The sequence below is a fragment of the Oncorhynchus tshawytscha genome, linkage group LG19, assembly GCF_018296145.1.
Source record: "Oncorhynchus tshawytscha isolate Ot180627B linkage group LG19, Otsh_v2.0, whole genome shotgun sequence".
Lineage (NCBI taxonomy): Eukaryota > Metazoa > Chordata > Actinopteri > Salmoniformes > Salmonidae > Oncorhynchus > Oncorhynchus tshawytscha.
This window is the reverse complement of record NC_056447.1, coordinates 5,341,492-5,402,439: the sequence shown is the minus strand read 5'-3', so window position 1 is coordinate 5,402,439 and position 60,948 is coordinate 5,341,492. Positions and strand designations below refer to the sequence as shown.

The window sequence follows — 60,948 nt, the reverse complement described above, 5'->3', positions numbered from 1 at the left end:
CCAGCATGGTCTAGCTGGTCCTGTTGGCCGACCAGCATGGTCTAGCTGGTTCTGCTAGAGGACCAGCATGGTCTAGCTGGTTCTGTTGGCCGAACAACATGGTCTAGCTGGTTCTGCTAGAGGACCAGCATGGTCTAGCTGGTCCTGCTGGCACACCAGCATGGTCTAGCTGGTCCTGCTGGCACACCAGCATGGTCTAGCTGGTCCTGTTGGCCGACCAGCATGGTCTAGCTGGTCCTGTTGGCCGACCAGCATGGTCTAGCTGGTCCTGTTGGCCGACCAGCATGGTCTAGCTGGTCCTGTTGGCCGACCAGCATGGTCTAGCTGGTCCTGTTGGCCGACCAGCATGGTCTAGCTGGTTCTGCTAGAGGACCAGCATGGTCTAGCTGGTTCTGTTGGCCGAACAACATGGTCTAGCTGGTTCTGCTAGAGGACCAGCATGGTCTAGCTGGTCCTGCTGGCACACCAGCATGGTCTAGCTGGTCCTGCTGGCACACCAGCATGGTCTAGCTGGTCCTGTTGGCCGACCAGCATGGTCTAGCTGGTCCTGTTGGCCGACCAGCATGGTCTAGCTGGTCCTGTTGGCCGACCAGCATGTTCTAGCTGGTCCTGTTGGCCGACCAGCATGGTCTAGCTGGTCCTGTTGGCCGACCAGCATGGTCTAGCTGGTCCTGTTGGCCGACCAGCATGGTGTAGCTGGTCCTGTTGGCCGACCAGCATGGTCTAGCTGGTCCTGTTGGCCGACCAGCATGGTCTAGCTGGTCCTGTTGGCCGACCAGCATGGTCTAGCTGGTCCTGTTGGCCGACCAGCATGGTCTAGCTGGTTCTGCTAGAGGACCAGCATGGTCTAGCTGGTAATGCTGGCCGACCAGCATGGTCTAGCTGGTTCTGTTGGCCGACCAGCATGGTCTAGCTGGTTCTGCTAGAGGACCAGCATGGTCTAGCTGGTCCTGTTGGCTGACCAGCATGGTCTAGCTGGTCCTGTTGGCTGACCAGCATGGTCTAGCTGGTTCTGTTGGCTGACCAGCATGGTCTAGCTGGTCCTGTTGGCCGACCAGCATGGTCTAGCTGGTCCTGTTGGCCGACCAGCATGGTCTAGCTGGTTCTGTTGGCCGACCAGCATGGTCTAGCTGGTTCTGCTAGAGGACCAGCATGGTCTAGCTGGTTATGCTGGCCGACCAGCATGGTCTAGCTGGTTCTGTTGGCCGACCAGCATGGTCTAGCTGGTTCTGCTAGAGGACCAGCATGGTCTAGCTGGTCCTGTTGGCTGACCAGCATGGTCTAGCTGGTCCTGTTGGCTGACCAGCATGGTCTAGCTGGTTCTGTTGGCTGACCAGCATGGTCTAGCTGGTCATGCTGGCTGACCAGCATGGTCTAGCTGGTCCTGTTGGCTGGCCAGCATGGTCTAGCTGGTTCTGCTAGAGGACCAGCATGGTCTAGCTGGTTCTGCTAGAGGACCAGCATGGTCTAGCTGGTTCTGCTAGAGGACCAGCATGGTCTAGTTGGTTATGCTGGCACACCAGCATGGTGTAGCTGGTTCTGCTGGCCGACCAGCATGGTCTAGCTGGTTCTGCTGGCTGACCAGCATGGTCTAGCTGGTCCTGTTGGCTGACCAGCATGGTCTAGCTGGTTCTGCTAGAGGACCAGCATGGTCTAGTTGGTTATGCTGGCACACCAGCATGGTGTAGCTGGTTCTGCTGGCCGACCAGCATGGTCTAGCTGGTTCTGCTGGCTGACCAGCATGGTCTAGCTGGTCCTGTTGGCTGATCAGCATGGTCTAGCTGGTCCTGTTAGCTGACCAGCATGGTCTAGCTGGTCCTGTTAGCTGACCAGCATGGTCTAGCTGGTCCTGTTAGCTGACCAGCATGGTCTAGCTGGTTCTGTTAGCTGACCAGCATGGTCTAGCTGGTTCTGTTGGCTGACCAGCATGGTCTAGCTGGTTATGTTGGCTGACCAGCATGGTCTAGCTGGTTATGCTGGCTGACCAGCATGGTCTAGCTGGTCCTTTTGGCTGACCAGCATGGTCTAGCTGGTCCTGTTAGCTGACCAGCATGGTCTAGCTGGTCCTGTTGGCTGACCAGCATGGTCTAGCTGGTCCTGTTAGCTGACCAGCATGGTCTAGCTGGTCCTGTTAGCTGACCAGCATGGTCTAGCTGGTCCTGTTAGCTGACCAGCATGGTCTAGCTGGTTATGCTGGCCGACCAGCATGGTCTAGCTGGTTCTGTTGGCCGACCAGCATGGTCTAGCTGGTTCTGCTAGAGGACCAGCATGGTCTAGCTGGTTCTGTTGGCCGAACAACATGGTCTAGCTGGTTCTGCTAGAGGACCAGCATGGTCTAGCTGGTTCTGTTGGCCGACCAGCATGGTCTAGCTGGTTCTGTTGGCCGAACAACATGGTCTAGCTGGTTCTGCTAGAGGACCAGCATGGTCTAGCTGGTTCTGTTGGCCGAACAACATGGTCTAGCTGGTTCTGCTAGAGGACCAGCATGGTCTAGCTGGTTCTGTTGGCCGAACAACATGGTCTAGCTGGTTCTGCTAGAGGACCAGCATGGTCTAGCTGGTTCTGTTGGCCGAACAACATGGTCAAGCTGGTTCTGCTAGAGGACCAGCATGGTCTAGTTGGTTATGCTGGCACACCAGCATGGTGTAGCTGGTTCTGCTGGCCGACCAGCATGGTCTAGCTGGTTCTGCTGGCTGACCAGCATGGTCTAGCTGGTCCTGTTGGCTGACCAGCATGGTCTAGCTGGTCCTGTTAGCTGACCAGCATGGTCTAGCTGGTCCTGTTAGCTGACCAGCATGTTCTAGCTGGTTCTGTTAGCTGACCAGCATGGTCTAGCTGGTTCTGTTGGCTGACCAGCATGGTCTAGCTGGTTATGCTGGCTGACCAGCATGGTCTAGCTGGTCCTGTTGGCTGACCAGCATGGTCTAGCTGGTCCTGTTGGCTGACCAGCATGGTCTAGCTGGTCCTGTTGGCTGACCAGCATGGTCTAGCTGGTCCTGTTAGCTGACCAGCATGGTCTAGCTGGTTCTGTTAGCTGACCAGCATGGTCTAGCTGGTTCTGTTGGCTGACCAGCATGGTCTAGCTGGTTATGCTGGCCGACCAGCATGGTCTAGCTGGTTCTGTTGGCCGACCAGCATGGTCTAGCTGGTTCTGCTAGAGGACCAGCATGGTCTAGCTGGTTCTGTTGGCCGAACAGCATGGTCTAGCTGGTTCTGCTAGAGGACCAGCATGGTCTAGCTGGTTCTGTTGGCCGAACAACATGGTCTAGCTGGTTCTGCTAGAGGACCAGCATGGTCTAGCTGGTTCTGTTGGCCGAACAACATGGTCTAGCTGGTTCTGCTAGAGGACCAGCATGGTATAGCTGGTTCTGTTGGCCGAACAACATGGTCTAGCTGGTTCTGCTAGAGGACCAGCATGGTCTAGCTGGTTCTGTTGGCCGAACAACATGGTCTAGCTGGTTCTGCTAGAGGACCAGCATGGTCTAGCTGGTCCTGCTGGCACACCAGCATGGTCTAGCTGGTCCTGTTGGCCGACCAGCATGGTCTAGCTGGTCCTGTTGGCGACCAGCATGGTCTAGCTGGTCCTGTTGGCCGACCAGCATGGTCTAGCTGGTCCTGTTGGCCGACCAGCATGGTCTAGCTGGTCCTGTTGGCCGACCAGCATGGTCTAGCTGGTCCTGTTGGCCGACCAGCATGGTCTAGCTGGTTCTGCTAGAGGACCAGCATGGTCTAGCTGGTTCTGTTGGCCGAACAACATGGTCTAGCTGGTTCTGCTAGAGGACCAGCATGGTATAGCTGGTTCTGTTGGCCGAACAACATGGTCTAGCTGGTTCTGCTAGAGGACCAGCATGGTCTAGCTGGTTCTGTTGGCCGAACAACATGGTCTAGCTGGTTCTGCTAGAGGACCAGCATGGTCTAGCTGGTCCTGCTGGCACACCAGCATGGTCTAGCTGGTCCTGTTGGCCGACCAGCATGGTCTAGCTGGTCCTGTTGGCCGACCAGCATGGTCTAGCTGGTCCTGTTGGCCGACCAGCATGGTCTAGCTGGTCCTGTTGGCCGACCAGCATGGTCTAGCTGGTCCTGTTGGCCGACCAGCATGGTCTAGCTGGTCCTGTTGGCCAACCAGCATGGTCTAGCTGGTCCTGTTGGCCGACCAGCATGGTCTAGCTGGTTCTGCTAGAGGACCAGCATGGTCTAGCTGGTTCTGTTGGCCGAACAACATGGTCTAGCTGGTTCTGCTAGAGGACCAGCATGGTCTAGCTGGTCCTGCTGGCACACCAGCATGGTCTAGCTGGTCCTGCTGGCACACCAGCATGGTCTAGCTGGTCCTGTTGGCCGACCAGCATGGTCTAGCTGGTCCTGTTGGCCGACCAGCATGGTCTAGCTGGTCCTGTTGGCCGACCAGCATGGTCTAGCTGGTCCTGTTGGCCGACCAGCATGGTCTAGCTGGTCCTGTTGGCCGACCAGCATGGTCTAGCTGGTCCTGTTGGCCGACCAGCATGGTCTAGCTGGTCCTGTTGGCCGACCAGCATGGTCTAGCTGGTCCTGTTGGCCGACCAGCATGGTGTAGCTGGTCCTGTTGGCCGACCAGCATGGTCTAGCTGGTCCTGTTGGCCGACCAGCATGGTCTAGCTGGTCCTGTTGGCCGACCAGCATAGTCTAGCTGGTCCTGTTGGCCGACCAGCATGGTCTAGCTGGTCCTGTTGGCCGACCAGCATGGTCTAGCTGGTCCTGTTGGCCGACCAGCATGGTCTAGCTGGTCCTGTTGGCCGACCAGCATGGTCTAGCTGGTTCTGCTGGCCGACCAGCATGGTCTAGCTGGTTCTGCTAGAGGACCAGCATGGTCTAGCTTGTTATGCTGGCCGACCAGCATGGTCTAGGTGGTTATGCTGGCAGACCAGCATGGTCTAGGTGGTTATGCTGGCCGACCAGCATGGTCTAGGTGGTTATGCTGGCCGACCAGCATGGTCTAGGTGGTTATGGTGGCAGACCAGCATGGTCTAGGTGGTTATGCTGGCAGACCAGCATGGTCTAGGTGGTTATGCTGGCCGACCAGCATGGTCCAGGATGTTATGCTGGCAGACCAGCATGGTCCAGGATGTTATGCTGGCAGACCAGCATGGTCCAGGATGTTATGCTGGCAGACCAGCATGGTCCAGGATGTTATCTGGCAGACCAGCATGGTTTAGGTGGTTATGGTGGCAGACCAGCATGGTCTAGGTGTTATGTTGGCAGACCAGCATGGTTTAGGATGTTATACTGGCAGGCCAGCATGGTTTAGGTGGTTATGGTGGCAGACCAGCATGGTCCAGGATGTTATGCTGGCAGATCAGCATGGTCTAGGTGGCTATGCTGGTAGACCAGTATGGTCTAGGATGTTATGCTGGCAGGCCAGCATGGTCTAGGATGTTATGCTGGCAGGCCAGCATGGTTTAGGTGGTTATGGTGGCAGACCAGCATGGTCCAGGATGTTATCTGGCAGACCAGCATGGTCTAGGTGGTTATGGTGGCAGACCAGCATGGTCTAGGTGGTTATGGTGGCAGACCATCATGGTCTAGGTGGCTATGCTGGCCGACCAGCATGGTCTTGGTGGTTATGGTGGCAAATCAAATCAAATTTATTTATATAGCCCTTCGTACATCAGCTGATATCTCAAAGTGCTGTACAGAAACCCAGCCTAAAACCCCAAACAGCAAGCAATGCAGGTGTAGAAGCACGGTGGCTAGGAAAAACTCCCTAGAAAGGCCAAAACCTAGGAAGAAACCTAGAGAGGAACCAGGCTATGTGGGGTGGCCAGTCCTCTTCTGGCTGTGCCGGGTGGAGATTATAACAGAACATGGCCAAGATGTTCAAATGTTCATAAATGACCAGCATGGTCGAATAATAATAAGGCAGAACAGTTGAAACTGGAGCAGCAGCACAGTCAGGTGGAAGTTGAAACTGGAGCAGCAGCATGGCCAGGTGGACTGGGGACAGCAAGGAGTCATCATGTCAGGTAGTCCTGGGGCATGGTCCTAGGGCTCAGGTCAGTTGAAACTGGAACAGCAGCATGGCCAGGTGGACTGGGGACAGCAAGGAGTCATCATGTCAGGTAGTCCTGGAGCTCAGGTCCTAGGGCTCAGGTCCTCCGAGAGAGAGAAAGAAAGAGAGAAGGAGAGAATTAGAGAACGCACACTTAGATTCACACAGGACACCGAATAGGACAGGAGAAGTACTCCAGATATAACAAACTGACCCCAGCCCCCCGACACATAAACTACTGCAGCATAAATACTGGAGGCTGAGACAGGAGGGGTCAGGAGACACTGTGGCCCCATCTGAGGGGCAGACCAGCATGGTCTAGGATGTTATGGTGGCAGACCAGCATGGTCTAGGATGTTATGCTGGCAGACCAGCATGGTCTAGGAGGTTATGCTGGCAGACCAGCATGGTCTAGGAGGTTATGCTGGCAGACCAGCATGGTCTAGGAGGTTATGCTGGCAGACCAGCATGGTCCAGGATGTTATGCTGGCAGACCAGCATGGTCCAGGATGTTATGCTGGCAGGCCAGCATGGTCTAGGATGTTATGCTGGCAGACCAGCATGGTCCAGGATGTTATGCTGGCAGACCAGCATGGTCTAGGTGGTTATGGTGGCAGACCAGCATAGTCTAGGTGGTTATGGTGGCAGACCATCATGGTCTAGGTGGCTATGCTGGCCGACCAGCATGGTCTTGGTGGTTATGGTGGCAGACCAGCATGGTCTAGGTGGTTATGGTGGCAGACCAGCATGGTCTAGGTGGTTATGCCTGCAGACTAGCCTCTGTTGTGTTTTTGCTGGTGACCAGCCTTCGTTGCATTTTCACAGTTTATTTTCCTGGTGATCAGACTTCGGTTGTGTTTTTTCAAGTGAGCAGTAGTGACGTGCAGTTTTGCGAACGATTCGTTCTTTTTGAACAACTATTTTCTCTGACTCGAGAGTCATGATTTGTTTTTTTTCTGAGTGACTCGTACATTTTCGTGGTTCACTTGACCGACCTTCTGGCCGCAATAAATCCTACAGCAGGATTAATACACAGTCCTCCTCCGGTAACTCGGGAGATGTGCTCCGACCAACAACTGTCTGTCATACATGTGCGCAGGCCAAAAGAGATCATTCTGAAGGCAGAGTAGAGAAGAGGGGGGAAAAAGGGTTTAGAACGGATAATTGATTGCATGGTGAGAGAATGAATGCAATTAATTTTGACTACTGAATGCTATGATGGACTCAGCTTTGTATACCGAACAAAAATAGAAACTCTCAGGATGGAACAAGTGAGTTACAGTTCATGTAAGGGAATCAGTCAACTGAAATAAAGTCATTAGGCCCTAATCTATGGATTTCACGACTGGGAATACAGATCTGTTGGTCGCAGATACCGTGAACAAAAAAAGGGAGGGGCGTGGATCAGAAAACTAGTCAGTATCTGGTGTGACCACCATTTTGCCTCTTGCAACGCGACACATCTCCTTCACATAGAGTTGATCAGGCTGTTGATCGTGGCTGTTGGAATGCTTTCTCACTCCTCTTCAATGGCTGTGCCAAGTTGCTGGATATTGTCATTAACTGGAACACGTGGTCGTACACGTCGACCCAGAGCATACCAAACATGCTCAGTGTGCGACATGTCTGGTATGGAACATTTCTGGGATCTTTTATTTCAGCTCACGAAACATGGGAGCAGCACTTCACATGCTGCGTAATGCTAAGTGCACTACTTGTGTGTGTGTGTGTGTGTGTCGGGGTTACTAGTTCCCACGGCTATGACTGAGTGTACAAAACATTAAGAACGACTTCCTAATATTGAGTTGCTCCCTACCCTTTTGACCTCAGAACAGCCTCAATTCATCTGGGCATGGGACTCTACAAAGTGTCCAAAGCATTCCACAGGGATGCTGGTCCATGTTGACTCCAATGCTTCCCACAGTTGTTTCAAGTTGGCTGGATGTTCTTTGTGTGATGGACGATTCTTGATACACACTGGAAACTGTTAAGGGTGAAAAACCCAGCAACGTTGTAGTTCTTGACACAAACTGGTGTGCCTGGCACCTACAACCATACCCCTTTCAAAGTCACTTACATTTTTCTTGCCCATTCACCCTCTGAATGGCACACATACACAATCCATGTTTCAATGGTCTCAAGGCTTAAAAATCCTCCCTTAACCCGTCTCCTCCCCTTTATCTACACTGATTGAAGAGGATTTAACAAGTGACATCAATAAGGGATCAAAGCTTTCACCTGGACTCACCTGGTCAGTGTGTGTCATGGAAAGAGCAGGTGTTCTTAATGTTTTGTGCACTCAGGCCCTGGTTACATCTTACAACTGGTTACATGTGGGGTTTTTTTGTGATCTAATCAAGATGATCCAGATACAACAAGTCCCTGTCTACCTCAAGTAAGTGGTCAGGAAGATAATCAAAATCAGTCATTTTAATGTTCTACACCGGTCTAAAAATGTGGGCACAATTTTAACACCAAGTATAAAACAGGACTTCTGTGTGCTATGATGAGTCTGTGCTTTCTTGCTTGTCATTGTTCCAGTGCGTCCTGCAGCTCCACTGAAGGCTTGAGGATTAGTTGGCTGTGCACAGACAAAGCCCCCCTTGGAGTTCCTAGTTCCCGTTCCTCCATAAGACAGTTGCCATGGCAATGTACCATTTCTCCCTGTGAGACTTGGGAGGAGGACCAAGATCTGCAGACTGCAATGCAAAGCTGACGGAGGCGCTTCAAGTAGCTCGGCTGTATTGTACAGGGTTCAGTAGGCACCAAACGGAAAAAGAGCGGGAGGAACTGCTTATTTCTGTTCTCCGTTGCAAAATGTTTTGCTATGGTGTCAACAACCCAGATTTCAGAAAAACAACATGCCGCTCCAATGCTTTTCAAACAATCACTGGTTGGATAGAGAGAGAGGGATTCTTAAAACCTTGTAACACAAACACTTCAGGGTTTATTTGCAGCTCTGAATAACACAGATGCTGTTGTAAAATGTCAATGTTCAGCCTTAGGAACAGGACAAATTGTTCCCCTCGTTTTCTAGCACATATTATGTTACAATGTCCAATAGCCTGGCTGGCAGATCTGAAGTCAGTCGTCAGAGACAGTGCTCTTGTTAGAACATCTAGTATCAAAACATGTTATCACTTCTTTACCCGTCTTTAATGAACAAGTCTTACTGATTGTAGTAGTTGTGCAACATTGTGAATGCTACTCAGATTTATGACCTTAAACTGCACGACAGATTGGTGTATTGGCTACACATTATCAGAGTTGGTTCACACTAATCAGTGACTTACAGTAATTCATAGAAAACCAATCAACGCTAACTCCCTTTGGCCATAAGTCTTGGTACAGCGGTTGGTTATAGCACTGCGCAGTGTTAAAAGGATCAGTATTGTCACATGACCCCAAACCCTACCAAGCTGATCACAATCAAGCACTGAGAGCTTGGTTACTATGGCGCCCATCCACTGTAATAAGTCACTCAAAGCATTGCTTTCATGATGGGATGAAATCACGCGGACACACACACACACACACACACACACACACGCACACACTTTGAACAGTTACAGGTTGCAATGTGGTCGAGTTCGACACAATTCTATAAGCCTATGGGTCAACAACACACGGGCACGTGACAGGTTTATAATATTAATGACAAATGAGAGAGGAAATGCATTAAAGACATGGTTCCTTTAATAAGATCTGTCCGCGAATGACATTCAATGGTGGGCTGTAATGATATTGCTGCTTGATACATACAGTACATCATCGAGCACGGAGCACAGTAGTTTAACATGAGTTATTATTAGTACGACTTAGTTTAACCTGTGTCTTATTAGAACCTCAGCATACAAAACCCTAAGAAGTCTTTTCAGTGGAACATGGTTGTTGTGCGGCATTCAAGTCCATTCAAGTCGTCATCTATCACTACATGGTTACACTCTGGGTGTAGACAGCTACAAATGGATGGATTACACTACCGTAGCAGTGTCAGTATAGCATGTAGCCGTGTTCCTCCACATCCCAATACAGAGGGAAGACGAGGAAGTAGTAGTATCGGACACACAGAGTATGGGACATGCTGTAGTCTAGGTGTAACAGGCCTAGGTGTCAGGTTGGAGGCTGTTAAGTAGAAGGAGTACCATTGCATATAGTTGCATTGGGATTAGAGCTATGACTATGCACTAGAGCATTCTAAATGTGCATTCCTACCGGAGTGTAACGCTCTTGGAGCATTTGGTGCCATTTTAAATTTGACATCTCAAACAGAGTTGGGACTAAATCTGGACATTACCTATGGCTCTGAATGGGGATGAGACAGACGGGTCGGTAAGAAGAGGTATATCTGGGTCGGAGGGGGTTGGGCGGTCTACTTCTTGAATGGCGGAGGGATCTTGATGTCCTGACCCTTCTCCAGCTTCTTCTCACAGTCGATCAGGTAGTTGACGCCGTCCACCACCGTCTGCACTAGCTGGACCTGATCACAGAGAGAGAGAGAGTCAGTGGGCGCATTGGAAAGAGAAAGACGACTGCATCGCAGGCCGCGCCAGATCCAGTTAACACATCAACTAAGCACATCGAATGACATAGGCCGAGCAATGTGATGCCCGACGGCGCAGTCGATGACCAATGGTTGCTGCAACATCTGCAATGAGGTCAGCCTGGAGTGTTCGAGGTCGACCGCCTTGCAGCCAGACTGTGCAGAATCCCTGATCGCCGGTTCATCTTGCATCCCGAATAACTGCCCGTTATGTCGTCCAGGTCATCGGATTCTGAGCCCTGCTTAAACCGATAACCTCAATCACGCGGACAGAGACTGTGGACGGTCGAGAGTTGTCGCTCTCTCTCTGTTCCTCACCCTCTTACGCTTTTGTTGTCTCTCTCCCGCATTCTTTCACTCACAGACCTTGCCCTTGCATTCCTCACCAATTGGTTCTGGAGAGCTGCAGTGTGTGCGGCCCCCCCGTACCTGGTTAAAATAATCAACCCCATCGTGATTGGTGTGTGTGTGCGTCTAAATTCAGTGTTCGCGGAGGATCTACAGGTAAGTGCCAAAATTTAAAGGAAACACCGACAGCGTCTTAATAGGGTGTCCAGGCCACCACGAGCCACCAGAACAGCTTCAATGCGCCTTGACATAGATTGTACAAGTGTCTGGTACTCCACACACATTGTGGCTCTCCAGGACCCACGCCAGCAACACACAGTACAGAATAGTCCCATTGTCTTCTTTTATCTATGTCACCATCTCGCATGCAGACACAGGCATGACAGCATGACTGGGTACACAAGGGGTTACACAACACACAAACAGAGGCAAGTCGGTCTCTCTCTCCTCGAGACACTGTTCAAGCCTTCAAGCCGCATCTCAGTAGTCTAAAACGGCTTCCTCGCTTGTGTCCTCTCCTTTACTATACAGAGCTGTAAAGCAAATGCATTTGTTACTCTTCACCGTATTGTTTTGGCCCACCTTCTCAGATTCTGAATAACAGCGTATTGACTTGCCTTGCCTTCTTAAGCCCTTGGCTCCTAAGGAGCTGAGGCTATCGATGAATGTCCGCCATCTCAGTCGGTTCCTGGCAAGTTTTTCCAGGTCGTGCCTTAGCTGTAATATCCTCATTTGGGATAATAACTGTTATTGCATTGCCTTGTATTGAAGGCGCAGGTAAAGGAGAGCAGTGGAGAGTACGCCATTTTAGGCTATTAGAGATGCACCCCTTGGCCGTGTGTGTGTGTGTGTGTGTGTGTGTGTGTGTGGGTGGGGTGAATGTTCCCCTAGAACAGATCTAGGATCAGCTTCCCCTTCCCAATCCAAACGGACTCAAGATCAGTGTCTAAGAGAAACTTCACCCTACACTATGTATTCCTTATTACCTCTGACTGGCCCAGTCTGTCCAGGTTGGAGATGTCAAAGGTGCTGCCCACGGCTGCAGTGTCCACTCCTCCGGTACCTCTCTTCTGCAGACGCAGGTTGTCCAGGATCTTTGCGAAGCGGGGGTCCTGCAGTGGGGTCAAAGACACACACTTTTACAGACGCGCCATTGAGAGCATCCTGTCGGACTGTATCGCCGCCTGGTATGGAAACTACACTGCCCTCAACCGCAGGGCTCTCCAGAGGGTTGTGCGGTCTGCCCAACGCATCACCAGGGGGCACACCGTCTTCCCTCCAGGACAGCTACAGCACCCGATGTCACAGGAAGGCCAAAAAGATCATCAAGGATACCAACCAGCCGAGCCACGGCCTGTTCACCCGGCTATCATCCAGAAGGCAAGGTCAGTACAGGTGGGACCGAGAGACTGAAAAACAGCTTCTATCTCAAGGCCGTCAGACTGTTAAATAGCCATCACTAGCCGGCCTCCACCCAGTACCCTGCACTGAACTAAGTCACTAGCCGGCCTCCACCCAGTACCCTGCACTGAACTTAAGTCACTAGCCGGCCTCCACCCTGCACTGAACTAAGTCACTGAACATAGCCGGCCTCCACCCAGTACCCTGCACTGAACTTAAGTCACTAGCCGGCCTCCACCCTGCTGAACTGAACTAAGTCACTGAACTAAGTCACTAGCCGGCCTCCACCCAGTGAACATAGACACTAGCCGGCCTCCACCCAGTGAACATAGACACTAGCCGGCCTCCACCCAGTACCCTGCACTGAACTAAGTCACTAGCCGGCCTCCACCCAGTACCCTGTACTGAACATAGACACTAGCCGGCCTCCACCCAGTACCCGGGTACTGAACTAAGTCACTAGCCGGCCTCCACCCTCCACCCAGTACCCTGCACTGAACATAGACACTAGCCGGCCTCCACCCAGTACCCTGTACTGAACATAGACACTAGCCGGCCTCCACCCAGTACCCGGTACTGAACTAAGTCACTAGCCGGCCTCCACCCAGTACCCTGTACTGAACATAGACACTAGCCGGCCTCCACCCAGTACCCGGTACTGAACTAAGTCACTAGCCGGCCTCCACCCAGTACCCTGTACTGAACATAGACACTAGCCGGCCTCCACCCAGTACCCTGCACTGAACTTAAGTCACTAGCCGGCCTCCACCCTGCACTGAACTAAGTCACTAGCCGGCCTCCACCCAGTACCCTGCACTGAACTAAGTCACTAGCCGGCCTCCACCCAGTACCCGGTACTGAACATAGACACTAGCACTAGCCGGCCTCCACCCAGTACCCTGGTACTGAACTAAGTCACTAGCCGGCCTCCACCCAGCCCTGTACTGAACCTCCACCACGGTACCCTGCACTGAACATAGACACTAGCCGGCCTCCACCCAGTACCCTGTACTGAACATAGACACTAGCCGGCCTCCACCCAGTACCCGGTACTGAACTAAGTCACTAGCCGGCCTCCACCCAGTACCCTGTACTGAACATAGACACTAGCCGGCCTCCACCCAGTACCCGGTACTGAACTAAGTCACTAGCCGGCCTCCACCCAGTACCCTGTACTGAACATAGACACTAGCCGGCCTCCACCCAGTACCCTGCACTGAACTTAAGTCACTAGCCGGCCTCCACCCTGCACTGAACTAAGTCACTAGCCGGCCTCCACCCAGTACCCTGCACTGAACTAAGTCACTAGCCGGCCTCCACCCTGCACTGAACTAAGTCACTAGCCGGCCTCCACCCAGTACCCGGTACTGAACTAAGTCACTAGCCAGCCTCCACCCTGTACTGAACATAGACACTAGCCGGCCTCCACCCAGTACCCTGTACTGAACTAAGTCACTAGCCGGCCTCCACCCAGTACCCTGTACTGAACATAGACACTAGCCCGCCTCCACCCGGTACCCTGTACTGAACAAAGACACTAGCCGGCCTCCACCCAGTACCCGGTACTGAACTAAGTCACTAGCCGGCCTCCACCCAGTACCCGGTACTGAACTAAGTCTCCACCCGGTTATTCAACACTGCTCCTTAAGAGGCTGCGGCCCTGTGTACATAGACATGGAATCACTGGTCACTTAAATAATGGAACACTAGTCACTTTAATAATGTTTACATCCTGTGTTCTACTGTATTTTGGTCAATGCCACTCTGACATTGCTCATCCTACTATTATTTATCTCTTAATTCCATTTTTTTTTAACTTGACTTAAATTTGGTGTATTGCTGTGAATTGTTAGATACTACTGCATTGTTGGAGCTAGGAACACAATCATTTCACCACACCCGCAATGACATCTGCTAAATATGTGTATGCGACCAAAACAATTTGATTTGATTTGATTTTGACGGGGCACAAAAACGTAGGAAATGAAGAGATACTATCTGAAATTGTCCAACAGGAAACCCTCGTTTCCGATGTAAAAACGTTTTGCTAGGGTGTGCCCTCACAAGCACGGCCCTGGTGAGCGAGGGGAAAGGGATTTCCAGAAGACAAATGGGCCTTGAATGACTGGCAAGCGGGGATCTTGTTGGTCGCTGGTGTGAGGGTATAAAGGTTTGTGTGTTTCTGAGTGTGTGAATCTGTATAGGGGCAAGCCAAAGATGTATTATCTTAGTCAGACGTCTTATTAAGAAAATTAATCTTGTTTCAAGAAAATTGTATCTTACCCCACGTGTCAAGCTTTTTTAAGTCAAAATAAGCAACATTATCTGCCAATGTAGTGAGATAATGTATCTGGGTAAGAAAAAAAGTCATTTAAAATTTATTAGCACTCAAAACAAGATAAATACAAATCTAGGTAAGACCGTTTTTGCCGTGTATATTGGTTGAGGCTCTGAGTAGATATTGCTGTGTGTGTGTGTGTGTGTGTGTGTGTGTGTGTGTGTGTTACCTTGCTGAGCTTGGGCAGGTTGACGTGTACTCCAGCGCGGAGCCCAGTGCCCAGGTTGGAGGGGCAGGTGAGGATGTAGCCCAGTCTCTCATTCCACATGAACTCCCAGCCTTTCTCCTGGATAAGCCTCTCCACCTAACCAAACATGACATGAGAACTTGAGATTAGATGAATATTAGATTGTCATTTGTCTTGCAAACATAGACTGTCGATCAGCAGCCATATAGTGATCGGGTGTGGGTGTGTGTACCTTTGTCTTGTCCAGACATCTATGATCTTCAGAAAACCCAGGTTCTTGTACACTACCATGTTTTATTGTGGGTCCTTCACATGGAATGTCAACTTTGGGACGTTATATATATATATATATGTGGTATGTACTTCAGGAAAGTATTCAGACCCCTTGACTTTTTGACATGTTATTACATTACAGCCTTAATCTAAAATGGATTAAAACAAATTATAATCCACAGCAATCTACACACAATACCCCATAATGACAAAGTGAGGTTTTTAGACATTTTTGCAGATGTATACATTTTTTAAGTATTATATATGTATATATATATATATATATGGATCCTTTGCTATAAGACACGAAATTGACGTCAGGTGCATCCTGTTTCCATTGATCATCCTTGAGATGTTTCTACAACTTGATTGGAGTCCACCTGTGGTAAATTCAATTGATTGGGACATAATTTGGAAAGGCACACACCCGTCTATTTAAGGTCCCACAGTTGACATGTCATGTCAGAGCTAAAACCAAGCCATGAGGTCGAAGAAATTGTCCTTAGCGCTCCGAGACCGGATTGTGTCAAGGCACAGATCTGCGGAAGGGTACCAAAACATTTCTGCAGCATTGAAGGTCCCCAATAATGCAGTGGCCTCCATCATTCTTAAATGGAAGAAGTTTGGAACCACCAAGACTCTTCCTAGAGCTGCTCGGCCAAACTGAGCAATCGGGGGAGAAGGGCCTTGGTTAGGTAGGTGACCAAGAACCCGATGGTCACTCTGACATACCTCCAGAGTTCCTCTGTGGAGATGGGAGAACCTTCCAGAAGGACAACCATCTCTGCAGCACTCCACCAACCAGGCCTTTATGGTAGAGTGGTCAGACGGAAGCCATTCCTCAGTAAAAGGCACATGACAGCCCGCTTGGAGTTTGCCAAAAGGTACCTAAAGACACTGACCATGAGAAACAAGATACTCTGGTCTGATGAAACCAAGATTGGACTCTTTGGCCTGAATGCCAAGTGTCATGTCTGGAGGAAACCTGGCACTATCCCTATGGTGAAGTATGGTGGTGACAGCATCATGCTGTGGGATGTTTTTCAGCGGCAGGGACTGGGAGACTAGTCAGGATCAAGGCAAAAATGAATGGCACAAAGTACAGAGAGATCCTTGATGAAAACCTGCTCCAGAGTGCTCTGGACCGCAGGAGTGGCTTCGGGACAAGTCTCTGAATTTCCTCGAGTGGCCCAGCCAGAGCCCGGACTTGAACCCGATCCAACATCTCTGGAGAGACCTGAAAATAGCTGTTCAGCAACGCTCCCCATCCAACCTGACAGAGCTTGAGAGGATCTGCAGAGAAGAATGGGAGAAATTCCCCAAATACAGGTGTGCCAAGATTGTAGCGTCATACCCAAGAAGACTCCAGGCTGTAATCGCTGCCAAGGGTGCTTCAACAAAGTACTGAGTAAAGGGTCTGAATACTTATGTAAATGTTATTTTTCCGCTTTTATTTTGAATAAATTAGCAAAAAAAATCAAAAAACCTGTTTTTGCTTTGTCATTATGGGATATTATGTGTAGATTGATGAGGGGGAAAAAAACAAATTTGATCAATTTTAGAATAAGGCTGTAACCTAACAAATTTGGAAAAAGTCAAGGGGTCTGAATACTTTCCGAAGGCACTGTAGACAGGTGTGTGCCTTTCCAAACCATGTTCAATCAATTGAATTTACCACAGGTGGACTCCAATCAAGTTGTTGAAACATCTCAAGGATGATCAATGGAAACAGGATGCACCTGAGCTGAATTTAGAGTCTCATAGCAAAGGATCTGAATACTTATGCAAATGAGGTATTTCTGTTTTTTAATTTGTCATAAATTTGCAAACATTTTTGAAAACCTGTTTTTGCTTTGTCATTATTGGGTATTGTGTGCAGATTGATGAGAAACATGTTTTATTTAATTCATTTTAGAATTAGGCTGGGGGGGTCTGAATACTTTCCGAATGCACTGTACTAATACCTGTGTGTAGTGTCGTCATTGCTACTGTTTGGCCATTACTGCTGTTCAATAACAGTCCTTGCTTTAACAATTTGGCGTCTCCTGCGTCTAAATGAGGAACTTGGAACAATTAGATAAATAACTAAAGTGTGTGTGTGTGTGTGTGTGCACCTCTTTCAGGCCTGTGCAGAAGCGGTCAAACACTCTCTTCATGTTGCCTCCCTTCTCCATAGAGATGACCCTGGTGTGGTCCTCCTCATTGATCCAGATGAGGAAGGTCTTCGTGTTGTTGTGCCTGAGTGGGTTTAAAAATCACAAAACACTCTCTTAAATCAATACTTCAATTTATTTTTTGGAAATCAACGGATCCCACCGCTGCCACCAGCGTCCGTAGACTCGTTTTGGGGGAGCTGAGCTCAACCATTGATATCGATGCTTTTCCTTAATGTTGGGTAAAAAAAAGAAACACGGTGCTCTGAGCCCTCGTCATAATGGATTGAGTGAGACAAGATCAATATACGACTAAGAGATCATTTTCCTATTCTCCATTGCACCAGCTCGAGTTGATGTCCCGGGTTCCGTTTAACATACATGTAGCTGCTTCATAACTTCATGCACAAAACACAGAGGTGATGGTCGCCGTCTACAGTATTGCCATATACGCAGTAATCTCACAGTAATGCATCGTTATGCATACAGTAATGCATTACAATTAAAAGATCTCATTGTAATTGCACTGTAATGAATTGCATTCAGTAAAAACGGACTTCCTAAAAACAATCAGAGAAAGTAATGGATCGGTCTGGAGCCAGGAGAGCGGAGGGCAGGATGAAAGGAGGAGGGCCGTGAAACGGAGAGTGAGAGAGGGTGAATTATGAAGGAGAGGAGGAGAGTTTGGTATGATGTAGGCACGGGGGGGGGGCACCAGGCTATTTCTGGACACCGGCTGAAAGTCAATGCGGAGAGGGCATTGTCTGCAGGGCCATAGCCAGGTTCTGAGTTTTAGCGAGGTTTTGGCTGGGGGTGAGAGGGGGGTGAGAGGGGGTTGACTTTCTTATAAACGTAAAGAAAGTCAAAGCTCATTTACTGCGTTTCTATACAATTTGCAGACTCTAAAATGTCATTTGGAGAACAAGCAAAAACAAGCAAAAATGACCCCAGCCATTATCACATTGGTTGCTGTACTTCATTCACCTCAGTCAATCTACAAACACATAGCCAATTGACTTTTCCCACATCTTGTTATGTTGTAGCCTGAATTTAAAATGAATTAAATTGAGATTTTTTTGTCACTGGCCTATAAACAATACCCCATAATGTAAAAGTGGAGTTATGTTATTCGACATTTGTACAAATTCATTCAAAAATAAAGCTGAAATGTCTTGAGTCAATAAGTACTCAACCCCTTTGTTATGGGAAGCCTAAATAAGTTCAGGAGTACAAATGTGCTTAACAAGTCACATAATAAGTTGCATGGACTCTGTGTGCAATAATAGTGTTTAACATGATTTTTGAATGACTACCTCATCTCTTTACGCCACACATACAACTATCTGCAAGGTCCCTCAGTCTGGCAGGTAGCCTAATGGTTAGCGCGTTGGGCCAGTAACTGAAAGTTTGCTGGTTCGAATCCTGAGCTGACCAGGTCAAAAAAAAAATATGTTGTTCTGCACCTGAACAGAGCAGTTAACCTACAGTTCCCCGGGAGGCTGTCATTGTAAATAAGAATTTGTTCTTAACTGACTTGCCTAGTTAAATAAAGGTTAAATAAAAAATACATTTAAAAAAAAAAGCTGTGAATTTCAAACATATTCAACCATAAAGACCAGGGAGGTTTTCCAATGCCTCGCAAATAAGTGCAGACATTGCATATACCTTATAGCATGGTGAAGTTATTAACACTTCGGATGGTATGTCAATACACCCAGTCACTACAAAGATACAGGCGTCCTTTCTAATTAAGTTGCCGGAGAGGCCAATGGTGTCTAAAACAGTTACAGAGTTTATTGGCTGTGATAGGAGAAAACTGAGAATGGGTCAATGACATTGTAGTTACTCCACAATACTAACCTAATTGACAGAGTGAAAAGAAGGAAGCCTGTACAGAATAACAAAATATTACAAAACACGCATCCTGTTTGCAACAAGGCACTAAAGTAATACTGCTAAAGAAAAATGTGGCAAAGAAATTAACATTGTGTTCTGAATACAAAGGGTTATGTTTGGGGCAAATCCAATACAACACATTACTGAGTACTACTCTCCATATTTTTAAGCACAGTGGTGGCTGCATCATGTAATGGGTATGCTTGTAATCGTTAAGGACCGGGGAGTTTCAGGATAAAAAATGATGGACCAGACACTGGGAGATGAATTGATCTTTTAGCAGGACAGTAACATAAAACACAAGGCCAAATCTACATTGGAGTTGTTTACCAAAAAGATTTGACTTAAATCTACTTGAAAATCTAAGGCAAGACCCGAAAAGCCTTACCCAGAAAGACTCACAGCTGTAGTCGCTGACAAAGGTGCTTCTACAAAGTATTGACTCAGGGGTGTGAATACTTATGTAAATGAGATATTTCTGTCTTTCATTTTCAATAAATTTGCCAACATTTCTAAAAACATGTTTTCACTGTCATTATGGGGGATTGTGTGTAGATGGGTGAGATGATTTTTGATTTCATTAATCCATTTTGAATTCAGGCTATAACACAACAAAATGTGGAATAAGTCAAGAGGTGTGAATACTTTCTGAAGGCACTGTGTACAATTAGCCGCTGCGGATTAACTCACACTTACACTGCACTGGGGTTAAAAACTATAAACAAATACATTTGCTTTACAGATTCTATTTTTTTGTTGTTGCAGTCTTACAGCTAATTTCCTGCAATTCTACACATTTTGCCATGCCGTATACCAAGTTAATATGATACCTGAGCAAGAGTGACTAGCTAAAGCAATGGGGGCCCCCTGGAGGTCAGGGCCCCTGGGCATGTGCCCTGCGTGCCCGGTCAGTAATTTGGCCATGATAACTAGAAATGTAGATAGCTGGCTAGACTAACTGGACTCATTTACCAATTGAAAACATTTGAATTGACTGGTGCAATGGGCTAGTTGAGTGACTTTCTATAGCTTTCCATCCAATTGGCAACAGATTTGAATGTGAATATTCTCAAATCCGCATTATAAACAATAAGCGTGTTTTCCCCTCCAAAGATGTTTCCGTCAAATTGGCTTGTTGCAGATAAAACGCTGTGTGTGGTGAGGTAGTGCACATAAAATAACTTTTGTATTTTCAACTCTACTGATGGTTTTGCTCACAATTGATTTTTGCCTTATATGGTAAGTGTGCCCACTCTGGTATTGGAAAGTGCGCACACCCCTACCGGCATACTGTTGACTAGAGTGCACCTGTAGCCTACCGGATGAGATTATTATTATTATCATGGACAAAAGATCAAGATTATTTTTATTTGTCAAACAGCAGTCAAGCATCGATTATCATGTCACCAGAATAAGACCCTCAATATTTATTGGAAAGGAGCATCAAGATCACCACCTTGCACTTTCACCACCCTGTGAAGTTCATCATCATTTATTTAATCTTATTGCCTAATAAACTGCATTCTTTCCCAACAAATCAGTGGGAGGACCACACAACATGTCATCGTGTGACTCCAACTTCGATAGGATGGTAATTATACAAATATTTGCGCATGACATTGACATTTCTGGCATCATTCATTTTACTGATACAAAACAGATCCCACCTTGTCTAGCGTATTTTGTTTTGTAGACATTTGGAAAGTTGACTGCAGGCCTGTCATGAAATTGTACTTTACGCGCATAAAAAGGTTGGATGGAAACCTGGTTAGTGAGTGACATATAACAAGAGAAAAATAGTCCAAATGAAATCAGGAAATCTGTAATCAATTGATGTAATTTTACATCTAACTAAGATGTTAGATGTTTGGTGCAGTGTTTCTAAAGTGAACAAAATGTACATGAAAACTAGTCTTTTCTCAATGAATGACAACAAACACGTAATTAAAGAATCCCTACTGTTAACCAATCACAGCCGAAAGGGTGTAGACTTCATCTACTGAACTGGGACCTCAAGAAAAAAGAGGTGCTCGAACAGCAAAGAATTTAATTTTAAAAATGCACCAAAACCAACACAAATTTCACAATATTTTGTCAGAATATATGCGCGAACAGTATCAACTGGGAAGCATACAGTAAGCTATAGTAGTACGGTGGCCCTAGAGAAACTTAGAGTTACGTGCCTTGCTCAAGGACACGTCGACAGATTGTTCACCTTGTCGGCTCGGTATTCGAACCAGCGACCTTTCGGTTACCCGACCAACACTAACTGCTAGACTACATGCCCCTGATGCACGTTTAAGGCTCAATCTAGAGGCGCTACAAGCTAGTGGGCATTATTTTGCTAGAAGAGTCATGGAGATGTGTAGCATGAACTGTATGCAAATAACTGTGAAACAATCAAAATCACCTCTCACTGTGATGACTGTTAATGACCACTAAGGGTCCGTATCTATAACTAACAGGTGCTTACCAGATACCGCGTGCGTCTGGCCAATCACGAGCCATCCCCGAACAAGTCAGCAGAGGAGACACGGGTTTGTCAAACAGGAAGTGGTCCTGTGTCAACATGGTAGAGACAGGAAATACGGTCTTAATGAAAGTGGAGCAATATCAATGTCCCCCCCCAAAAACAAATCCTTGCTATTATTTCCCTTTTCTCACTCTCCTTTATATCCTTACAACACGTAAAATGGATTGGCCTCTTGACTCACGTCGATGAGCTGCTGCTGCTCCTGGTCTGTCATGTGGGTGAGGCTGTAGTAGGTCCCCGCCAGGTCCCCCTTCAGGCCAGCCAAGGCGTCAACCACCACCCTCTCCACCTCGCGGCGTTCCGCCCGGGTACACGCCGGGGGCAGGCTCAGCCCCCTGATGCTACGGCCCGTCCTGACCCGCGACGACAGCACGTAGCGCTCGTCAAAGTTGCCAGACGTGAGCTGCAAGCGGGGAGAAATAGAAGGGGAAAAAAAGAATGAATGGCGTCTCGTAAACAGTATCACAACACCAGCATTGATGGAGGACATTTGTGAATGATCTATGATCCCCAAAGACCAAAAGGGTTTAAGCCAAGTTAAGACATGATAGATTCTATATTTTGTTCCCTTAACAAATGATTTGTATGCCATATAATTTGTTGTAGCTTATAATATATTCACGTAACATAACATTCCAGTATGCACAATGGGATGTACTGCATAATTATATAATATTAGCTGGTATAACTGATTAGTGTAGTGCATTGACTGTATATGAATGGACAAAGACAACGTCACACCATTCATTGCTATGTGACGACTCAATGGCGTATTTGAAGCTCAGGAAGTCTGTTTTATCTTAGTAAGAGGTCTCATGGCTGGGATTCTCAAGACATAGCATTTGCAGCTTGAGCTACTCCAGGAAGTGCTGTTGCAAGCTGCGACCAGGGGAGTACGACTGCCCCGTCTCATGGAGCACCTCAAGTTGAATGCCGACCGGGGTACTGCAGGCTGCAACTAAGATATCCTTATAACTTATTCTGTGTGCGATTTTAAAATAATTGGTTCAAGGACATACATCCGGTGTAATAGAAGCAATTATTGATACCATGATTGTCTTTGAATTTGTTCTTTATTTGCATGAAGATTGACCACGAAGATTGACATTTTCCCATTCACTACAATAGGGGAACCCTGCTTCATTAAATCAACAGCCTCGGTGGGCCTTGAACTTCATGGCTTCAATGAAAGGGGGCAGTCGTTCTCCCCTGGTGTAGTGTCCAGCGAATGAATCTGTCCACCTTCTAAACGTTAGATAACTTCACTGTCACATCTAGGGTAGCGTCCCAAATGGCATCCGACTCCCTATGTAGTGCACTACTTTTGACCAGGGCCTGCACCCTATTCCCTACGGGGTCTGGTCAAAAGTAGAGCACGATCAAAGGAGTAGGGCGCCATTTGGGACGCAAACCCTATACTGTGGTTTTCAGTGAAGTTGCATCTCTATACCTTGCTGGAGTCCAAGTCGGTGGGATGGGTCATAATCTGAGGGTCGTAGCCATTGTGCCGCTCCTTGATGACTGGGTCAAGGAGGTCTGCAAACACCTGAAACCCCCACATCCACATCAGAGGTCTGACCACATAACATCATCATATAGCCTACAACAGTTGTCACACCTATAAGCTGAAAGGATGGGAGTTCTTTAAATGATCATTGTCACTTTATAAACTACTAGACGGGCTTACAGTATAGTATTGTAATGCAGTTGAGTTAAGCAATAAGGCCAGAGGGGGTGTGGTATATGGGCAATGTCCACTCACTGGGCGGGGCACTAATGCACAGTCATAGCCACATGATGATACAGAATATCATCTGCATACGAGTGAGGAAATAACAATGATATCACTTTCTATTTTGAGAACCTTTCAAGTTCATAGCAAGCAATGAGATCCCAAAATGACACAGTCTCCTTTATCCTAAAACCAGCACCCCCGCTGGGGCTGCGGTAGTGGGCCTCAGTCTAAAACAGGACTTGAGGGTTGGATGTGCCTACTCTCCGTTGTCAGGTTAAGAAGTGTCTGGGATTGTAATAGAATGCGTTCCATGAACCAATGCGCTCGCTACTGATCATTTTAGATGCCAAAAGTGTTATATAGGCCACAGGGTAGTCATTCATTCTCAATGTCTCTGAGATAAATGTAGACCATTGACTAAATTGGCTATTTATGGCAAAAGCAATTGCTTTTCTTTGTCGTTAAATATGCTCCACAACTTGACCTTCAACCATACATTTAGGGGGTGTCTGAAAATGTTACTAGCTGTCAAATCCTTTCTTCCTCCCTGTGCTCATTCCCCCAAATCCTCACCTTCCTCTCAAAGCTCATTGGAGGATGAGGTCCAAAGGGAGGGACTTCGGATCCTCTCCTCCTACTCTTTGAGAGAACAAACACAGCCTACGGCTTCACTACACTGACCTTGAACTACTGCCTCCAAACTAATGCCCCTTGCTCTGACCTCGTATGACTCCTCATCCCCTGCCACCATGCCCACTGTCTTGATGAAGGGGTGCCCGGGGTTGTCCACGCCAGTCTGGATGGCCTGGTCCAGGGAGTACCCGTTGGGCGTGGTCTTGTCCACCAGCTTGGCATAGATGGCTGGGGTCAGGTGGCTGGCCATGCAGTTGTTGTGCTTGCGTAGGTCCGGGTACTCGGCACTGTCAGGACACAGTCAGTCACTCACCCCCCCAAAATTGCTATATCATTGTAACTGAGAAACAACCACAAGGACAGTTTAAAATTCGAAATGAAATTGGAAATGTGCACATGACTAATTAGAGTTCATTATTACGATGCTCCTGAGAATTATAACCTAAGACTCACTGCAAGACAACACCTACACAGATCTCCATCTATGGCTCTGATTGTTAAGAGATAGCTATAATTATAGGTTGGTTACCTGTGCTTTTCTTTGGCATAGCCTACCACTAGGCTTTTGGAATGTACTGCATGCATGCGCTATTTATACACCTGGCACAGAGCGATGTCTTCGCCAACGTCATAACAGTGTATAGTAGCCAAACTTGATACAATCTGGTCACACCAGAAGTTGAGCATTCTTTTTACAATCTGGTCACACCAGAAGTTGAGCATTCTTTGGAAATGGAATATCCAATCATTCTTAATACACATTATGCAATCACATTTTCCAGCTGAGCATTTTGTCTACAGCACCTCCACTCGGTGTTGGGTTTGCGCTAGATTGTGCCTATCATTAGGCCTATAAAGTCACAAAAGCAGAGTTTTCCCTGACTCCATGCAGGTCATATAAGGTCGAATCTAGACAATTCCACCATGGTTCAGGAAAAAAACCTGTCTCATCAACAACTCAATTAGAACATATCAAGGTGGCCAAGTATTTGTTGGCAAAACATTCCCTCGTGGAACCATGTAGCATTCAGAGAATGATTTAGAAAATTATTTATATCTATATTCATTATTCATTATTAGGCATAAAGAACATGTGGTGCAATATAAATTAAATATATCTCGAGAATAAACTGGCTTAGGTCGGGTTATAATTTTTACAAATAGGTTAGTTTATGATCGAAAGACTCGAAATACCACATTCGTCTCCCAGTCGCTGGCATTGCTTTGATAGTAAAATTATTTCATTGAGGTCAGGATATTATTCACGTATTAAGCTACTCTATCTAAATACTTAATGACAATGTGGCAATACGCTCTCGCACTTTCCATGGCTAAACTGAAAATGTCCATCTATAGCAGTAAAGGGCGTCGTGGCTTACCTGGCAGGGTACACTCTCCGTGCTTGCGCTCCGGCGGTGACATGTTCACGATTGAGCAGAAAGCCCGCTGTCAAAGACCCAGCTCCAATTAATGACAGAATCCTCACATTTCGTTTGGAGGACAACATTCTGGCGAAGTTGTTTGCCATTCTTTTATATCCACAGTTCAAGAGGTAGGGATGGATGAAAGGGAGCCTTGTTGATGCTAAGCGTCTAAAAGGAAAGGATGAAATCAGAGAGAGAGTGGATGAGTGAGACTGGAATAGAGGAGACTGCGTGAATGCTAAGGGGTCGAAGAGAGTACAGCAATAGACGAAGCCGTCTACACTACACTAGCGCAGCTGTAGGCTACGCTGTAGTCTGTCTGTATTTCCCCCTCCCATAGGTCTACACACTGGACACATAATTACTTAATTTAGTTGTGGCTAGACGGTGAAAGCAGGGTGCAAAGTGCATCTGTGGATTTTTGGATATACTCACGGACAAACGTCCCACAACTACAAGTAACCATGCAATGCGTCATGGATGGGTGTAGTAGGCTTTGGCAAGCGCTATAGTTGAGTCATTCATGTGAAATTCGAGCAAATCGATAACTCTTGACAATTCCTTAATTGGATTATCAATCAATGTATTGGGGTTTGGGTTTGCGTAATTACCGACCAGTCACCATGTATTGCAGGAACCAAGAGTTTAGAAAGGGGCTGACTTTTACCAGGGATTAAGGACAAGTATAGTGACTAAATACCTTGCTTTTGACACAACTTTTAAAGATGCCTAGAAAAGCACACAGTCCTGTTCAGCTACAGCCTAATTCAACTGAATATATAGGCTATGAAAGGGAATATTAGTACAGTACTCTATTGCCTTAAGAGATCATGTTTTGGTATTTAAACGGGCTTTATTGAGTGGAAATCACTCTTAAAACGATCTGCATGGGTAGCTACTTTATGCCATCACGTGGGGGGAAAACAAGAGCATTACTGTAGAAAACCAAAGGCATTATTCTGAGGGAGACTGTAGGAAAGGCTATTCAGTAGGGGATAATTCAGTGATCAAGACATGAAATGAGGAAATAGCAAGCTTACATGGGTTATCTGATCAAAGTTCACAGGAGGAAATGATGCAAGAGGTGTTTTATATACAGGCCTATGGCAATTCCATTGCAGGATAGATTATTGCATAACATATGCTTTTGCAATATAAGTTAGTTAGCATTAAAAGGTGAAATGCATATGCTACATGACCAAAAGTATGTGGACACCTGCTCGTTGAACATCTCATTCCAAAATCATGGGCATTAATATGTATTTGGTCCCCCCTTGGCTGCTATAACAGCCTCCACTCTTCTGGGAAGGCTTTCCACTAGATGTTGGAACATTGCTGTGGGGACTTGCTTCCATTCAGACACAAGAGCATTAGTGACGTCGGGGCACTGATATTGAGCGATTAGGCCTGGCTCGCAGTCGGCGTTCCAATTCATCCCAAAGGTGCTCGATGGGGTTGAGGTCAGGGTTCTGTGCAGGCTTGTCAAGTTCTTCCACACCGATCTCAACAAACTATTTCTGTATGGACTTTGCTTTGTGCAGGGGGGCATTGTCATGCTAAAACAGAAAAGAGTATTCCCCAAACTGTTGCAAATTTGGAAGCACAAAATCATCTACAATGTCATTGTATGCTGTAGCGTTAAAATTTCCTTTCACTGACACTAAGGGGACTAGCCCGAACCATGAAAAACAGCCCCAGACCATTATTCCACCTCCACCAAACTTTACCGTTGGCACTATGCATTGGGGCAGCAAGCGTTTTCCTGGCATCCGCCAAACCCAGATTCGTCCATCAACTGCCAGATGGTGGAGCGTGATTACTCACTCCAGAGAACGCGTTTCCACTGCTCCAGAGTCCAATGGCTTTACACAACTCCAGCCGATGCTTGGCATTGCACATGGTGATTTTAGACATGTTCAGCCATGGAAACCCATTTCATGATGCTTCCGACGAACAGTAACAGTTCTTGTGCTGACGTGGCTTCCAGAGGCAGTTTGGAACTCGGTAGTGAGCGTTGCAACCGAGGACAGACAATTGTTGCTTCCTACACGCTTCAGCATTCGTCGGTCTTGTTCTGTGAGCTTGTGTGGCTTACCACTTTTGTGGCTGAGCTGTTGTTGCTCCTAGACATTTTCACTTCACAATAACAGCGCTAGCAGGGCATACATTTGACAAACTGACTTGTCTTCCTATCATGTTGCCACGTTGAGTCACTGATCTCTTCAGAAAGGCAATTATAATGTCAATGTTTGTCTATGGAGATTGCATGGCTACGTGCTCAGTTTTTTTACACCTGTTAGCGACAGGTGTGGCTGAAATAGCCAAATCTACTAAATATTTGGTGTAACTGCAATAAATAATAATCGTTAAACACAATACAGTGCAGAAACAATTGCAATTGAGTTAACCTTCATGGCAAACCAATTCTAAAAATGTGTACATTTATACTTTGGAAGTCAATTCTTGTGACACACTACAGATGTAAAATATATGCAGGATAGTCTCACCTTGTTGCAGTACCCAGGTACTGGATGGCACTGCCTGTTGATGCCTTTGGCTGCCTGGCAGACCTGTGAGAGGCGTGGTGTCTCCTTATCTCCCTTAGAGTGGATTGTGCCTACCAGAGAACCTGATAAGACACATCATGACTAAGAATTTACATGCTCCCCTCCCCCCAAGACAATAATATCTAACTATATATATGGCATATTTAACTCCCAATAACCTTATAAGTATCTTATCATGAATGATTATCCTATTATGCAGATTATTTGGGTTTCAGGTAAGGGTAGATATTATGGTATTTTATGTATAGTGTGTATACATATACAGTGCCTTGCGAAAGTATTCGGCCCCCTTGAACTTTGCGACCTTTTGCCACATTTCAGGCTTCAAGCATAAAGATATAAAACTGTATTTTTTTGTGAAGAATCAACAACAAGTGGGACACAATCATGAAGTGGAACAACATTTATTGGATATTTCAAACTTTTTTAACAAATCAAAAACTGAAAAATTGGACGTGCAAAATTATTCAGCCCCCTTAAGTTAATACTTTGTAGCGCCACCTTTTGCTGCGATTACAGCTGTAAGTCGCTTGGGGTATGTCTCTATCAGTTTTGCACATCGAGAGACTGAAATTTTTTCCCATTCCTCCTTGCAAAACAGCTCGAGCTAAGTGTGGTTGGATGGAGAGCATTTGTGAACAGCAGTTTTCAAACAGATTCTCAATTGGATTCAGGTCTGGACTTTGACTTGGCCATTTTTGGATATGTTTATTTTTGAACCATTCCATTGTAGATTTTGCTTTATGTTTTGGATCATTGTCTTGTTGGAAGACAAATCTCCGTCCCAGTCTCAGGTCTTTTGCAGACTCCATCAGGTTTTCTTCCAGAATGGTCCTGTATTTGTCATCCATCTTCCCAAATTTTAACCATCTTCCCTGGCTGAAGAAAAGCAGGCCCAAACCATGATGCTGCCACCACGTTTGACAGTGGGGATGGTGTGTTCAGCTGTGTTGCTTTTTTTTTACGCCAAACATAACGTTTTGCATTGTTGCCAAAAGTTCAATTTTGGTTTCATCTGACCAGAGCACCTTCTTCCACATGTTTGGTGTGTCTCCCAGGTGGCTTGTGGCAAACTTTAAACAACACTTTTTATGGATATCTTTAAGAAATGGCTTTCTTCTTGCCACTCTTCCATAAAGGCCAGATTTGTGCAATAACGACTGATTGTTGTCCTACACAGAGTCTCCCACCTCAGCTGTAGAGCTCTGCAGTTCATCCAGAGTGATCATGGGCCTCTTGGCTGCAATCAGGCTTCTCCTTGTATGAGCTGAAAGTTTAGAGGGACGGCCTTGGTCTTTGCAGTGGTCTGAACAAAAAAAATCCAAATCCAGCTTTAAACTTTGCTTCACAACTGAATAATTTTGTGACACCTGCCTGGTGTGTTCCTTGTTCTTCATGTTTTATGCTCATCTTGAAGCAAATGCAAACGGACCTCTGAGACTATCACAGTGCAGGTGCCATAATGACAAACGCCCAATTTTTCAGTTTTTTGATTTGTTAAAAAATGTGAAATATCCAATAAATGTCGTTCCACTTCATGATTGTGTCCCACTTGTTGTTGATTCTTCACAAAAAATACAGTTTTATATCTTTATGTTTGAAGCCTGAATGGGAAAAGAAAGTTCAAAGAACACTGTATATACACACTGACTGCAAAACATAAAGAACCCCTGGTGACCAAGTTACAGGTGAAAGCTACATCCTTCATTGATGTGACTTGTTAAATCTATTTCAATCAGTGTAGATGAAAGGGAGAAGACCAGTTAAATAAGGATTTTTAAGCCTTGAATGGATTGTAGAATTCTGGTCCAACAGTTTCAAAAGAATGACATCCAGACAACTTGACACTGTGGGAAGCATTGGAGTCAACATGGTCCAGCATCACTATGAAACACGACACCTTGTAGAGTCCATTAAAAATGAATTAACAAAAAAAAATGCACTCGCTCTCTTTCTCGCTCATCTACACGCAATACCCCATAATGACAAAGTGAAAACATGTTTTTAGAAATGGTTGCAAATTATTTAAAAGGAAATACAGAAATATCTAATTGACATAAGTATTGACACCCCTGAGTCAATACTTTGTAGAAGCCCCTTTGGCAGCGATCACAGTTGTAAGTTTTTCTGGGTAAGTTTCTAAGATCTTTCCATACCTGGATTTTGCAATATTTCCCTATTACTATTTTTAAACTTCTTCAAGCTCTATCCAATTGGTTGTTGATCATTGCTAGATAACCATTTTCAGGTCTTGCCATAGATTTTGAGGTAGATCTAAGTCAAAACTGCAACTCGTCTACTCATGAACATTCCCTGTCTTGTAAGCAATTCCAGTCTAGACTTGGAATTCTGCTGAAAGGTGAATTCATCTCATCTCCCGGTGTCTGGTCGAAAGCCGACTGAACCAGGTTTTCCTCTAGGATTTTGCCTGTGCTTAGCTCCATTTAGTTTATTTTTTATCCTGAAAACCCCCCCCAGTCCTTAACGATTACAAGCATATCCATAACATGATGCAGCCACTACTATGCTTGAAAATATGGAGAGTAGTACTCAGTAATGTGTTGTATTGGATTTGCCCCAAACATAACACGTTGCATTCAGGACAAAAAGTTAATTCCTTTGCCACATTTTCTGCAGTATTACATTAGTGCCTTGTTGCAAACAGGATGCATGTTTAGGAATATTCTGTACATGCTTCCAACTACAATGTTGTTTGTCCATCCTCAGTTCTCCTATCACAGCCATTAAACTCTGTAACTGTTTTAAAGTCACCACCGGCCTCATGGTGAAATCCCTGAGTGGTTTCCTTCCTCTCCGGCAACATAGTTTGGAATCAGCACCTGTATCTTTATAGTTACTAGGTGTATTGATATACCATCCTAAGTGTAATTAATAACTTCACCATGCTCAAAAGGGATAATCAATATCTGCTTTTTTATTTGTACTAATCTACCAATAGGTGACCTTTGTGAGGCATTAGAAAACCTCCCTGGTCTTTATGGTTGAATCTGTGTTTGAAATTCACTGCTCGACTGAGGGACCTTACAGATAATTGTATGTGTGGGTTACAGAGTCCATGTGACTTGTTAAGCAAATGTTTACTCCTGAACTTATTTAGGCTTGCCATAACAAAGGGGCTGAATAACTGCAACTCAGCCTGACACACTAGACCCACTTCAATTTGCTTACTGCCCCAATAGATACACAGACGATGCAATCGCCATCGCACTGCACACTGCCCTATCCCATTTGGACAAGAGGAATACCTATGTAAGAATGCTGTTCATTGACTATATCTCAGCATTCAACACCATAGTACCCTCCATGCTCATCATTAAGCTCTAGGCCCTGGGTTTGAACCCCGCCCTGTGCAACTGGGTCCTGGACTTCCTGATGGGCCGCCCCCAGGTGGTGAAGATAGGAAACAACACCTCCACTTCGTTGATCCTCAACACTGGGGACACAAGGGTGCATGCTCAGCATCCTCTTGTACTCCCTGTTCACCCATGACTGTGGCTACGCACACCTCCAACTCAATCATCAACTTTGCAGATGACACAACAGTAGTAGGCCTGATTACCAACAATGATGAGACAGCCTACAGCGAGGAGTTGAGAGCCCTGGGAGTGTGGTGTCAGCAAAATAACCTCTCGCCCAACGTCAACAAAACAAAGGAGCTGATTGTGGACTTCAGGAAACAGCAGAGGGAGTACCCCTCTTTCCACATCGACGGGACCGCGGCAGAGAAGGTGGAAAGCTTCAAGTTCCTCAGCGTACACATCACTGACAAACTGAAATGGCCTACCCACACAGACAGTGTTGTGAAGAAGGCGCAAAAGCGCCTCTTCAACCTCAGCAGGCTGAAGAAATTTGGCTTGGCACCTAAAACCCTCAAACTTTTACAGACACGCCTGGTATGGAAACTGTACCGCCAACGCATCACCGGTGGCAAACTACCTGCCCTCCAGGACACCTACAGCACCCGATGTCACAAGAAGGCCATAAAGATCATCAAGGACCACAACCACCCGAGCCACTGCTTGTTCACCCCGCTATCATGCAGAAGGCGAGGTCAGTACAGGTTCATCAAAAGGTGGGACCGAGAGACTGAAAAATACCTATCTCAAAGCCATTAGACTGTTAAATAATCATCACTAGCACATTAGAGGCTGCTGCCTATATACATAGACTTGAAACCACTGGCCACTTTAATAAAGTGACACCAGTCACTTTAATCATGTTTACATATTTTTCATTACTCATCTCATATGTATATACTGTATTCTATTCTATTCTACTGTATCTTAGTCTATGCTGCTGTGACATTGCTCGTCCATATATTTATATATTCTTAATTCCATTACATTAGATTGTGTGTGTATTGTTAGATACTACTGTCCTGTTTGTCACGCCCTGACCTTAGAGAGCCTTTTATTTCTCTGTTTTTGGTTAGGTCAGGGTGTGATTAGGGTGGGCATTCTAGGTTCTGTTTCTATGTTTTCTATTTCTTTGTTGTTTTTGCCATGTGTGGTTCCCAATCAGAGGCAGCTGTCTATCGTTGTCTCTGATTGGGGATCATATATAAGTTGTGATTTTCCGTTAGGGTTTTGTGGGGAGTTATTTTCTGTTTAGCTGTTTTGTTGCCTGACAGAACTGTGCGCGTTTGTTATGGCGTTGCGGTGTTCAGTTAATATTAAAAATCATGAACGCCTACCATGCTGCACCTTGGTCTCCTTCAACCCACGAGAGCCGTTACACTGTTAGAGCTAGAAACACAAGCATTTTGCTATAATATCTGCTAAACACGTGTTTGTGACACGTACAATGTGATTTGAATAGTTATTGACTCAAGATATTTTAGATTTCATTTCTATAAATAATTTTGAAAAATGTCTAAAAAACATTATTTCACTGATATGTGGTAATGTGTGTAGGCCAGTGACAAACACATCTCAGTTTAATCCATTTTATATTCAGGCTGTCACAACACAATGTGCAGAAAGTAAATGGGTGTGTACCTTCTGTAGGCACTGTACCACTGATTGTCTGTCGTTTAGGATAATGTGCTTTACAGCTCTGACCTTTGAACAGGATAGGGTGATTTCTGATTTAGACTATCAGGTGCCTTTTATCACATATACTTGCTGATAAGCAAAGGACAATGGAGTTGGCCAGGAAAAACCTGGACACTTTTAAAGCAGTTGGGTTTACTGCCCGTTCACTGTGTCCAGTCATGAACCAAAACTGTGATAAAATAATATAATAACTAGCAGCTTGTTTAAAAAATTGTGACAGGTACAGACATTGTAACTAGAAATGAACAAAATAAGAGGTTTATGACATAACAGAACTGGTTTGCATGATCAAGCCTTGCCTAAGAACTAAATTAGAATTTTAGCTCCCAAACCAGGGGTCATGACTCCATGTGGGGTCAACTGATAAGAAGACGGGGTTTGTGGGAGAATTTCCAAAATCCTGAAGAAATGTTTTTATGGTTGTGCTTGATTCAAAGCTTCTCAAAGTCAGGGGGTGTGGTCAACAGTTCACACCTCTTATACAGTACCAGTCAAAAGTTTGGACACACCTACCCATTCCAGGGTTTTCTTTATTTTTACTATTTTCTTCATTGTAGAATAGTAGTGGAGACATCAAAACTATGAAATAACACATATGGAATTATGTAGTAACCAAAAAAGTGTTAAACAAATCAAAATATATTTTATATTTGAGATTCTTGAAAATAGCCACCCTTTACCTCGATGACAGCTTTGCACACTCTTGGCATTCTCTCAACCAGCTTCATGAGGAATGATTTTCCAACCAAAGGCTTTGATTGAGTTCTAATTTGAAAATATGAAGTATCCTTGTCACTAAGGGAGAGAGAAGAACATGTAGAACATTTACATATTTTATTGTTAGACATCAGGGATCCTGTGGGGAGGAGTGAGGAATTTGGGGCAGAGGTCAGGTCAGATGAAGTGAGGAAGAACAGATATCACAAAGGTTCTGTCTAGCAACAGAGATGTATTGGCTGTTCAGATGTGTTGGAGACTCAGCATAGGAGAAAGGATTAAATACCAGTACTTGTGTTAATATGTTCTTTGTCTTATGCAGCTGTATGTGGGTGAATAAACTTGGTTTGAGCTTTACTAAGCATCTGTGCGTTTTTTACTCTGTTTATTTAGAACCTAACAGCTTATATCTATGTAATTGTCTGCATCATTTCCAATCCCTCATATATTATTGTTCAGTAACTATATATACACTGAACAAAAATATAAAACTCAACATGCAACAATTGTAATTTTTTTACTGAGTTACAGTTCATAAAAGGAAATCATTCAATTGAAATAAATTAATTAGGCCCTAATTTATGGATTTCACATGACTGGGCAGTGGCACAGCCATTGGGGGGCATAGGCCTACTCACTGGAACCAGGCCCACCCACTGGTGAGCCAGGCCTAGCCAATCAGAATTAGTTTTTCCCCACAAAAGGGTTTAATTACAGACAGAAATACTCCCTCTTCCTCCTCCCCAGATGATCCCACAGGTTAAGAAGCCATATGTTGAGGCCCTGGGCTGGCCTGGTTACACGTGGTCTGCGGTTGTGAGGCTTGTTGGACGTACTGCCGAATTCTCTAAAACAATGTTGGCGGTAAGGAGGTAAGGGTATGGAAATTAACATTCAATTCTCACCTCTGGTGGACATACCTGCAGCCAGCATGCCAATTGCCTGTTCCCTCAAAACTTAAGGCATCTGTGGCATTATGTTGTGTGACAAAACTGCGCCCAGCACAAAGTGCACCTGTGTAATGATCATTCTGTTTACTTAGCTTCTTGAAGTGCCTAATGTTAGCAATTAGCATTAACTAGCTAATGCTTAATATCCCTGCCATGGTGGACTAGCTAACATGTCATCACCCATGGGTTCTGGGGAAAAGTCTGACTATATGAATGATGAGCTAACGTAACTAACTAGCTAAACGTAAACTAAATATCCGTGCCCTGGTGGGATAACATTAGCTAGTGTGTGACCACGTGGAAAATTGTGACTACACAATTGGTGAGCTAACATTGACTAACTGGCTAGCTAGCTATTTTATTTTACTAGGCAAGTCAGTTAAGAACAAATTCTTATTTTCAATGACGGCCTAGGAACAGTGGGTTAAATGCCTGTTCAGGGGCAGAACGACAGATTTGTACCTTGTCAGCTCGGGGATTTGAACTTGCAACCTTCCGGTTACTAGTCCAACGCTCTAACCACTAGGCTACCCTGCCACCCCATGTTGCATTCCCTACATGTCAGTCCCTTTCAGACGATCCCACTATCACTGTTGGTCCTCCTCAGTGACCTCACGGCTAAGGGTTTTAATTTTCCTCTCGAGAATTATAATCAGAAGTACAGTCATATAGCTCATCGCAATACTTCATCTCTTCGGGCAAATAGTATCCTAGACTGTCCTGATCACCTAGTTGAGCCTTCCAGATAATTCCTCCATCCCAGCAGAGATGTCCCATCCACATAGTAGGATTTTATATGTTGCAGATATACCAGTTTATTTGACCATTACTATAGTCAAGTCTGTGGGTTATGGCATTTCAATATAGATGTTACCATATTAGTAATCAACTTAGCTAGCTAGTAAAAGTAACTTTTATTGTGTTGTCTTTCAGATGGGCGGACAGAAAACCCAGTGACAGCACTCATGTCTGCAGCTGCCATTTTCCAGTGGGAAAATTTACCAGGAAAAGGTAGCTCATCCACCATGGCAGAGAGGAAGATCCAGACTGTTGATTGGGAAACGAGAACAAACAATGAGGCATGAGGATTGGTTGTTGAGGGACCACTTGTCACACATTGTCCAAGGTGGGTTTGTGTTATGAAAAACGGTACATTTTCTGTCCAGATAAAGATGTTGATACGGCACTGACCAAATGTCCCTTTTTGTTTTCGAGTCCAACATGAGTGCATCCCTCAGACCTCATCCCTCAGTTTTTAGTTTTTAGGGGTGCGACTGCATCTAGGGCATTACGCAAGGTTAAATTTAGTTCCTCAGTTTGGTGGTTAACTGATTTTTGTACTCTGACGTCATTGGGTAGGTGGAGGGAGTCTGGAAGGGCATCTAGGAATCTTTGGGTTGTCTGAGAAATTATAGCACGGCTTTTGATAATCCTTGATCCTATAGAGATGGCAACAGTCGTTTTATTCAGTTGAACTTTGACATTACGGAGGTGGCCTTTGTTGGTGTGAGCATGCTTTGGTGTTGAGACATGGAGAGAGTCTTTAACAGGGGTCCCTCCAGAGCAAGTGAGTGTGCGGGGGCCAAGGCTTGGAGATTTCCTGGGGGTTGTGGTGGTGGGAGTGGGTGGGGAAAAGTGGTCAGGAGGTGGTGTGGAACAAGAAGAGGGGGATTTCTGGGGACCATCAGGGAGGTCCTGCTCCTCCTTAACAGGTGTGTTGAACTTTCCCATATGCCATTCGGAAGACCTCTGACATTCACTTTTCTCTGGCGTTGTTTCAGCGCCAACCACAGCAGAATTTTCTGGAATCCTAGACAGAGACACTTGTGAGGAATTTCTGTTCCTTCTCTGGGCTATTTTTGCTGGAGTCATAATAATAGCCTGCTTGCGTCTAGGACTCTTGAGCAGACTGCAGAACTTGTTGGGTGTGTTCATCAACAGCCATGGAAAGCTTCGGGTGAAAAGAAGAGGCGACTCCGGCACCTTGAAGGGTGCGTTCCTTTCTGTAACTCTGGGTTTCTGTGGAGACGATGACCAGGTGACACACTTCCTGGGCGTTCTGGAGCAGGGTGGGCTCTGGAGTTGGCGAGCTCCGGAGGGAGAAAGAGAATCCAGTAAGGTCATGACCGGGGGTCCTCAGGATGCCCTTCAGAGGGCACTCCTTTTGGAGTTCCAACACCAGACTCCTCCTGGCTGGGAATCTGAAGGGGCTGCCTCTCAGGGCCATGCCGTCCTGCCCGTGAGAGGGCCCTGCCACCGGTCTGTCTGTGACCGAGTAGCCCTGGAACCTGTAGGGTCTGGTTGTTCTGGGGTTCTGAGGGCTTCTGGGTGTCTTGTTCCCTTTCGCAAACCTACCGTCTCTACCAGGCGACTTTTGTAGGAGTTTTCTTTGGACTCTGAAAGGAAAACCAATCAAATATTATCAATAAGTATCGCAAACTAATCAGCATAGTTATTCTTTGCTTGGGAGAAAACAATGTGGTCTACGACAGCTGAAGAGGTTCAACGAGACCCGTTATCTCGAAGACATCAGAGTTAGTGGACAGCTGCCTCCGGCTGGACCTGGTAGCAGGAGACTGAGTGGCTCCAAATACGAGACGTACCGGAGACCGTACTGATCGCAGGTTTACCGCATCTACAGTATTTGAATGATCAAATTGTCAATATGTGTCAGTTGAAAGACTCCACAGAATAGTGAACAGTAATTACTGTAGTGATACGCCTGTAATAATGGTGTTTAGTCCACCGGCCTATTTAGCTGTCGCTGAGTAGGAGCTGGGAGGAGAGAGCTCTGTCCAGGTTGCTGGAGTTCAGAAATGTCTGTTTCATATCCACTCTTAGCATCAGTCACTGACCTGGGGGCTTCACTGGCGACTCCTCCACGATGCACTGCTCTGTCGGGACAGACCTGACAAATCAAACAGTCCGAACATTTCAAATGTTTCTTAGGCACCATTATCCCCACGGTGTACTGCTACCAAATCAGTTACAGTAATAACTTCTCCTAAACAAATACATGTTAAACTCATATAACGCAAACCCCATTTTGCCTTGCCATACAAAAGGAATTGAATACTTTCAGCTTTCATGTTGTATTCATTTGAATACATGTGTGTCGACCTAATCTATTTTAAATGAAGGCTGTAGAACACCGCGTGGAAAAAGTTGAGGGGTGTGAATACTTTCCGAAGGCCCTGTATCATGTTTTACCTTGTGGGAATGGGCCTACATGGATAGGGCTTAATTGAAATGATTCTTACAGAAGAAATATGAAAAGAATATGCTGGATACATTCAGTAACATGATATGAATTTCCCTTGGATAATGCAAGGTAGGTGCAACATAATAAAATAAATATATACCACGGTTTGTGTGAGAGGAGTAACATTTGTCTCCAAGTGGCCACTCACCTCTGCAAAGTGTGCACTGATCCTAAGTCATTTCGATGCCCTTTGATGACTCAAAGAAGAGTCTTCAACTATAAGGTGCTTTTCTTAGCTCTCCTAGCTGTGCTGTTGAGGATCTAAAGCGAGCTTGTAGTTGTTTTGGTTGGAACACAGCCCTGCATCCCCGCACTCACACAATTATTGCAGTGTTAAGCTTTCGCAATGCATTTCAGGGAAAGTGATCGTAAATTTGGTGATAATGGAAAGAAGTCACGAGTGTATTCCGGTGCTAGTTTTCTTCACAATAGACAGTCTCATTTGGTTCAGCACAACGCAGGGTGTAACGACTTGTCATCTTGTAACTGCACATCAAACATAGTGATCAGAAATATTGACACTGTTTTATGACGTGAGTTTTATTCTTTGGAAATGTGCACATTTGGACTCTAAGTGTTTGGCTTGCAATGACATCAAAGCGGTATTTATTACAGTCCTCAATGTCTCAGCTTTCAAAATACAGTCTTCTTAATTCATGGCATTTCACTCACTCAGACAACAGAACAATTGCAAAATTTGACCAATTAGCGGTAGTTATGGGAGGCAACTTCTTATCGCGTGACATGCTCAAGGTCAGAACAGCTGTCAGTCAAAACCCATACAGGGCTGTGAAGCGTAGAGCCAGAGCTCTGACGTCATGTAATAGCATGTTACTGTACAGCGACTGTGCTCCAAATTAGGCATTTATCAGTGTCCAAATCTGCCATTTTTAACTGAATACAGGTATGAGTGTAAAGGGCTACATCCTGGTTAAAAAAAAAATCACATGTCCAACTCACCTGCCCATCTTTTGCCTGTGCAGCAGGCGATTGGACACCTGCTTGTGAAGTGGCGTCTCCATCAACTTTTTGGTCCGGAGGGCATGTCGATCTGAAAAGGGCAGATTTCCTCTGGGTCAACAGTGCTAACAAAACCTTTTCCCTTGTTACTGATGCTATATGAGCTCTTGGAATGCCGAAGTATCAGGGAATACATACTGGCGAGTAATTAAGTATCAGAGTGTCTCTTTACCGCCACCTTCTGTCGTCTGGGGGCGTTTGCGCTTTAGTCCCTCCACGGCTGAGACAGACAGGCTCCTGGGCATCTTGGCCTTGTTGGAGGGGCAAATGGTCTCCTGGTTGAAAAAATTCCTCCAGAACTTTGTGACCTCTATGGAACAAATAAAGTTGTATTGAATTGAATTGGACAATCACAGTATGATGATCTAATAGAGGAGTTGGAGGATGGCATTGAAATTACTTACCTTGTGCAGCCTGCTTTTTTTTAACTGCTTTTTTTCTGACCCCCCCTCCCCCCCTGGGGATGATTAGGTGGCCATGATGGTACGAGAGCCAGATTGGGAATTTAGCCAGGACACCGGGGTTAACACCCGTACTCTTACGATGAGGGCCATGGGATCTTCAGTGACCAGAGTCACTGAAAGACAGTCACTTAACCATAATTTATTCAAAGTAAATAAGCCATTTTATGACTGCTGAATACCAACTATCAATCCCTTAGATCATGTTGAGTCAGACAGATACACTTACGTTGGATGTTGGGTCCAGCCGTGGCCCCGTCTCCCTAGCCTGGCTCTTCTGGGCCACGTTCAGACGGGCAACGTTAAGCATCTGTAGCGAGCGGTTCATCGTCTTCATCTTCTGCCTCACCGGAGAGTGCTGAGCGCCACCTGCAGGCGGGTGGGGAGATGTGGACAGACACTCCGCAGGGGAAGATCAACATAGTAACGAGCTTCTCGCCATTGTAGGTTTTGAGCTGTTACACTGATCGCGTATCACAGAAGAATCGATGGCTGATTAGTGCAAAATAGAGGCGTATTTTATACTTTAGAGCCATGAGCCTTTGATATTGATAAATTCCAAACAGAGCTCACTGCGGGCATAGACCTATCATATGGGGGAAATGCAGTGCCAGTTTGTCACGTTCGCATTTGTCACGTTCTGACCATAGTTCTTTTGTGTTTTCCTTGTTTTAGTATTGGTCAGGACGTGAGCTGGGTGGGCATTCTATGTTGTGTGTCTAGTTTGTCTATTTCTATGTTTGGCCTGTTATGGTTCTCAATCAGAGGCAGGTGTTAGTCATTGTCTCTGATTGGGAACCATATTTAGGTAGCCTGTTTTGTGTTGGGTTTTGTGGGTGGTTGTTTCCTGTCTTTGTGTTTGCTGCACCAGATAGGGCTGTTTCGGTTTTGCCACGTTTATTGTTTTGTAGTTAGTTCATGTTAAGTGTCTCTTATTAAAGAACCATGAACTATAACCACACTGCGTTTTGGTCCGCCTCTCCTTCCCAGGAAGAAAGCCGTTACAGCATTCTTGTGTTCTAACTACCCGCTATTCAAAGCGCTCTGAACAAATTAAGGGAATTGTTCACAAACATTGGCACATCCTATTCTCGTATTCTCGCAGGGCAGAAATCTCAGAGACCAATTGGTACACTCTGATTTACCACCCCAAGATGTCCCTGCACAACGTCTATTTGTGCCCCTACTGGATGTAAACTACAGGTGTAATGGCTGTGCTCAATGCAATGGCACTTATAAATGTAGATCCTTCAAACACCCACAAACAGGGAAACAGATCCCAATCAAGTGTTCTTACGTGCTCCACGAAGGCAGTTATTTATCTTATAACTTGTCCTTGTGGTAAAAACTATGTGGGTAAAACAAAACGCGAATTAAAAGTGAGTATCTCAGAGCATTGGGGTCATTGTGCACCATCAGGTGCAAAAACTTGCGGCCCACTTTTTGGAGGCAGGCCACTCGATTTCGTCTCTGCGTTATATTGGCATCGAACATGTCACCCTCCCTAGGAGAGGGGGTGACCTTGATCATTTATTGTTAAAACGAGAGGCTGCCTGGATCTTTAACTTAAAGACCCTTGCTCCCTTGGTCTCAACATAGACTTTGATCTCAAGCCATTCTTGTGATTATTGTGACTTTGCCATTGTAATTGTTTGTAAGCTTGTGTAGTCTAAAATGAATCTATGATCGTATGCTATCCATTTGTTTTTTGTATGCTGTTCTTTGTATGCCATTTTAATATTTGAGAATTAACCAATGATATTAGGCCACTCTTTTCCATGATTACAGACACCAGTGAGTTTTTTGACACTATATAAACGAATCATCCCACAGTGTTTGTGAGTATACCCTGATGAAGACAGCTTGGCTGTCGAAACGTTGGTAATTACATTGTTGCATCTGAGCTCCTAGAGTGTGCGGCTCTCTATTATTTTCCAGTTGTCTACTCCGCTCGCCAGCACCTCGTCTAAATAGGTGTGCGTTTCTTTTTCTTCTAGTAACGCTCGTCTGAGTGGACCAAAGCGCAGCGTGGTCCGTGTTCATGATTTTTTATTAACTCGGAACACTTTGAAAAAAAATAACAAAGAGACAAACGAACAGTTCTGTAAGGTAACCAAACTAAACAGAAAACAACTACCCACAAACACAGGTGGGGAAAAGGCTACCTAAGTATGGTTCTCAATCAGAGACAACGGTAGACAGCTGCCTCTGATTGAGAACCACACCCGGCCAAACACAAAGAAATAGAAAACATAGAAATAAAGACACTAGAATGCCCACCCTAGTCACACCCTGGCCGAACCAAAATAGAGAATAAGAGCCTCTATGGCCAGGGAATGACACTTCTAGACCAGGTTTAATTACTTAACAGCCGGTTGGAAATTTAGAGAGAACATTCTGTCTCTTGCCCTGCAGTATTGGGAAGGTAAAAATCTCTTTGTTACCGAGAGACTCTTTCCGCCCATAATTTCATCAAACAATGGACACTGAGACAATATATCTCAACATCCGGATGTTGGTAATGATGAGAGATGGGATATGGAAAATGTTTGTCTATTTTGTGATGTCATTAAAATTGTTACTTGTCACGCTGTATAATGCTTGGAGACAGGCGCAGGAATACGAAATAGGGGATTTTATTTCTCTAACCATACTAGCGTACGTCATGAACATGATGGGGACGAAGCCCAAAACAAACACGTATGTATAGAACACAGGGTTGTAACTAAAACAAAGAGCAAGGTGTCGTGTTTTTATCAAAGATTCTCTGTAATTAGTTATTACGCGATTAGACTGATTAATCATATAGCCGTAATTACTAGGAAGTCGGGGCACCAAGGAAAAAATATTCAGATTACAAAGTTATCATTCCCTAAAATAAGATATTTTATCTGATCAGAAAATCAGATATTTTATCTGATCAATTAGTCTTCGAATTCATGAATTATTTACTTTACCTCATGTTAGTCTCATTCCAAACGTCGTAAATTGTTGGTTATCTGCACAAACCCAGTCTTCACTATGAGTCATCCATACATCAATTGTCTTAAATTGTCTTAAATTCGGAAGGGCTGAAAAAGGGCTGTCCCAGGAGGCCTGACCCTAACTGGGCTCAGGGGCGGTCCTCTGATTTAGTTCAAATCAAAAGGGAATTGTATTTTTCTTAATTAAAAAGTCCAAAATCACATGACACAATTATACAAACAGTATCATACTCACTCATTCATCTTATACAACAATTAGATGTAAACCTCATATCTGAGGCTATTATGTAAACAGCGTTATGGTAATGTGGCCACACCTTCTCCAATGAGCTTCCCCAAGTTGTGACAAACGGACCAGTTCGTAGCTGGATTCTTCACCGATCTTTTATACTTTCTCCGGAACATGAAATTTGTTCGTGCCTCAAGTTCTGTGAGGTGGAAGGATTTCCTTTGTCCTCTATGAAAATGTACTCTCTCTATACTGTGTGTCCATGAGGAGATCCTCAGGAATTTATGACGTCTCTCTGACCACAGCAACCTAGTTGAAGGAGGAAAGGGGGTGGCAGGGAGAGGGGGGTGGGGCTTGTTATACCCAAAGAGGCCAACGTCACGACAAAGGTGTAAACCTCTAATAAATACACAGTATTTGATTTGACGTGACCCATAATAACAAGTCCACACTAACACAGTAACAAGCAAGCCGATACAACAGAGCATAGGTACTCACAAGACCAATGGACATGGAACAATAATCAACAAGGACAATGGGGAACAGGGGGCACATACACATACTAATCAGGGGGAATGGGAACCAGGTGTGCATAATGAGACAAGACAGTCTGGGGTTGGTGTTAATGATCCAGTTCAGAGACGCCTAGAAGGCCGGTGAAGTAGACCTCCTACACCCTTTATGTCAGCATGACGTAAATGCCCCCTTCTACCCTAGGGTATAAAAGGATTGAGTTAAGAATGAACATATCAGACGAGACAGACCATAATCTGTGACATTATGAAGATGTTATAACGGAAACATTGTAACTTGAAGAGCTTTTACACTGTGTATTTTACACTGTGTATGTCAGGTCTACACCCTTTATGTTGTGTAGAAAATATCAATGATAAGGAGAATGCTTTTGTGACGATAAGATTGTGATTTTAGTTCTCTAACGAGATCATAGTAAATTATGATACATAACTAGTCACGCCCCAGGGAGACGAGAGACTGTGTCAGCATGACGTAAATGCCCCCTTCTATCCGAGGGTATAAAAGAATTGAGTTAAGAATGAACATATCAGACTAGACGAACCATAAGCTGCAACTTGGTCCACCTTAGTCACGACCCCGAAAACTGCAACACGAAGTTGAAGAAGACAAAAGAACCTCTTAACAATCAATGCTACGGTTGAGTAACTATATCTAAGAAGGTGAATTTAAGTGGGACCATCCGGAGAACCGGCCCCCATTCTCACCAAGCGGAGATTCCACCACCTGCGTCACTCCCTGGGGCTGAAGACCTGGGACCTGTTCCCCACGTCTTTGTCGGCGACGAGGCCTTCCCTTTGAGACCCAACCTCATGAGGCCTTACACTGGATGCCAGCTGCCTTTGCCAAAGCCTGTAAGGATCTTTAACAAACAATTTTCCAGGGCAAGGCTACTTGTTGAATGTGCCTTTGGGTGTGCCGGTGGAGAGTGTATCGGAGAGTGCTTGGTCTTAGCCCCTCAAATGTCGATGCTTTCGTGAAGGCCACATGTGTTCTCCACAACTACCTGCGGAGGTCATTCCAAGAGCCGCTCCGGATGGAGATCGGCACGCCAAATGGTCACATACCTGATGTCACCAGGGCAAGTGCCAACCACACCCCCCCAGACAGGTGAGGGAGAAGCTGACCACCTACTTCTCATCGCCAGCAGGTGAAGTCCCATGGCAGTATGCCGGGGAGTGAAACGGCTCTTTTGAGAGCCCCCTAACACAAAAGGTTATTTTAAGAACCATCCACCGTTGTCCATAAAAAAAACATTTTTTCCCAGATTATTTTATGTATCATTGTCTCTCTTCATTAGGAAGTTATATTTAAGTGAAATTTGTGAGTTAAAACCACACCTTAACCCCTTCCCTCTCCCACTAACGTCAGTATTATACACACCTGGCATGGTACACCAGGTGAGCGGGAGCACTAATTAAGGTTATAGGACAGTTAGTATGATAACAAAGGGAAAGGGTAACCTAGGTAACCTAGGGTCCATACAAATAGTACAGTTTACCACCATGTTCACTGGCCTGACAAAATACAGGTGGGAAAAAACGAATCAGGAAGAGAATGTGTTTTTACTTTCATCTGGTCTTAGATCTGCAAAGGTATTGGGAATAAGCAGATTAAGTCTAAATGAGATATTAATAAACAAATGAAATAACTGACTCTGAAAACGTTACAATTTAATAAGTATTCAAGTACAGGAAAGAACATGACAGGTACAGTTCAAGTCGGAAGTTTACATACACTTAGGTTGAAGTCATTAAAACTCATTTTTCAACCACTCCACAAATGTCTTGTTAACAAACTATAGTTTTGGCAAGTCGGTTAGGGGACATCTACTTTGTGCATGACACAAGTCATTTTTCCAACAATTGTTTACAGACAGATTATTTCACAGTATCACAATTCCAGTGGGTCAGAAGTGTACATATTCTAAAGTTGACTGTGCCTTTAAACAGCTTGGAAAATTCCAGAAAATTATGTCATGGCTTTAGAAGCTTCTGAAAGGCTAACTGTCATCATTTGAGTCAATTGGAGATGTACCTGTGGATGTATTTCAAGGCCTACCTTCAAACTCAGTGCCTTTTTGCTTGACATCATGGGAAAATCAAAAGAAATCAGCCAAGACCTCAGGACAAAATTGTAGACCTCCACAAGTCTGGTTCATCCTTGGGAGCAATTTCTAAACGCCTGAAGGTACCACATTCATCTGTACAAACTATAGTACGCAAGTATAAACACCATGGGACCACGCAGCCGTCATACCGCCCCAGGAAGGAAACACGTTCTGTCTCCTAGAGATGAACGTACTTTGGTGCGAAAAGTGCAAATCAATCCCAGAACAATAGCAAAGGACCTTGTGAAGATGCTGGAGGAAACAGGTACAAAAGTATCTATATCCACAGTAAAACGAGTCCTATATCAACGTAACCTGAAAGGCCGCTCAGAAAGGAAGAAGCCACTGCTCCAAAACCGTCATAAAAAAGCCAGACTACGGTTTGCAACTGCACATGGGGACAAAGATCATAATTTGTGGAGAAATGTCCTCTGGTCTGATGAAACAAAAATAGAACTGTTTGGCCATAATGACCATCGTTATGTTTGGAGGAAAAGGGGGAGGCTTGAAAGCCGAAGAACACCATCCTAACCGTGAAGCACGTGGGTGGCAGCATCATATTGTGGGGGTGCTTTGCTGCAGGCGGGACTGGTGCACTTCACAAAATAGATGGCATCATGAGGATAGAAAATGATGTGGATATATTGAAGCAACATCTCAAGACATCAGTCAGGAAGTTAAAGCTTGGTCGCAAATGGGTCTTCCAAATGGACAATGACCCCAAGCATACTTCCAAAGTTGTGGCAAAATGGCTTAAGGACATCAAAGTCAAGGTATTAGAGTGGCCATCACAAAGCCCTGATCTCAATCCAATAGAACATTTGTGGGCAGAACTGAAAAAGCGTGTGCGAGCAAGGAGGCCTACAAACCTGACTCAGTTACACCAGCTCTGTCAGGAGGAATGGGCCAAAATTCACCCAACTTATTGTGGGAAGCTTGTGGAAGGCTAACCCGAAACACTGGAGATCTAAGGGACAGAGAGGAGTGGAGGATAGGTGTGTCTGTGTGTCTCTGTCTCTTTAAAAAAGCCAATCATGTGTAGCCATAACACAGCTAAATAAACAAATGGCCGCTGGACGTCGTGGACGTTGGAACTTCACTAAAAGTTTCAACACCCTGGTTTACAAGTAGTTTTAAATGAAATAAATATATTCACCTTTAGTCATGTAAGAGACCAACAAGAGCATCTGTGAATTCTCCTGTGTATGAGTTTCAATTCTGTCAATTCAGAAATCTATGTAACACTAATAATGAATGCTATTCTAAGACTTTATAAACAAATTACTTTATGAATTGACTGAATGCAAATGAAACTGATGTGTGTGTGTGAGTGTGAAAAGAAAAATACAATGAGGGAGGTCAAAACAACAACCAGACAACTCCTCTTCCTGTCCTTCCTGTGAGCTGGTCGGCTAAATGGACTCCATCTCTGGAAGCGAAGAGAAAAACAACACATGCAAGCTTTACATAATATAACACCATAAAAGGTGAGATTTATGTTAACTAAATGCTGCTTGTATAGTGTATTTAGTGGCATAAGTATTGGAACAGTGTGGTAAAGGTGGTAATTCTCGCTGTTTTACTCATGGAATTTGTATTTCAGATCAAAAGATGAATATGACAGGCGAATATTTAGACAGCAAACTGTTGTTTTAGGATATTTTCTAACCCAGAAACAACAGCTATACATTTGCCTCATATTAATACTTTGATCTGAAATACCAATTAGCCTACATGAGTATACTATAAAAATGACCTACTTTACCTCACTGTCTCAACACTTATGACACTACTTGTGATGTGGAGAGAAAAAACATGTACCATTGAACTCGGTTTCGAAAAGCAGCTAATACATTTTAACCTTGACTGCTGCTTTTCTTTGCTGATGCAGCCTCTTCAGTGTTGGCACCAGGCTCATGGCAAAGAGGGCCTCTTCATCCTCCTTCCTGTGAGCATCAGGTTGGGTTGTATCCCCCTCGACGACTTGGAGGAGCCTCTGCTGAAATCAGTTGAGTGGATCTGGGGGCTGGTACCTACGATGACGCCTGGTGTGACGTTGTTCCTCTTTGTTTCTCTCTCTGTTTCTCTCCTCGTTTGTCTCCATGGCCACATCCTGTTCAACGAGGTCCTCAGTGATCACTTCCGTGAGGTTCATAATAATCTCAGGTGGTCCTAGATCCAGAGGTGCTTCCTCCATCTCATCATCTTCCATGGCTGCACCGGTGGTGGTCATACTTGTGGATGATGTAGACGTTGTAGAGGGTCTCGCTGCAACGGTGGTGGTCATACTTGTGGATGATGTAGACGTTGTAGAGGGTCTCGCTGCACCGGTGGTGGTCATACTTGTGGATGATGTAGACATTTCGCCCATGGTGAAACTGTGCATTCCCGTCCACTTTTTGTCATGCTTGTTTTCATATTCACCACTCTTGACAACCATGTGTCTGAAAGTGGGGAAGGAAAGGTGAGTTCTGAAACCCAGCCCACACCGGATTCAGGGAGTTCCGAGCTGGGATTAGCCCCCTTGTTAGCCTCTGAAGCTAAGTAACTCACCACTCATCGGCGACGTCTTTAAACAGGAGTAAGCGATGCTTCACCACTGGAGAGACAGGAGGTAAATACCTTCCCCCAAACCTGGAGGAACTCTGCTGCAGGGGAGAAAAACTCCATCAAAGGCACATTTACCACCAATGGTTCACTCTCCCCCGCAGAATACAAAACCAGGGCTTCAGGCTGCCCCGGACTGATGTCAGCCAATTCACACTCTGAAAACCCTCCAGAGCCAATCAAGGAGAGTATATCATCCCCGGAATCCAGACTCTAAACACTACAAGAGACACCCGGAATGAGCCTCGGCTGAGATGACACCCCTATCAATTCCGACCACCAATCTTCCTCATGAAGACAGCCCGACTCCCAACGGAAGTTAAACCCAGCCGGAGACAGTGGTCACACGAACTGGTCCGAGCCAAGGCCTCCTGAGCGTGTTTCCACCCATGGCAACATGACAGCACTCATGAATATCTTTCATTTTGTCAAGTTGGTGACCATCGTTGGTCATCCTTCCAAAGTGTGTTGCATTATGGGTATAAAAAGTCAGACTTGCGACTGTATGACGACTACATGAACTCTACAAAAACCATGTGATCAAAGATCATGAAGTTTTGACTGCAGTCTACTGAAAATCTCTGCAGTTTCTATTCACCAACTTCATCCTGCAGCCATCACCTCCATTGTGGGCGGCTCTATTGTCAACCAATCATTAGGGTGTTTTTGTTTGACTCATGCTAACGTGACTTAAAGACGTGACTGAAACAGGCTCTAACTTTGCTGCGATTCATGTATAGCCTACAGTGGTTATGTAAAATTGAATGTGATATTTGAGGATCTCTCGCACCAATTCATAGTACAATGTACACATGCAGTATACACTATATCACCAAAAGTATGTGGACACCCCTTCAAATTAGTGAATTGGGCTATTTCAGCCACACCCATTGCTGATAGGTGTATAAAATCGAGTGCACAGCCATGCAATCTCCATAGATAAACATTGTCAGTAGAATGGTCCGTACTGAAGAGCTCAGTGACTTTCAACGTGGCACAGTCATAGGATGCCACCTTTCCAGCAAGTCAATTTTCTGTCCTGCTAGAGCTGCCCCGGTCAACTGTAAGTGCTGTTATTGTGAAGTGAAAAACTTTGAGGAGCAACAATGGCTCAGCCGTGAAGTGGTAGGCCACACAAGCTCAGAGAACGGGACCGGTGAGTGCTGAAGCATGTAGCGCGTGAAAATCGTCTGTCCTCGGTTGTAACACTCACTACAGAGTTCCAAACTGCCTCTGGCAGCAATGTCACCACAATAACTGTTGGGAGCTTCATGAAATGGGTTTCCATGGCTGAGCAGCTGCACACAAGCCTAAGACCACCATGTGCCATGCCAAGTATTGGCTGGAATGGTGTAAAGCTCGCCACCATTGGACTCTGGAGCAGTGGAAACGCATTCTCTGGAGTGATGAATTACGCTTCACCATCTGGCAGTCCGACGGACGAATCTGGGTTTGGCGGATGCCAGGAGAATGCTACCTGCCCGAATGCATAGGGCCAACTGTAAAGTTTGGTGGAGGTGGAATAATGGTCTGGGGCTGTTTTGAATGGTTCAGAGCCCTTATTTCCAGTGGGAACATCTTAACACTACGGCATACAATGACATTCTAGATGATTCTGTGCTTCCAACTGTGTGGCAACAGTTTTGGGAAGTTTTCAGAATAACAAAATGAGGTCCATGCAGAAATGGTTGTTCGAGATCGGTGTGGAGAACTTGACTGGCCAGCACAGAGCCCTGACCTCAACCCCATCGAACACGTTTGGAATGAATTGGAACGCCGACAACATTAGTGCCAGACAGCAAAGCTCTTTTCCCAGCCTCAGTGCTCTTCCAAACAGTAAAAGAAGGGCCTATAATGGGACTGAAAATGTGGGTTGTGTCCCTCTGTTAGACATGTCACATAGTAGTGTCAGTCAACAAAATGTGACCAGGTAGGCTATAAGGGTTTACAAGACTACTGAAGCTTAAGGCACATCCACAACCAAATAAGTTAATATCACCCTAGACACAAGCTCTTTCAGGGCTGGTTTCCCGGACAAAGAATAAAAGGGCTCTATTCAATCAATATGGCGGAAGTTCAGCGTTACAGCATTGACATTTAAAGGCAAATGTCTTAAATTGCTCCGGACGCTAGTGGAGATTCACGGTAAACGCTGCACATGCCGGCTCAGTTGGGAATTACACTTCAGCGATACATATGGTTTAGAGCCCTTAGCCAAAGTCCGGGACTAAACAGCATTTTCAATGGAGAATCTACATGTTAAGTGATTTTTAGTCCAGGACAGTTTTATCTGGGTCTGGTAAACCAGGCCTCAATATTTAGGATTAATTCCCTCTTCAACAAGGTAAGCAGTGATGTGAGTGTTTGTAAGCAGGATTCAAAGAGTTGGCTTTACACAGTGCAGTGTTGCTTGAAGGTTTCATTCCAAGCAGTTGAAAATGCCAAGACTTCATATTTGTTCGTTCCAAACCCACAAAAAGTAGCTGATTGGTTTTGAATGTGTGTCATCACTGTCATGGTCTCCCATCGCTGTCAGCTGTCTATGAGCAGGTGACTGGCAGAAGGAAAATAGCTGGTCACTAGAGGCTGTTTTGGCATGCTAAGTGAAGTCTCTCTCTCTCTCTCTCTGATCTCCAACTTCATGCAATCCCTCTGGTTGTCCCACCATCCAATCACTGGTCAAATCAGAAACAGACACACTCCATATGGACTTTTGATCATAATTTACATGGGGCTCCCGAGTGGCGCAGGGGTCTAAGGCACTGCATCCCAGTCCCTGGTTCGAATCCAGACTGAAAAACATCCGGCCGTGATTGGGAGTCCCACAGGACAGTGCACAATTGGCCCAGCGTCGTCTGGGGCAGGCCGTCATTGTAAGTACGAATTTTTAACTGACTTTCCTAGTTAAATAAAGGTTATATTTAGAGTCCCTGTACACACATTTGGCACTGTCTATTGTGTCACCAAAATATCAGTTTCATCACAACCAAATGTGTTATACATCAGTTGCACAACCGGAGTGTGTACTGGTCCTAAATGTTCCCACAAAGAGAGATGGTCTCTACACAAACAAGGAGCTTTTGGCATTCAAGGATCAATGATTATTGTTGACCTGAGACAGAACAGTTCAGTAGCTCATGTATGGTAATTGAACAATATATATTTTTTTCAACTCAAATTTGAAATGCAAATGTCTTCTTTTCAAGCCTTTGAATGCAAACTAAGGTTCCAAGGTCAGTTTAGGTTTGTCTATCATATAGGCAGGTTGGCTGTAAACTATATATCGTCTCCAATGTAAATTGAAAACATAAATACATTTGCACTTGTTGTCTTTCAAGCACATTGTTACAGTTGTTGGCTAGCTAGCTAGGAATATTTGCATAGACGTGACATCAGTAAAAACACCTCAAAACAAGACATGGTTAAGGCACTGCATCGCTGTGCCACCAGAGACTCTGTGTTCGAGCCCAGGCTCTGTCGCAGCCGGCCGCGACCAGGAGGTCCATGGGGCGACGCCCAATTGGCCTAGCATCGTCCGGGTTAGGGACGGTTTGGCCGGGAGGGATATCCTTGTCTCATCGCGCACTAGCAACTCCTGTTGCGGGCCGGGCACAGTGCACCCTGACCAGGTCGCTAGGCGTATGGTGTTTCCTCCGACACATTGGTGCGGCTGGCTTGGATGCGAGCTGTTTGTGCTGTTTGTTTGGGTTGTGTTTCGGAGGACGCATGGCTCGCGACCTTCGCCTCTCCCGAGCCCGTACGGGAGTTGTAGTCATGAGACAAGACAGTAACGACGAACAATTGGATATCACAAAATTGGGGAGAAAAAGGGGGTAAAAAAAAAGACATGGTATCAAGAACAAGATAAAATTAGCTGAAACGAGCAACCGTGAGCTTCCTGTCATTGTTGCTAACTATCTGGCTATCCAGAATCACAACCGACGCCAGACAAGAGAAGCAGGTACGGGGAGTCAGACATTTATTCGGGAACAGACATGGAAACAAGACAGGAACAGCGTGAGAACACGGGTAACACGAACATGAGACAATCCCGAAGCAGGGAACACAGCTTGGGGACAGATATAGGGAAGGTAATGACACAAGTAATTGAGTCCCACGTCGAGTCCAATGATTGCTGATGCGCGTGACATGGAGGAGGCAGGTGTGCGTACTGATGGTGGCTTGAGTGCGTAATGCTGGGGATCCTGGCGCTGCGCCGGGGGAGAGCGGGAGCAGGCGTGACACACACAGCTTTTTGCCCCATTGAAGTGCGCACATCGTTTCTGTGACGTTGTCAGCTAACCCGTCTCTATAGTAAACAATTAAGTACCCACTAAACTAGACTGCATTTATTAGCCTACTTTAAATATCAATAGATGGAATTATTAATACGGGGGTTATCAGCAGTGCACATATGGACACCCATGCACACTCTCCCCCGAACAATGACAAGAACCCACTTTACATGATAGTGTACAAGCAGTGGGTGGAATTTCAAAGAGGTGCTTTGAAACTACAGTGAAAGAAAATTGTCCCAAAGCAAATATTGAGGTACAAAAATATCCATTAATGTGATTAGGTAAACACTGGCTCATTTCTCTTGATTTAATATGATGAGGCATGGGGTAAATACGAACTCAAAACATCTCCAGATTGCCTTGCCCATTCTTTGGGTTGTGCCTCAGTGGTGGGTACTGTAGGGGAGAAGGGTTCAATTGAGATTTTTTTTTACATTCATCATCACTCCATTAAGGGAAATATGGTTTTATTTCTAACAAAGATATCTACATATATTTCAGGATGTTGTGTATCCCTGGAAATAATCAGAATTCATGTAAACATTGCAGTAAACATAGCTTGTGCGAAAGAAAAGGGGTCTCTTGGCACAACTTATCCTGGGTATGGAGTTAGTTGAGCCACGGAACAGGGTTAAGACAGCTTCAAATTTCTGTACTGAATAAAATATTACCACTACTTTTTAAAAATCTGTGTCTATCTTTATTTCCCAAACAATTCAACACTGTCACAATAGCTTCTTTTCTTTTTTTGTCTTTTGTCGATAATGCCTTGTATTACGCCTGGGAAGAAAACACTTCAGTTTGCTCAACTTGTCATTGGCTCAACCTGTCGTTGGCTCAACCTGTCATTGGCTCAACCTGTCATTGGCTCAACTTGTCATTGGCTCAACCTGTCTCTCAACCTGTCATTGGCTCAACCTGTCATTGGCTCAACCTGTCATTGGCTCAACCTGTCATTGGCTCAACCTGTCATTGGCTCAACCTGTCATTGGCTCAACCTGTCATTGGCTCAACCTGTCATTGGCTCAACCTGTCATTGGCTCAACCTGTCATTGGCTCAACCTGTCATTGGCTCAACCTGTCATTGGCTCAACCTGTCATTGGCTCAACCTGTCATTGGCTCAACCTGTCATTGGCTCAACTTGTCATTGGCTCAACTTACCCCAAGGCCATGGGCTCAACTTACCCCAAGGCAAACATTTGGACTATATTAGCCCACACAGATACAAGGATGCACTTTCATGCTAGGTTTTATGACCTAATATTGAAGCTTATAGAGACCCCAACTGATGTATAGAACAATCGTTCAATTATCTTCTTTGGTTTAGATACAAACATCATGAAACCTCTAACACAATAAATTAATTTGTTCTTTGGACATAATTTGCTTACCACTTTTTCCATGTGGTTTCTTCCTTCACAGACTCCATGACATGAATACCTCTTCCTAAATATTTAAAAGTATTAATTTTGTGTATGGTTTCCTAGAAACAAAGGTGTCTCAACTTACCTCTTTGGTTCAACTTACCCAACTCTCCCCTACTGTATGTGAGTTTATGGGCAAATTGAAGTTGGATTCCCTTGAGTGGACAGGTCAGTGAAGAAACATGCTGTTAGCCAAGGCTGATGAGATAGAATGGAAGCTTGCAATTATAGGAGTGTTTTATAGTACAACATTTACACATGTATCAGAGAAATGGGTTTGGGGGGAAAGTGGTTAAATTGTAAATAAGAGTCTGTTGTGATGTGTGTGTGTAGCATGAATGTTCGTGTGTGTGTGTGTGTGTGTGTGCATGTGTGTGAGCGCGTGCGCGTATGTGGATGTGTTTGTGGATGTGTGTAAGTCTGTGTTGGTGTGCGTGACTCTGACTCTCTCTACTGCAGTCCCGTTTATGTGGATAGGGGCATGTTCCCTCCTCTGCTTCCTGAAGTCAACAATCAATTCCTTTGTTTTGCTGATGTTGAGGTTGTTGTCCTGGCACCACAATGCCAGTTCACTTACCTCCTCCCTATAGGCTGACTCGTCGTTGTTGGTTATCAGGCCTACAACCGTGGTGTCTTCAGCAAGCTTGACGATGGAGTTGGTGCCGTGCAAAGCCACGCAGTCGTATCTGAACAGGGAGTACAGCAGAGAGCCGAGGACACACTGAGTCAGTGTGCCCATCAGGATTCAGTTGCAGAGGGTGGTGTCCAGACCCAGGGCTCTGAGCTTGGTGACGAGCTTGGAGGGAACAATAGTGTTGAATGCTGAGCTGTAGTCAATGAACAGAATTATCATATACTGTAGCTGTTCCTCTTGTCCAGATGTGTTAGGGCCTTGTGAATAGTGATGGAAATGGCATCGTCTGTGGATCAGTTGGAGAGGTAGGCAAATCGGAGTGGGTCCAGTGTGCCTGGCACGCTGGCCTTGATGTGGGCCGTGGCCAACCTCTTCAAGCAATTCATGATGAGAGGAGTGAGCGCTGTGGTGTAAAGTCTAACCAAGTGAGAGAAACTTTGATATTTTGTCAAATAAATCTCTTTATTATCGATTTAAGGATTACAATAATGGAGCTGGTCAACGACCACCCATCGGTAATCGTTGAGAGCCCGACGAGCAGATTTGTGTTACAGCTATAACGTCTGCTTCCAACTCACACTCTCAAACACGTAGATCCCCTGAACGCAGCTCACTTCCCAGCTCACACTCTCAAACACCGAGATCCCCTGAACGCAGCTCAATCTCCAGATCCCAATCACCTGAATTCTGATCACACACCTGTATGTCATTATCACACACTGTTTAGTTCAATTCTTTGCACCCCATCATTGTGAGGTATTGTTTGTTTTGTGACACTTCTATTCGGAGCTCTGTTTTTCCCCGTAAATCATCCTACCATGTATGATAGTTTTTGCCTGCCTCACTAACGACGCCTTTTGCCTATTCCCTGCCTGTACCTTAGCCTATCAGATTTCCTGTTATCAACCTGTTGCCTGTTCTCCTGAATGACATTACTAGCCTTTTCCTTGTCTGTACTGTTGCCTTTTTGGACCCCTGTGTATGACCTTCTGCCTGCCCCTGGACCCAGCTACGTGCCTCCTCCTATGGTCCTTTACAAATAAACACCTGCTGTGCCCTGCGCTTGAAACCAGCTCTCTGTCTCCCATTGTGTTCATTAGAACAGCTCTTTCTAGCAAGGTACATCCTCCTGAATGTTAATGACAAACAAGTTTCACACTCCTTAACACACAGATACTGCACTAATCATTCAATGGAATGCAGGCTGTATGTTCTATCACCAAGCCATCATAGATCAATTGCTGGTGCCAAGCCCCAGAGGCCCAATTCAGTCCCACAGACACAGATGAGACGGTACTGAGAAACCTTATTCGATGCATAAACAGTATTGAAATATAATCTTGTAATTTTTTCTACCACAGTGCCATGGGGCGATAGTGATTTGGGCATGTCACCTTAGTTTTTCATGGGCACTGGGATGATGATAGTCTACTTGAAGCAAGTGGGAACTGCAGCATGTGAGAGGGACAGGTTGAAGACGTCAGAGAAGACGCCCGCAGGCTGGACAGCACACTCTCTGAGGACACGGCCAGGGATTCCATCTGGGATAGCGACTTGGTGAATATTCACTCTTTTGAGAGTTTTCCTCATGTTAGCCTCGTAGAGCGAAAGCACCTGGTCTTCCGGAGCAGCGAGAGTCTTCCTGGATGGCTCAGTATTGTCTGCCTCAAAGCGAGCATAGTATGTAATAAGCTACGGTGGGTGTCTTTGATATATGTGATAGTCTGTGCTCATTGCCACATGCGTCGCAATCCTGAGTTGTCGAATGTCAATGCAAGTTTGAGTTTGTACTGTCTTTTTGTGTCCCTAATGGATTTGCGGAGCTCATACCTTGTACACATCGCTCGCTTGCCTTGTACACATCGCGCACCACCAAGTCATCAGGGTTCCTTCTGCTGACATTGAATGCTGCAGTACAGGCTCTCAGCATTGTATGGATTTTTGCATTCATCCAGAGTTTTTGGTTGTCCAGACTGTTATTGTGGGTACAACTTCATCGGGTGGCAGGTAGCTTAGTGGTTAGAGCATTGGGCCAGTAACTGAAAAGTTGCTTGATCGAATCCCTTAGCTGACAAGGTAAAGATCTGTTGTTCTGCCCACATTTCCTAATGAAGCCTGTGACTGATGGTGTACACTGAGCATATCAAACATTAGGAACACCTTTATAATATTGAATCGCTTGAATCCACCCCCCTTTTGCCCTCAGAACAGCCTCAATTCATCAGGGCATGGTGTCGAAGGTGTCGAAAGCATTCCACGGGGATGCTGGCCCATGTCTGTACTCTATACTGTGCTGGCCCATACTGTACTCTATATCATCAACTGCATCCTTATGTAATACATGTATCACTAGCCACTTTAACTATGCCACTTGGTTTACATACTTATCTCATATGTATATACTGTACTCGATATCATCTACTGTATCTTGCCTATGCTGCTCTGTACCATCACTCATTCATATATCCTTATGTACATATTCTTTATCCCCTTACACTGTGTATGACAGTAGTTTTTTTTGGAATTGTTAGTTAGATTACTTGCTCGTTATTACTGCATTGTCGGAACTAGAAGCACAAGCATTTCGCTACACTCGCATTAACATCTGCTAACCATGTGTATGTGACAAATAAAATTTGATTTGATTTGATGTCGACTCCAATTCTACCCACCATCAGGACTTAGTTTATTATAGTTCAAGAGGCAGTCAAAGGGTGGTAATCCAAATCAGAGTCAGGCAGGTACAGGACGGTGGGAAAGATCAGGGTCAGGACAGGCAGAAAGGTCAGAACTGGGAAGACTAAGAAAAACTAGCACACAGGAACACGCTGGTAGTACTTGACAGGACAAGACGAACTGGCAAAAGACAAACAGAAACGCAGGTATTAATCCACAGGAGAAAATGGGGACAAATGGGAGACACCTGGTCGGGGTTGGAGACCAGCACAAGACAGGTGAAACAGATCAGGGTGTGACACCCACAGTTGTGTCAAGTTTGCTGGATGTCCTTTTGGTGGAGGACCATTCTTGATGCACACAGGAAACTGTTGAGCTTGAAAAACCCAGCAGTGTTGCAGTTCAACCGGTGTGCCTGGTACCTACTACCATATACATACCGTTTGAAGGCACTTAAATCCTTTGGTCTTGCCCATTCACCCTCTGAATGGAACACATACATAATCCATGTCTCAATTGTCTCTCGGCTTAAATATACTTCTTTAAGCTGTCTCCTGTCCCTTATCTACACTGATTGAAGTGGACCAGAAGCCATGGATTACAGGCAACATCCGCACTGGGCTAAAGGCTAGATCTGCCACTTTCAACCCGGAAGCTTATAGGAAATCCTGCTCTGCCGTCAGACGAACCATCAAACAGGCAAAGCGTCAATACAGGACTAAGATCGAATCGTACTACACCGGCTCCGAAACTCATCGGATGTGGCAGGGCTTGCAAACCATTACAGACTACAAAGAGAAGCACAGCCGAGAGCTGCCCAATGACACAAGCTCACAAGACGAGCTAAACTACTTCTATGCTCACTTCGAGGAAAATAACACTGAAACATGCATGAGAGCACCAGCTGTTCCGGATGACTGTGTGATCACGCTCTCCACAGCTGGTGTGAGTTAGACCTTTAAACAGGTCAACATTTGGATTACCAGAACGTATAATGTGAGCATGCGCTGCCCAACTGGCAAGTGTCTTCATTCACATTTTCAACCTCTCCCTGTCCGAGTATGTAATTCCAACATGTTTTAATTAAGCAGACCACCATAGTCCCTGTGTCCAAGAAACACTAAGGTAATCTGCCTAAAAGACTACTGACCTGCAGCACACACATCTGTAGCCATGAAGTGCTTTGAAAGTCTGGTCATGGCTCACATCAATACCATTATGGCAGAAACTCTAGACCCACTCCAATTTGCATACCGCCCCAACAGATCCACAGATGATGCCATCTCTTTTGCACTCCACACTGCCCTTTCCCACCTGGACAAAAGGAACACCTACATGTATATGAGAATGCTATTCATTGACTACAGCTCAGCGTTCAACACCATAGTGCCATCAAAGCTCATAAATAACCTAAGGACCCTGGGACTAAACACCTCCCTCTGCAACTGGATCCTGGACTTCCTTGACGGGCCGCCCCCAGGTGATAAGGGTAAGTAACAACACATCCACCACGCTGATCCTCAACAAGGGGCCAGTGTGTGCTCAACCCCCTCCTGTACTACCTGTTCACTCATGACTGCACAGCCAGGCACGACTCCAACGCCATCATTAAGTTTGCCATTAAATTTGCCAATGCCAGTGGTAGGCCTGATCACTGACAACAACTTGACAGCCTATAGGGAGTAGGTCGGAGACCTGGCCGGGTGGTGTCAGGAAAACAATCTCTCCCTCAATGTGATCAAGACAAAGGAGATGATTGTTGACTACAGGAAAAGGAGGACCGAGCACGCCCCATTCTCATCAACGGGCCTGTAGTGGAGCAAGTTAAGCTTCAAGTTCCTTGGAGTCCACATCACCAACAAACTAACATGGTCCAAACACACCAAGACAGGCGTGAAGAGGGCATTTCAAAACCTATTCCTCCTCAGGAGACTGAAAAGATTTGGCATGGGTCCTCAGATCCTCAAAAGGTTCTACAACCGCACCATCGAGAGCATCCTGCCTGACTGGTTGCATCACTGCCTGGTATGGAAACTGCTTGGCCTCTGACCGCAAGGCACTGCAGAGGGTAGTGCGTACGGCCCAGTACATCACTGGGGCCAAGCTTCCTGCCATCCAGGACCTCTATACCAGGTGGTGTTAGAGGAAGGCCCTAAAAATGGTCAAAGACTTCAGCCACCCTAGTCATAGACTGATCTCTCTGCTACCGCATGGCAAGCGGTGCTGGAGCGACAAGTCTAGGTCCAAGAGGCTTCTCAACAGCTTCTACCTCCAAGCCATAAGAATAACATTTGATTTGATTTACACTGGTTTCACCTGGTCAATCTCTGTCATGTTCTTAATATTTTGTACACTCAGTGTGTCAACTCACCCTCGTTCTCTCACTTGTTTTCAGCCACAGTTTTTGACAACCATCTACCTCCCCACCACCACCAACTATAATAACCTGTCATTGGAACTCCTTTTGCCCAGCGGTAGGGTTTCGATACCAGCAACCTGTGCAACCAGCCATAGAGCAAACTGCCATTACATCATTTGGCTCCAAGGATCTTCCCTAAGAGACAAGGCCATTCCCCAAACTATTTAATAAAATGTAATATTGCAATCTGTCTTTGTTGTTCATTCGGTTAAGCCTGTACTCGATTGAACTGATATTGGGCTCCCCTGAAAAAGAAGCAGTTTATACCTGGTGCTAATATATGGTTGTCGTCATCCGATCAAGATGATCCAATCACTATTTGATCAAGATGATCTACGTCTACACATGGCATTAAAATGTGTCTCGTCTGTCCACAGTGTCTGCATTGTGACCAGATTTTACTGGTCCATATACTTCTACACTTGTGAGCTATCGATACATAGTGCGTCCCTGACTACCTCCGGAGGTGGTCAAAAATATCCAATTATAATCAGTTCGCAGTGTGTTTTTTGATCACCTACACCTGTCTAAAATATGTGAGCACAATCAGGCTGTGGGCGCAATCAGGTCAAAGGACAAATGTTAGCAGGTATAAATGGAGCTCGGGATTCTTATCTCAATGGGACTCACCTTGACTATCCTTTGGACAAGGCATGGATGCTCAAAAGGCAAAACAATGCAAAAAATATTAATAAGCACAGCACAAGCAGGAGTTCTGTGCACGTTGCCTTGTTGTTTACTCCCATTATTGGCACGACTCTTGTCCCCACCACTCTCTTTCCCTGTGAGACTCCATCTGATCTGGAACTGAAATCTTTATGTAACAGAACAGACTGTTACATAAGAAACGACAGAACAACTGATGATTCCACAGTACTGCTGGGAACAACAACAAAAAACATTTCATTGGAACACAAACACCTCAAACAAACATTAGGCTTAACAGTTTTTGGAGACATAGGGTGAGATAAAATATTAGTTATACTAGTGTATCTCAATATTCAAGTGGCCAAAATACAGCAGCACAGTGAGGATCACCAACTGTGAAACATCATTAACGATAAGGAAACTGAACATGTTGTAGAGCCGGGATGGTTCCTCATGATCAAAATGTCAGAGGGAATTAGCATCAGGGGGAATGAAGCGGTGTTGAGTATCAGCCAGTATCAGCCTTGTTGCCAAAAGCAAAGGGTGGGGGTTGTTTTTTGTAAATCACATTTTTAATCACTCGTTCCCATCTCCAGGGCAACAGTATAAAAAGTAGGTTGTGGGAGAAGGAGAGCGAGAAAGGAGACATGAACTAGAGTGGCCAATCTGTCACCACGACACGAGCAATGAGAAAAACATGTATCACTTTCTTGCTCTCCATCTTTCGCTCCCCTCCATCCCTCCCTTCCCGCAAGTCCTCTGATCTGTGAAACAAATGTTTGTTGCCTTGCATGGTAAAAAGAGAAGAAAATGTATGAGATATATGACACCTATAGAAGGTCATGG

The 60,948-nt window shown here is 45.3% G+C and overlaps 1 protein-coding gene across 1 annotated transcript; it reads right to left on the bottom strand.

The window, feature by feature from the left end:
* Positions 1-9,696: 9,696 nt before the first annotated feature.
* On the bottom strand, positions 9,697-28,099 carry LOC112218282 (creatine kinase U-type, mitochondrial). Its single transcript, XM_024378938.1, has 10 exons — positions 27,994-28,099; positions 25,442-25,654; positions 24,151-24,349; positions 23,145-23,240; positions 21,876-22,097; positions 21,635-21,720; positions 17,227-17,350; positions 14,822-14,956; positions 11,900-12,025; positions 9,697-10,502 (listed from the first exon to the last, which is right to left on the bottom strand). The coding sequence occupies exons 2-10, from the start codon at positions 25,588-25,590 to the stop codon at positions 10,395-10,397; spliced, it is 1,245 nt and encodes a 414-aa protein (XP_024234706.1). The 5' UTR covers positions 25,591-25,654; positions 27,994-28,099; the 3' UTR covers positions 9,697-10,394.
* Positions 28,100-60,948: the final 32,849 nt, after the last annotated feature.

What these genes read in the sequence shown, in the direction of transcription:
- LOC112218282 (XM_024378938.1), bottom strand. Translation starts at nt 25,590, where the DNA reads ATGGCAAACAACTTCGCCAGAATGTTGTCCTCCAAACGAAATGTGAGG. An exon ending in GGGATGAGGAGTCATACGAG is followed by an intron (nt 23,241 to 24,150) that starts GTCAGAGCAAGG and finishes TGGGGGTTTCAG; the next exon opens with GTGTTTGCAGACCTCCTTGA. An exon ending in AGCAGCAGCAGCTCATCGAC is followed by an intron (nt 21,721 to 21,875) that starts GTGAGTCAAGAG and finishes ATGTTGACACAG; the next exon opens with GACCACTTCCTGTTTGACAA.